General features: G+C 40.7%; 4 protein-coding genes across 7 annotated transcripts; 2 read left to right on the plus strand and 2 right to left on the minus strand.

The window, feature by feature from the left end:
* Nucleotides 1-3,250: 3,250 nt before the first annotated feature.
* On the plus strand, nt 3,251-10,262 carry tpx2 (TPX2 microtubule nucleation factor). 2 transcript variants are annotated; one of them, XM_080031267.1, is made up of 17 exons: nt 3,251-3,300; nt 3,754-3,875; nt 4,474-4,584; nt 4,881-5,004; nt 5,510-5,569; nt 5,792-5,914; nt 6,065-6,174; nt 6,287-6,435; nt 6,529-6,703; nt 6,984-7,122; nt 7,375-7,594; nt 7,715-7,810; nt 7,925-8,098; nt 8,185-8,331; nt 8,422-8,533; nt 9,155-9,342; nt 9,937-10,262. In XM_080031267.1, the coding sequence occupies exons 2-17, from the start codon at nt 3,767-3,769 to the stop codon at nt 10,045-10,047; spliced, it is 2,148 nt and encodes a 715-aa protein (XP_079887393.1). In that variant the 5' UTR covers nt 3,251-3,300; nt 3,754-3,766; the 3' UTR covers nt 10,048-10,262. The 2 variants fall into 2 exon arrangements, with proteins under 2 accessions (XP_079887393.1, XP_079887394.1); XM_080031268.1 differs by having other exon boundaries at nt 9,176-9,342.
* Nucleotides 10,263-11,482: 1,220 nt separating this feature from the next.
* Nucleotides 11,483-27,403, minus strand: plod1a (procollagen-lysine, 2-oxoglutarate 5-dioxygenase 1a). Of its 2 annotated transcripts, none has more exons than XM_080031752.1 (19): nt 27,105-27,403; nt 24,722-24,813; nt 24,351-24,484; nt 22,718-22,881; nt 21,906-22,018; nt 21,374-21,437; nt 19,159-19,256; nt 17,556-17,657; nt 17,301-17,432; nt 16,792-16,916; nt 16,541-16,645; nt 16,264-16,389; nt 15,699-15,840; nt 15,325-15,438; nt 15,066-15,131; nt 14,804-14,908; nt 14,480-14,626; nt 13,300-13,425; nt 11,483-12,239 (listed from the first exon to the last, which is right to left on the minus strand). In XM_080031752.1, the coding sequence occupies exons 1-19, from the start codon at nt 27,193-27,195 to the stop codon at nt 12,084-12,086; spliced, it is 2,202 nt and encodes a 733-aa protein (XP_079887878.1). In that variant the 5' UTR covers nt 27,196-27,403; the 3' UTR covers nt 11,483-12,083. The 2 variants fall into 2 exon arrangements, with proteins under 2 accessions (XP_079887878.1, XP_079887879.1); XM_080031753.1 differs by lacking the exon at nt 13,300-13,425 and adding an exon at nt 13,663-13,788.
* Nucleotides 27,404-28,930: 1,527 nt separating this feature from the next.
* kiaa2013 (KIAA2013 ortholog) lies at nt 28,931-36,583 on the plus strand. The gene is made up of 4 exons (XM_080030394.1): nt 28,931-29,560; nt 30,116-30,793; nt 31,678-32,531; nt 34,435-36,583. The coding sequence occupies exons 1-4, from the start codon at nt 29,293-29,295 to the stop codon at nt 34,483-34,485; spliced, it is 1,851 nt and encodes a 616-aa protein (XP_079886520.1). The 5' UTR covers nt 28,931-29,292; the 3' UTR covers nt 34,486-36,583.
* Nucleotides 36,584-38,937: 2,354 nt separating this feature from the next.
* Nucleotides 38,938-44,340, minus strand: LOC307253495 (polyhomeotic-like protein 2; the record flags this gene model as incomplete). 2 transcript variants are annotated; one of them, XM_080031594.1, is made up of 7 exons in its annotated part: nt 44,057-44,340; nt 43,060-43,222; nt 42,171-42,249; nt 41,062-41,173; nt 40,529-40,607; nt 39,755-40,013; nt 38,938-39,092 (listed from the first exon to the last, which is right to left on the minus strand). In XM_080031594.1, the coding sequence occupies exons 2-7, from the start codon at nt 43,183-43,185 to the stop codon at nt 38,938-38,940; spliced, it is 810 nt and encodes a 269-aa protein (XP_079887720.1). In that variant the 5' UTR covers nt 43,186-43,222; nt 44,057-44,340. The 2 variants fall into 2 exon arrangements, with proteins under 2 accessions (XP_079887720.1, XP_079887719.1); XM_080031593.1 differs by having other exon boundaries at nt 40,529-40,655.
* Nucleotides 44,341-64,105: the final 19,765 nt, after the last annotated feature.

Raw genomic sequence — 64,105 nt, forward strand, 5'->3', positions numbered from 1 at the left:
ACAGGCTTTCTGTTGACAATCTGTAGTCGCTAAATCCAAGCTAAGAAAAACCTTCAGCTTTATTGTCCCAGGGAGTGGGGGGAGGCTCCCTCCACCACAGAAAAGATTGAGAGCAAGCAGACATTCATGTAAATTGTGCAGGTTTCAAACGTTAGAAAATAAAATAAAATAGTCTTTGCTGGTGTTTAATGAGGGAGAAAATGCATTTAACATGATTGTACCTCAAGTACACCAATAAACATGTAACCCCTGACCACCTGAATACAATGGTACAGTCACTACATCAGCGAGTAATGGTGCAAAACCTACTTTGTAATTTACATTCAATATCGTCTCTAGTGTCATTTGAGATTTTGAACATATGAATATTTTTTTTTATCTGGTATATTGTATATACTTTATTATGCTGCATTTGTCCTTTACATATAATTAATAAAGACAATTAATCACTTAATTGACGCTTTGCACTTTACATTAAATTGCTTCTAAAGCACTATTGTACAGAAATGTAACACTTGGAAGAGACACACTAGCAGAAAGTTCCAATTACTTTCATGAAAAAACACTTGATAGCACTGTTTTTTTTTTGCCATGCTAGCTGTGTGGCTCTAAGGACAACAACATTGGTTTCTCTATACTGTACTGTCCCTAAGCAACTTTTGGATGGATAAGCGATTTGAGTCACAGAGAAATAAAGCGCTATATAAATCCAATCAATTATTATTGCCATGATATTTTGTACAGACTTTGGGGATGTTCTGAAATTTATAGGCGTATAGCTCCACCAGCAGTCCAAGGTTTCAGTCTAGTCTGTGAAATATATCAAATTCTGCTTGATTGGCACTAAACTAAACGTTACTGACATTCAGGGTTCCTAGATCATGAATTGTATTTGGTCATCCTCTCGAGATGAACCCTGATCAGGATGACTTGTTCTATCTCTGGATCCTTTGACTTTTTGTGTAGCAGCATAATCAGGGCAAAAGTTATGATTTATCCAACACTTTGGTTAATAACCGAATCTGCCTGAAAAACTATTGACTAAGGAATGTTATTATCAAGTTAGTCAAGTTTCTATCACACTGAACTATGACTTCAGCATATGAGAATGGTTAGCCTATTAGCCTATAATACACTTTAGCTGTCATTCAGAATTAATGAAAGTGCAACTGGTGTCCAAAAAAAAAAGTAAATGGGTAATTCTCCAACTTGAGGCACTTTAGGTGTTGAAAGTTTGAGAAAATCAAACATATTATTTTTAGAAATGTATTGATATGTTGTAGTTCTCCATCTTGTGTAGAAACATTTCCTGATAGTGGCTGTGAGGAAATTATTTAAATAATATATCATTTTAGCAATCTTGTTCTAACAAACAGAGGAAATCGTCATTTCCATCACACTGCAAAAATTTCCTTTTTTAACAAAACTATGAACTTAGCCGGTGTTTTCAAAATATCTAATGTAGTTTCACACCCACCCAGATGTGACCAAATGTTTTAAATCAATTTATTTTCGGGGTTAAATAGTTTTCCTTTGTAAAGATGAAAATTTGAATTGAGCTATTCCACTCAAGTCTTTCAATCAATTTCTTACATGGCACAATCATGATTTTTCTAAATCAGTAGTTTTAATTGTATCAATAGCTAAACAATTTAAAAGAATATTTAAAAACATAATGTCATTGTGTTTATTATTTGTGATTTTTCCTTCAAAATATGTGCTGTGATGGTAATGACTGTGTGATGGAAATGATAGAATGTGACGGAAATTACATGTGACAAACAGTAATGTTGAATGATGTGTTTATGAATGAGCTAATAACTTGTTTTTGTAACTGTTTTAGTTCATATGAATGTTTCAGTGATATAAGCCAAATTAAATCCATTTATAACAACACCATTGTCATTTCCATCACAGTCCCTTCAAAACATGAAAAAAGTGATGGAAATGACTGTTGTGGAAATGACATTTCTTAAATTATCTGCTTTTATACTGGCTTGTAAATGTCCTTTTTAGAGTTAGCATTAAATACACTCAAAATACACAACATAACATCTCTATTGTCTCATAATTTAATATTTTAAAGGAAATATGAGTTGTTTGGAAATGACAACCAATAAACATATTCTTGATTTAAGCAACCTTAACATTGATTTCTACGGGTGTCTGTTCCCACTATAGCTGCATTTCTCCTCTATCCATTTGCTCTACTGTCACATGACTATGCTGTGATCACCTAGTACAGAAACCCTAAAGAAACCTCCCATAATACACATTTTGTTCAGTGTGATGGAAATGACGGTGAACCTAAGGGTTCTTTCAATAAAATAATACATAAAATACTAATATTTCTTAAAATATATCATACATTTAATTAAAATACACCTTTTTGTATTATTAAATGTTTAAAGTAATACTAGGCTATATCAGTATTTAATTGTACAATGTTGAATGTCCAAAACTGGACCCGGCGACAAAGGGTATATAGCCAAAACCACATATAAAACACGACTTTTTGTATAATAAAAATATTGACTGGTGTACCATTTATTTTTCCAAGAGTAATTTTAGTGTAAATTAAGTGTGACAAACTTTAAAAATAAGAAATGTGCTTTTGTTTTCATTATATCTGCCAGGGACACAAAAACCTCCGAAGTTGGAGAATGACACAACTACCATTAGCCTATATCTTAGATTATGTCCATAGTAGACGAGCTGTGTTTTCAACACTAGGCTGTAGGTTACACTTATTGTATCCTGTAATTTTGAGAGGAATAGCAGTGTTTACTTTAGGCTATAGGCTACAGCTCTGACCGGTTAATTGGCTACATTTTGCTATCACCCATTCGTGTTTGCGATTGTCTGTAATGGTATTCTTACTCTTATTGAGCCTATGAAGCCTAAATAAAAGCATATATTTTACAATAGCTAGGGCGTTCCGTCGATAACATGTTTTTGATATTGTTTACTGATAAATAAATGCGCACAGATATCTAACCGTAATGTAATATCCAGGTAAATTGATAGCCAATGCATTTGTTTTGGAAAACTGATTCTGCAGTTCTGCACACGCCATGGACATATAAAGAAAGGCACACGCACGCAGGTGTCCAAATTACTTTGTTGTCTGCTTTGTAGTGATCACGTGGTCACGTCAGAGGAAGTTGACTCATATGAGCCAATAGGCGGCGAGCGGGTAAAAATGACGTTCTTGATTTGCTGATTCAAAAAGAACGAAATTTAAACGTCAAGCCGTTGGTCCACAGTTTTATCCGTGTTTCCTTGAGTGAGACGTCCTTGGTAAGCTTTTCAACAAATCCTACATATTTAGTTCTATATCAGTAATTGTTTCCTAATTTTACGAACTTCCAGTATACTTAACTTTGATTGCGTCATGAATGTGAAGCAACATTTTACATGAGTCGTTTAAAATGAGCTGTTAGCCAGTCTAACGTATACTTCTGAAGGCTAGTTAGGTTAGCTAGCCAGTTGTTTTCCCTCTGTAAACGTAGTCAGAAGGATACATAACGTTGCACACTATATAATTTTACATTTGAGGGCAGAAGGCACGTCTTTTGTGGAGTTTTCCCAGTGTCTTCACTTTATGCAGCTAGTCTTTTTCCTTTACAAAAATAAGGCTAGATATGGGCGTAATTTAAATAAATGGACATATTGGTCGGTTAACCTAACGCAGACTTTACTTTCCTTCATTGTTAGTGACAGATTCGACGTGTTTACTGTATTCTTGTATAGGTGCATTGCTATTATGGCCGAAAGCGACTCTGACTCCTCTGAGCGCTACGAATTCGACGCCCCGTCTCACGTAGTGGACTTGAAAGAGCTGCAGAATGCCGAGGTCGAAGAAAAGTGGTTTGGTAAGTGTCCTTTCGGAATTTTCGTCTGATATTTTGACCTGTTAACATTCCCCTCCTCATGCAGTCACCAGGGCTTGTCTTGTCTTTCTGGCTACATTGGGCTGGAGTTAGTGAGGGTGGACTAAAAAGACAACAACACGAACTCAAAACGCGTTTGGAATAAACATTGGCTTCTCAAAATGTTAGGCTTTGTTGAGATTTTAACAGTGTTTTTCTCCAGCGCATGAATTATTTTGAAATCACGATGTTTTTTGTTATTGCCCCCCACCCCCTCTCAATCTGTGAACACGCAGAACAGAATGGGTGTATGTGGCTAATTCCACAGAATGTACCCTGGCTGTTGCACATCCTTCAATTAGCTATCATTGGATATTTCATGACGCCCTTAACAAAAGGCCACTGCAGCTTTGACAATTAAATTGTCAGCAGACCATTTGAACAGCATCAAAATGTACATCTGAATAAGAGCATTACAGTTCGGCTTTTATCGGGTTGTTTTGAGTATTATTACTACAGCCACCACAAGAGAAACCCACACCAAACGACAAATTGTCTGTAAAAGTATCTCACAATCCCCTTTTTTTTCTATTATGTGCAGACATGCAGGCAAATGGTGGCCTTCAAACACCAGTGATGGACCAACGCTTCAAAAGAAGTGAAAACCGTCCGAGAGCCGTCGTCAACCCTCTCAGGACTGAAGAGGACTGTGGTTAGTTTTGGATACTGTAACTAATATCACTTGTTATGATTATTGTTGTTGAGGGATAAGGGAATTGGAGAATAGTGCACCATAGTGACCCAAAGTCTCAGAGAGAGTATAAATAATCTAAGTGTTAAACAGTTTCACAACAACTTTATGAAAACAAGACGACTTTTATTTACTTTTATGCATTTACATTGACAACTGAAATCTGAACTCTAAAGTGGTCGTTCTTAGTCTTCTGTAATTTCAGTGAATAGTCATAACTTTTAACATGAACCCATATTGACTGATCCATATTTCAGCTCCTAGCACATCCGGAGCTCAACCTTCAAACGTGGTCACAACCTGGGGTGGTAGATCTCCTAATCGGACTGGTGCCAGACCCAAGACGAGGGCATCTAACCCACCCCCTGCCCAACCATGCAGGTACTGTCTTTGTGCTTGGAAATAAATGTGATACAATAGGGCTGTGCAATGTTTAAAATGTAACTGTGGTACTGATTAATAACTTATCATTTTACCTGATGTTTCTTGCACAATTGTGACCATTTAAGCAACTGGATATAAGCTGCGTTTGCCCCTGTGTTGAGTTAATGTTGTGGGCAGTCATTCATTTGTACAGTGTTTGTATTGTAAATATTTTAGTTTTTAATGCAGCTCTAATTTTTACAAAGTGGATTGTATTTGCTACACGGAGTATTCAGCCTGTAAAAATGCTGTATACTGTCTGTGGCTCAGGGTAATCTATTCTTGGTTTGAAAAGTGCAAGAAAACAACGGGATTGAGGTTTGTTAGACGAGACCCATAAGAGGGTCTTGCGAAGATGCTATTGAAATGCAGAATCAGTTGGTATGAGCACATAGAACAACTTCTCTATAGTGTTCTTTCTTTTACTATAATTTAAAATCCTGTTTCTTTTTCCTGACTATAGGGTTTCAAAACGTAAAGGGCTAACCAGCAATCCAGCACCACCAACAAAGAAACACAGAAAGTAAGTGAAACCACTGCCTGCACTTAAAGCCACTGAAACATTGTATAGGTCCAGCACCCACCAACAGATTGTTTCCTTTTCACTTTACAAAAACACTTTTGCATAGGAAACCCGATGTGTACCCCGATATCAGTTTGATATAACCCAACTTTATTTGCGTTAGCCGGCTCGACAAAACTGTAACGTGTCATTTGACCCTAAATTCCTCTCGGATGTCCTCAGTTCTAGGAGTCCTGTTGCCCGAGCTGCCCGAAAAAGCAGCAGTGTTGTGCACAAGAATAGACCAATGAATCCCAGGCCTGCACCCAATACCAGGGCTGCAGCTTCCACTACTGCAAACACAGAGTGAGTCTACAACTACCAGTGGTTCTCAGCCTCGCCCTCTTGGAATTCATTGCAAATCACTGTGGTTTGACTTTGAAGGAATATTTCCACATTTAAACAAAATACTCAGTAGGTTAAAGCTTAATTTTGTTTTTAATTTGTCTAAAACAGGCCAAATGCCTCTGAACTACGGGAGCTGGAGCGCATCAGAGACCTCCAGAATGAAGTGGTTCTGCATCGCAAGCAGAACGAGGCCAGTTACAAAGCTGCTCTTGCTGGCAGTGAGTAAATATAACTGATTTGACTTGATGGGCGGCTGCAACCATTAGTAAATGGTAGATGAAACTGTCACCTGTACTACCTTTTTAAAAGAGTATGTCACTGTTATTTCAGATCCACCACCAAAGAAGATGGTCCTATCGGCGACGGTGCCTAAAGAATTCCACTTCACCACAGACACCCGTGTTAAGGCTACGACTTCATCCCAAACGACCCACAAGGAAGTGGACTTCATCGCTCAGCTCCGCAAACCTTCCTCCCCAGTAAGTTCTTCATACAAAGCAATCACCTTTTTAAAGATATACTTTTTAAATCCAGACTGCTAAATGTTCACCTGAAACATGCTCTTTTTTAAGGCAAAGGCTATGAAAGGTGCCACAGTACCAAAACCCTTCAACCTGTCGAGGGGAAACAAGAGAAAAGGGGCGGAGGGGCAGTCTGCCTACGTGTCCACGGCTCAGCAGATCGCACAGTTCCACACACGAACACCTGACCGTTACCACCTGCGCAGTCGCAGGAGTCAAGAGAGAGGTAAGGAGATGTTTGGGTGACTCAGTTCTGTGCCACAAATGGTTTCGGGAGAGGAGTTAAAATATTTAAAGGTGCAGTCAGTGATTCAGTATAATGCTTGTTGTCAGAAATTTATATTTTGTCATCAGTGAATATCTCCACGGTGAGCTACCTGTCAGTATTGTGTGTGTGTGCTGAAAATAAATCTGGTGCTAATACAGATAGTAAGGAGATATTCAGAACAGTTAAGTGTGCGTTGAACTGTATCTGAAATACATGGGTATAATTGCTTGTTTTCCAGGGCCATCCCAAAGGAAGGGTAGCCACCTGAAGCTCACCCAGCCTCACACCCCACACCTGATGACTGTCAAGAGGAGCCGGCCAACTACTGTGAAGAGCTCTTCTGACCTGGAGGAAGAGGAGTTGGAAAAACTGAATAAGTAAGAACACAGACTCTCCCATCTCACAATGCTTTTGTAACTTTCTTAAACTGAAAGCCAAGTCTACTTTCTGTCTGGAAAGAAAAAGTGGTTGAACTTTTTAATCGCTAATAATATAAAAATCACCATCAGAACGCATACACCTATTTCAAATGAGTTAAAAAAAAAAAAAAAAAAAAAAGCTTGTGACATCGGAATTGTCAGGGTTTGTATTTGCACTAAGCTTTTTTTATTTATTTTTTTTAATCCCAGGTTTCCAATCAAGGCCCTGGAACTGAACAGGAAGATATTGGAGGGTGTGGAAGGCCTTAAGAGGCCAGCAGTGAAGGAGCCCACGGTGCCAGAAGGCTTTGAGCTGCAGATTGATAAAAGGCTCCAGGAGAGACAGGCCGCCAAGCCCCAGGAAGAGGAAGAGAAATCGCACACCTTTAAATCCCAGCCTGTGCCCAAAAAGATGCTGGAAGGAGTGACGGTGAGTTTAAACATGTCAAATGCAAAGGTTCACTGTAAAAATGGCATTTCTAGAGAATGTGAAGCTTTTACAGACATTTCCATAGGAATATATTAAAATAGGATTTCCTCCTGTAAACAGGGATTGCCAGAGAAGAAGGTTCTGCCTCCAACGGTGCCAGAATCTCCAGCTTTTGCCCTCAAGAAGCGGATTCATGTGGCATCCAGGGTTGAGGAAGTAAGGACACGTTAAGTTGTTTTGAATTCAGCGCTCTTCCCCTTCATTCACTTAAATGACATTGCCTTTTCTTTAACTGAAGGTAATAACCTTGTACCTGCGGTTTTGTTTAAGGTTAAACAGCCCTCACCTATCAAGGCCCCTCCAGTGCCTCACTTTGGCATGCCCTTCCAGCCCCGCTTACCAGAGCACCACCATGTGGAGGTCTGTCCTTTCTCCTTTGAAGATAGGGAACGAGAGAGGAGGGCACTGAAAGAGAAGAAGCTGCAGGAGAAGCGAAATGAGGAGGTGAAGTTGCTCTTCCAGAAGTTGTGTCTTCAGGTCAGAATAAAGAGACGCCTGTTAATTTGCTTGTATGTTTTGAACTTGACCAGGTTTCACAGTTTAAGGCCCAGCCACTGCCAGACTTTGACACGGTTAACCTCCCCGAGAAGAAGAAGCTGGAAGCCACAAAGCCAGAGCCCTTCAGGCTGCTCCTAGATGAACGGGGAGCCGTGAAGAGCAGTCGCTGGGAACAAATGGTACGAAAGGGATATGGCATTGCATATAGGTTGGTTAACACAACAGTCTTATAACCTTGGATTATAAAAATGACCTCCTGTGCTTTGTAGATGAAAGACGAGCAGAAACAGCAGGAGGAAGCAGCACTATTCAAAGCAAGGCCAAACACAGTCACTCATAAACAGCCTTTCCAGCCCAAAAAGGAGAGCCGGGATGCAATGGGTAAGAAACCAGAAACACCCAAAGTGTTGCTTTTCTTCACACTGAATTTCAGTGGAGGGTGATTTTTCTGCATCATGAATGTAACATTTTCTTTGGGTCTCACTTGTTGAGGGTGTACTCGATCGCTTTAGCTAATTCTGATTGGCGAGCAATGAGCATGACTGTCTGCACAAGTGGGGGAACGGAATGAATTTGTAAAGCCAGTCATACAACTGTTTAAACCCTGGGTCAGACTTGCTGCATACTGTAGCTCCTACATTTTTTTTCTTTCTTTCCATTTAAAGATGGAGTCAGCAATTTTGGAGAATGCTTGTTGTCATACTCCGTGACTATCTCTTTATGATCCCCGCTTTCTGTATTGAGTGCATCGAAAAATAGACACAACGGTAGGTATTCCTTGATTTTGACAACAAGCGCCCCCAAAACCGCTGACTCCACCTTTTAATCATGCTGTCCCAATTTATTGGTGTTAGGTCTACACATGGGTTTTGGTGACAGTTATTGGCTATTGTCTTTTCACGTAGTGCTTCGGCTTCGTGCTCCTTGGCTGGAGCACTCTTGGGTATTATGTAACTCACTCTTTATGTTGCCTTCACTACCACCTGTCATGGCACTCTTTAGAAGGCATTCACTCTTCTGCAGTGGTGGAGGCGTTTGAGCTGTCGACAGAGAGACGGGCCCGAGAGAGGCAGGAGTACGAGCGTGTGGCCGGTGAGAAGGAAGCTCTCAGGATGATGATGGAGGAGGACCAGAGACGAGAGGAGGACCAGAGGGAGACGGAGGAGATTGCAAAGATGCGGCAAGATCAGGTAACTGTCTGCACAAGGCTTCGTTTGCAAAGTAGAGTGATCAGTGATTGTGTGTTAAAGCCTCTGGAAATCTCGTCTAAAATAGGAAAAATCTATATATCAAATTTGAGTGTCTCAAAAAGCTTTTACAAAAATCTGATTTGTAAAAATAAATGTTAAAAAAATATTATAAAACGAGTTTCTTTTTTTTACTGTTAAGACCGTTTGACTGGACTGTGCGGCCATAGCTGTATCAAAGTATCCATGGCAACAATCATTGTTTTATAGAATGTTCGAGCAAAGACCTGCCATGATTGGTTCATAAATACTTATTGTGTAATAAGAACCAGAGCATAGTCCTTCTCTAAACCAAATTATCAAACATACCTTTTTTTTTATTGACTATCTCTACTCTTTTCAGATGCTTACTATCATGCAATTAACTTTCCCAAATAATTTGTTAGAAGGATTTTTGGATTACAGCGGCTTTAAAGGGCTGTTGAGCAAACTGAGAATCAACTTATAATATGTAATGATAAAATGGTCTGTCTGCTCAGAGTTGAACCTCTGTATGCGGCTGCAGTGTCTGACTGCTTTTCTTCACCTCCTCTGCAGGTTCACAAGGCTCAACCCATCAGACACTACAAACCTGTTGCATTGAAGAAGAGTGAACTTCCCCTCACTATCCCCCATTCACCGAACTTCTCGGACCGCTTCCGCTTGTGATCACCCCGTCTCCCTCCACTTTGTATAAATCTTCATATTTCACTAATGTATTTAGTTTTCTTTTAGTCTTTTTACCAGAAGCCCTCCCATGTTGAGCGTTCGCTTTTAACCACATGCTGTAAATGTTCACTCTTTTTTTGCTATTCATTACGACCTTTAACCACAGGCTGTATATTTTCATTCTTTTTTTTTTTGCTATACATTACGACCTTTAACCACAGGCTGTATATTTTCACTCTTTTTTTTTTGCTATAATTACTTGCGACCTTTCTAATAAAAATGTTTTAAAATATAACTGATTCTGGACTTTTCATCTGATGCTCTGACAGAATTTACCTGGCACTAATGGTTAAGTGATTTGCTTCTGTTATCCAGCATTGCATTAGCCTGGTCCTACCAGACCATTGTACTTCATTTAATTTGTACAGAAGGTCTGGAATCGCTCAATTCACAAACGTTAAGGCGGGTGTCTGTTGACGTTTAAAATGATTGGATCTGCCAACCATTGCATAACGTTTGGTCTTGACGTATGTTATGCGCCGGCTTCTGAGCCACTCCCTTTGTTCGCTGATTGGCTCGGTCAAAAATCTGCCAGCATAGAAATACCTGGATGTTTACTACATCCGTCCGGGATTTTTAGTGTTGGAAACAGCATCCTATTTAGGCAATTCTGACCCACAATCCAGCGCGCACCTGAAGTGACGTCACATCAACAGAGCCTCCATACGAAAACAAACAGGGATGCGATGGATATAGAAGCAGGAGGCAAGATCAAGGTACAATGTTATGATTAAAATATAGTATGCCTACTGCATCCTAACTACATTATTTTTATCGTCAGATGTAGAATAGAAAAAAGAAAGAATATGCTATTCGGAATGCAGGGTAACTTTTACTCTCTTTACGACTCTGGGAAATGCCTTGTTTTTACTCTTGATCTGAAATGCAAATTATTCAAATTTGAGGATACTTGGAGTCAGTGATTCGGGAGAATGCTTCTCGATAAACTATCAATTTGAATATCTCCTCGCGATCCGCTACGCGTGTGTGTGTTTGAAAAGACAGTGTTGATACACAGCCTAGGCTCTGTAAACGGGTATGTTGCTTGCTATGGTTGGCCCCCTTTGGTTTACAGAGCCTAGGCTGTGTATTGACACCAGCACGCACACACGGTATGGACGGACAGGTATCGAATCATGAGGAGATATACTGATTATGACAAGGTGATTTAGTCAACGAACACTTCAGAATTGCTGACTCACTTTTCAAGCATTGCATCAACTTTTGAAATTTGAATATTCCATTTAGTTTATCACAGAAAACCACACTACAGCTAGTCTACACTGATACTGGCAGATAGCAGAGACTATAGTTCAATCTCGGTTCAGACAGTTGACTATACTGTATAAAAGAAATTCAGACACACTTTGCTCGGTTTGGTTTACTGTTTTATTCGAATTTTGGTCAAAGCACAGTGATCCACAACAGGGAGTGTAGAAGAAGAAAATAGCTCTAATTCCAATATGAAATAAAGCGGTTATATTTCAAATGCAACAAGGCCTGGGAGTGTGGGTTCTACCAAGAACACTATGTAAAAAAATAAATAAGTGTCTCTAAAAGGCTCTGGAGTGTCTCAGTTTAAGATAAAACTGCTTTGGATACAGAAAAAAAAGGTCAAGTGTAACTTAGCAATTGAATTTCAATACGTTCTTCTCAAAATTTCTGAAACATTGGAGCTGAACTGGTGATTTCCTGAGAGAAGTCCAGCATTACATCATAGAGCCAGCCTGTTATGCTACTGCAGATAAAAGGCTGATCAGAGTCACAAGTTGGCGTTAAATTCTTGAAATGAGAGAAACAACTTTGTGTTACACGTTTCAACAAATGATCTAGTGGAAAAAAAGAGAAATGTTCAATCACTCCATATCAGAAAATAAAGAGCAGCAGCTGTGATGCTGAAGCATGTAGCCAGTGTGTGAAGTCCTGTTCGGTCTTGAGGACTAGGCGCTGATGTGCCCATGGCTTCCATAGGGACTTCAGGGATCCACAAAGGACACCATGATGTAGCGTGTGCCGGCGGTGGTGGGCAGGCCTTCGTGGTAGTGGGTGAGGCGGCCCGGGTGCATGATGGACCAGCCTTTACGAGGAGCGTCAACTGAGCAGTCGTAGCGGAGGAACCTGCATCCGCCACCCTGCAGTCACAACACAACACAAGCTTATTTCTCTTGACAACTAAAGGACCATGTTGTGCTCCTTTTAGCCAAGCTTGAATTACACACCGTTTTCTTAAGTAAGAAGCTTAGTGTCGGCTTAAAAAAAAAATGTAATGTAAAGTCTTTTTCGTCTTTTTTTTAAAAAAAGGCTTACGCAAGAGATAGACCTTTTTTTTTACTTTTTTCGAATAATGCAAACTCAGCACTTGGTCCTGGTTCGAATGCTGTCTTGATCATTTCAGTCCATTTACAGGATTTTAACAAAATTGAAACTTATTCATGCCTGCCATAATTGTAAAACTGTCTTTTACTTGAGGATTTAGAGTAGGCCTATAAGTAATTTCTAGTTAATGGCCTATAAACAAGCAAAACCACTGGTTTTGTCATAATTATCAATGATCACACATACTATATAATGCACAAGTTAAAAATGTAAATACTCAGAAGTGTTAGATTGAATGAATGCAACATTTAAAGAGGCTCCCTAGCTTCAGCCTTATTATATCATGCATAGAAGACAGCGGATGGAAGATTTGAAACCCCACAGATGTAGATGTACATGCCAGGAATATGATGGCATTCCACTTTGAATGATATGAGTCTGATTTCATGCTTTTTCAAACACTGTTTGAACTGCTGCTCTGTCTCTAGTCTGACAGGATGCTGCCTTTTTTTATCCTGCCAACGGGGGGGGCCAAAGTCCAACATGTTGAAAAGCAACACATCCTGGCTTCAAGTGAACGGTGTTTGATGCTTTGTGCCCCCAAAGGAGCCTTCAAGGCAGCGCTAGTTAAGGTTAGGGTTAGGGTTAAAGTTAGGGGATAGGGCCTTCCAGACAGCGCTGTCTTGAAGGCTCTGTTGAGGGCACAAAACACCATCGAGCCAAGTGAACAAACTGACAAACTCATAACTGTCTCATTCCAAAATGATCTGAACAGTATAATGCAAATTCAGATTTAAGGTAATTCAACGACCAGCTAATGGGATTTTATGTTGAGTAAATAACCTTTGGTGTTGCAACCTGCTGAAACACACTCACCTCGTAATCAGGGCCCCTTTGATTGAGTGCAATGTTAATAGTGAATGTGGAGGCGTCGTGGTGCGGTCTCAAAAATGGCTGCTCATCTGGCCTATATCTAACTATAAAGGCCAAGTCAAACAGAGCCTGCAAACACAGAGACAGAGAAGAGTCATGCAAGCATTCGCATAGAAACATCTTGCCACAGGCATAGAGCATGTACACGTGTAGGCTCCGGTACACCACCACCGTCACAGCTCCTGTCAATAAAGGAAAAGCATCAGCATCACCCGCTCCAGCATTCACTCCCACAGAGGGAGTAGAGAATCGGAGAGCGAGAGGATGCACACCACCTGCGACATCATGTCTTGCAGCTTCTAGTACCTTGTAGTCAACGTCCTTGCTGTTGAGAGCTATGTTAATAGTGAATGTGGAGGCATCGTGGTGAGGTCGGAGCAGGGGCTGCTCATCAGGTTTGTACCTCACCACAAAGTTCAAAGGAGAAGCACACTGATGAGAGAAGACATGTTGGTCAGCACAGCACACAGGAACCAATGAGAGGGCCGCGGCTGATGGCTTCTTCATAATATAGCACAATAGTAAATCAAGCCATAAAGGCTGATGGCTCTCTAGTCTTGACAATGTCTGTATATTTCTTCCTGTATTCCTTTTAAAACCCTAGTTTATATACACAGTCATGTTGCCTCAAATACTCACTGCATCAAATGTGGAATCATCCGCCGCTGAAAATAGTCCCGAACAAAAGCACTATTTCCTCCTGTTTGTTTAATAAAACAACAGTGGGTTCACTAAATGACTTCATTCTCATGTTTAACTTTAATGATGTTAAATTGACCATGTGAGCAATTCATTCCCTGCATTTCAGAACTACCCTTTACGAGCGACTGGCCTTTGCGCTGAACATGGCTTATCATTTGGGAATGGCCCATTATTTGAAAACCATTTTTATGTGAAGACATTTTTTCTTCAGGGAACACACTGTGGGCAAAGTAAGATCAACAAGGACAGTCAGTTTATAGCAGAAATCATGATTTTGGAAAGTTAAACTTCTTCTTCAACATTTTCAAACAAATATAAAAATATAAATAAAAATATTCAAAATTCAAAGGGGGGGGGGGGGGGGGGTAACTGAATTATTTTCATGTCATAGGAACGTGTGACAGAGTTGGTTTAGTCTTACCTTGGTGTAGTATCCTGGATACATTTTCTCTGTTATCGGTGCTATGTAGTCCAGCAGGAATTTTTGCCATTCCTTTTCAAAGTTGACTTGATTCATGTGGATGTCCACTGTGGGGACGTTCTCATAGCCACCTTGGATTCTTTTGTCCTAAAATAGGAAAATGAGTAATTAAACAGCAACAAAACAATAATATTAAATCAATCATTTTTTAAATTAGTTTTACAGATGATGAGAAACATTTACATAAGTCCTTTAGAATCTGCGCACATTTGCAAATCACAAGATGTTGGGAAAAACAAACAACACATGTGCATGATAACATACCACATTGCCTCCTCCTGACCACTGCCCAAAGTTTTCCATTTCTTCAACAATGTGGTCACAAGCAAGATCCGTAAAAACTGGGAACCAGTACACGTCAGGGCAAGGCTGGAGGAAGGAAGACATGGCACAATTTAACCATTGAGTGATGTTACCTACATTATAAACAATCCACTGTTGATATCATTCTTTCCATGCAATTTTCATGGGTGCAGTTCATGCGTGGGCTTAATCTGCCTGATGGTCAACCTGTGTTGCCACTCACCGTTTCAATCAGCTTGTTTTTCATGATGAGGGAGTAGTTCACATGAATGTAGCGCTCCTCCCAGTCCTGCAAGAAACACACACACAATACACTGAGTATGTCTCCCCATTGGACAGATATTAGTTATTACAGGTACATCACACAGCGCAGGGGACAATTCAAACCAATCACACACCAACACATTTGATAGAGCAGCAGCAAGAAATGTTTATTTTCAGGGGAGAAACTGCAGCCAAAAACAATGTGATCACAGTCTCACCACGGGGTTTTCAAAGATCTGCCACAGGTCATTGTGAAGATGTTCCGTCTGATAGTTTTCTGTTGACAGGATGCGGCCGAACGTGTGCATGTTGGACACAAACATGAAGACTCCCTGAGAGGAAAATTCACAAGACAATATTAGTGTTATGTAGTGTTATATGAAATACAAAATAATATATATTTTTTTAAATAAACAAAACATTAAATTAAACATCTAAAAAGTAGCAGAGGAGAAAAAATTATGATATAATTATTATTAAACCATCCTTTGCATGGTGTAGTTCATTGTTTCTATACAGTACACACACATGTAATATTAGTTATGGAAGTTCATTAGGTCAATGTGGAATCCCTCTTTCGTCTGTAACTGACCTTGATGCGCATGTTGTCGCAGAAGGCCATGTCAGGGTCTAAGTGGTGTGAGTCAAACAGATCATAGTCCTTGAGCTCTGATCGAAGGAGGCTGGCCTTCATCAGGAACACACTGGACACATATGGGACGTTCCACACACCCCTAGAGAACAAGACAGCCTTAGAAAATGTATACATACCAACAGCTTGATCTTAAATGAGGAAAAGCCCAAGACAGAAACATTTCCACCATATTTACCTACAAGCCTTTTTTAAGATTTAAAACAATTGGAAAGGTGTAGGAATTAAAAATCTTTAGCGAATATAAACACTATTTGTGTAAAAAGAGAAAGTATGCCATGACCAGACAGTGGAAAGAAACACTGATTATAATTGTGGAATTGAGAAAAATTATGTAGAAGGTAATTCCACATATATCATACACATCAGACACAGCGTACACATGTCAGTAATTGGATGGAACTTTTGGTGCAAATCAAAGATGTCTGCATGGCTATATCCATGACATAAAATCTGTTGTGGCTAAACACCCCTCTTCTGGGAACAACGTTTAAGCTTAACTTACAGTCTGCGTCCTTGAACTATGTCCACATAGTCCTCAGACCGGGCGTAGTAGCCGTCTGCACTGAGGGCTCCCCAGAAGTTGCTCCAGAGTCGACCCACCCGGGTGATCATAGGAGCAACAACAGGCCTGAGGAGCAAAAAATAAAATAGTGTTAATATAACTCTTGATCTGGCTGAGTAACCTAGCTCATGTAACTAAATTAGAGTAATAGAAATGAAATGATGTGCTTATAACAAGCTTCTTACCAATAACTAAATACTATTAAAAATATACTTGCAGGTTTTGTTCGATGAGAATTTTGAGCGTGTTCTCGTTCTTTAACACCACTTCAACGTCCACGCTGAAGAAATACTCGCAGTCCTCATCCATCCGGCACATGTCACTGAAAGGAAGGTAAGACATTGCATTGTTTCAGTGGACAGTGAATAAAGTGTTTCCCACAGAAAATGAGTATGGTGTCAAACTAATTCTCCTGCGACCTTTTTTCAAGTCAATATCAGCTAAGAAATTAATAAACACAGAACTCACAAGCCCATGTTGCGGTAGGTGGCTCCGTCCGGCTTGTCTTCTTCAGGCCCGACAACCTTGACATCCTGATAAACGCTCCCATGATCCTTCAGGAAAGAGCTGATCTGGCCCTGGTGATGAGCTTCCTGCAAGGGAGAGGAGAAATAAAGGAGTCACGTAGAGAAGAAATACATTTACCAGCATAAAACGTGTTATTATGGCGCATGTTTGTACAAGCAGGAGCCGTCTTTTCAATGGATGATAGTCACCTTGCTTTGGGTGGTGCAAACAAAAAGTGTAATGATGCCATTGACATTTGAACAAGCAAGTTGACGGTTCTTGTTTGCACTTAAATCAAATCACTGGATAGGTGATGATGTAATAACATGTGCGGTAACCCCTCGGCTATGATGGAACTTATAGTGTACTTTTTTTAATTGCCCTGTTTTTAAGGTGAAGTCATTCAGTTCATAAAAACACATTCGTTCAAATGTGAGGTTAACATTTATGTATGTAATGCACCTTGTTACCTTGCTGTAAATGAAGAGCTTGAGCTTGTTCTTGGGATACTGGAGATTCAGTAGGCGTTCAAAAAACACAGTGACAAACGGGGTGGGCTGCTGGATGAAGATGCCAATCACCACCAGTGGGTATTCGCTTTCCTGTTGGGGGGGAAAAAAACATGATTTGAGTTCCAAGAGAAAGGGCTCTTATTTGGCAACAACCGTTCCTGCTATTGAATGAGATGTACAGTAGCTGCGATCACCAAAGGCCTGTGAACGCACCTTAAGAGCTGTGAGGGGCCGGAGATTCTCGTTACACACTGTGCATCCGCCCTCGAACGTCCATGAGTTGGGGATGTAGTTTCCCAGGTAGTTGATCTGGAGCTGGAAAACAAATATGTGTTTGTTCACATTGGCACTGTGTGTTGTTGTAGTCTGTGGCTCTGGTTGCGTAGCAGGCTGCTGTCTGTCAATGACAGAGCAATGATGTTCCTGCTATATATAACTGTACTAACACAGTATCAAATTCAATGATTTAATTTACTATATAAAAAAAAAATCCATGTCAATGCAGCCAGAAAACAATCTTATGGGTGGGGTATGCCTGATGTACTGAGTTTTCTTAGAGGAAAGCAGTAAATATGTGTTATTTGATTTGGGTTGTAGTCATAGACAGTAATAAAGCAAGGTTTACCTGCTACTGAATCATATATTACAGAGACCAGCAGCACACTGACCGTCTGTATGCATGTTTAAGGCTGTTAACTTTTCCTGGTGGAATGAGCTCCCCCATTGACATCAGGAGAGTAGAAAGTCTGCACAAATTCCACTGTAGGCTAAAACACGTCTCTCCATACTGCAACTTGGCTAAGAATGTTATTCACATACATTTAGCACTTACATGTGGCACTTTGTAGTTTGGCTCTTTTGTAGCTAATGGCTATTACTTTTTGTACCCTCATAGTTGAATGCACTTATTGGAAGTCGCTTTGGATACATATCTTGGATGATACGTTGAGTCCGACACAGTGTCGGGGGAATCGAACAGTTTGCCTTATGTTCATGTGAAAACTATCTTGATTTTTCTAGCTGTTAAAGGACAGAGGGAGAAGACACTGTGGGAGTTTGCAAACCAGCAGTCAAAACAAGGAGCCTGTCCTGAGAAACATGGGACTGAAGCAAAGGTTTTAATGGAGCGTGTTTATTTCCATTACAGCTGCTCATTCAAAATGAAGCGGCCGCTGGCAAAGGAGTGTCAATTCATCTCCAAACGGTAACTCGCTCTGCTGCACACAGGTTTATATGTTGCTGTAAAAAGGACGCCTGATTTTATTTTAAGTTAATATGCAGAAGGTGAACCCATATCCAAAGTTCACATCCATGGATGTTCATGCCAATTATCTAATCTGAAAAGCTGAGAAAGAAATTGTTCCAAAACTTACACAATAACACTGAAAAAGATTTTAAAGATATATATTTTTTGGCATTTTTATGCTTTATTGATAGTGTAGAGACAGAGTTGAAATGGGGCAGAGAGGGGAGTGACATGCAGAGAACGACCGCGGGCTGGAATCGAACCCGGGTCCGCTGCTGGCCATGGGGGGGACGCCCTACCAACTGAGCTAAGGGCGCCCCCTTGAAAAAGATTTTACAATTGCTGGAGGTATATTGTTCCTTTTTTCCCTTAAAAAGTTTATATGACACAGGCGTAAAAACTTTTGTGGAATAAATAGCAAAGTGGCGAATAAAATAACATGACAGATTGTCCTGAATTACCCTGTCCAACAGCAGTGAGGTATTCAGAAAAAAAAATATTTAAGTGAGTTCTATTCAGACTTTAACATGCTGCTGTGTGATTGGTCAGTGTGGTTTAACGGGTCAATACCTTGGTTGGTCCGTTCCCATGAACAACGACTGGCAGGGTGTCATACAACACGTTTCTGGCTCGTACCCGATTGTCCTCAAACTTCAGCACCACCTCATCTGGAAACACACATACAAAAACACACACGCACACACACACACACACACACACACACACACACACACACACACACACACACACACACACACACACACACACACACACACACACACACCAGGTTCAGCCTTCACTTGTGATTGAAACTTAGTCAACTTTGAATCATGTTCCTTAAGTTTTGGAGACATAAGTATTTTATACAACTGTATTCATGGTGTGTCTTATTTGTTAACTTGACTAAATGCTGTTTTTAGTTTGATATCAAGGCCTGTCCAGATTATTCTCTTGTGTAAATGTGTCAATACCTCATTCAGCAGATATTCCTCAGAAAATGTGTGTCTGTGTGAGTGTGGGTGGTCAGTAGGGGCTCAACTCAAATCTTTGCCCCAGGGGCTTCTAATGGATTAGTTTGACCTGTGTGAGGGTATGGGCAGTACAACTAAATGGCCTGTCAAACACAGACTTGTTTAAAAATGCTTCCTCATTAACAATCTCTCTTTATGCTTGAATATTTATTTCCTCGATGTAAAGGTTGATTCAGCTATTCTGGAGAATGCTGATTGTCAAAATCACTTTTTGTCAAAATTCTTGAATATCTCCCTACTGCAAAAAAAATCCAGTGTTAATACACAGCCTGGGTACAACTCTGCAAACGGGCATCTTGCTAGCTACGGTGGGCCCCCTTTGTTGAAATATCCTTTGTTTACATACCCGTTTACAGAGCCTATAGGCTGTGTATTACAGCTGGATATTTTTTCAGTACACACACAGTAAGGACAGGTGGCAGATCATGAGGAGATATTCAGTGATATTGACAATAATTCCCCAAATTGGGGAATTGTTGTCTCCACCGTTATTTACAAAGAAAATGTTTAAATACATCAATAAGATTGTTGATTCCTTGTGCTACCAATGCCAATATTTAACATGTCTTTTTTCCACATCAAATCCTTAGTTTTTTACCCATTGGTCTTTCTACGTGTAAAATGGTTGATTGTTGCTTCTTTTCAATCAAGTGAAAAAGAGACCCGTCATGCTGCAGTATAGAGAAGAGATTCCAGGTGGTCCTGAGGGACTCCATTCATGGCCCTCTTTGACATGTCCTCCTCACAGACAACCCACACATTCCTCCCTCAGCCTCGGAGGAAGAGAATGCCTCAGACACACCGACAGATAAGCTCGTGTCTAAACGTGCAGCCCCGCCAAACTCCCTGACCGTAACCTCTTCAGAGCTGAAACCTCCGAGGTTCGGCCTTACTAGGACTACACTGTGAGCATGCATCAGTGGTGTAGGTAGGCCTATATAAACCGGGTTATTGATCAGACACTGGCAGAAATACGGTAATGGTCGGATGAGAAGAAGTCAACCACCGGTTTGCAACAAGTTGTAGCTTGCCAGATTTTCCATTGCATTGTGAGGACATCATGTTCATTACAGAAGCAGCCGCAAAATATACACAACGGCGTCATTGTTGAGGGGAAAAGCTTAAGTACACTGTGTAATAGTAGTTCAAGAGGCAAAGCCAGTCATTACCTTTTATATGAACACAATGACAGAAAACTTAAAATATTATCATTGTGAAAAAACTTAAATTATATATTTTTCTCTGTCAGTCAGAACTTGTTTAAAGAGGGAATTTGAGTGTCCAGGTTCAGTATGTTTTTGTTTGTACTGTATATGAATTCAAAGCTTAACAAACATGATTTTGCATATTTCTGCTTGGTCACAGCGTTGAATCACTGTATTACTATAATCACTATATATCTAATACTTATGCTTCAGTGAGGCAGGCTCACAGACACAATATGTTTCTTAATACTGTACTGTATGTATTGTGTTCCACCAAAATTACACTAAGTAATATTTTGAATCACTCTTGCTTCAAGCCGAATAGAGCAAAAATCCATCTGAAATAGTCCCAGTATAACCTGTCCACTATAGGCTACACTGGGTCCGGATGGCACAAAGCCCAATGCACTTCTGGATGACAAGAAACGTGCAATTTTGTTATTGGAAGGGTGCACTTAACATTTATGACACAACAGCCGAGAAGTAAAATAAACATTGTGTGTTGGAGGAAGGTATAAGACAGAGAAACTATCTTCAAAACAGACTCACCGAGGGCTCCGTGAAGGTTCTGGAACAATCTGCATTTATTGTCCAGCGTGATATTTATGGACTTCTAAAAAGAAAAAACAACATGGAAATACATAGTTTAGACTGCATATGTTGTCAATATAATGGCATACATTTGCAAATAAAAGCCACTATTTTTATTAATTTTCTTGCTTACTGTTTAACATCATCATCATTAAAATTCAACACTTCCTGAAGGTGTTTCAAATTAAAAGCCTACAAAGAACAAGGGGGAATATGCCCGCTGAGTTACTGGCATTTTTTTTATGTGAAACATCTGTGCAAAGAGTGCTGAGTATCAGTGGCAGCAGGTTAATAGCTCGAAAAACTGCAACATGGCAAATTTACAGGAAATAATTAGTAAAGTAGTAGTTGTACTCGTATCAATTAAAACAGAAGTAGATGAGAAAACAGGAAGACTTTCTTACTAAAATATGATGTCATATAGTACGTATAAAAACTGGAAAAAATAATTCAATTAAAACTCTGGAGTGTAGCAACTTGCAAGTCTTACTCTCTGTGCTGGATCAATGTAAATCTTGGTGAAGAACAGCTGGTCACTGTCATTGTCTTCTCCCGTCCAATTGGCAACCATCTTTTTAATGTTGGGCAGGTAACCAATGAAACCTGAGGCCAGAACAAACCCCAGAGGAAACACACAGGAAATGAGAAAATATGGCAGAGGTCTAGTCTTGTATATCAAACATTTCTTCCTTTCCGTTTTCATGAATCGGAACACTGTCATATTGTGTCAAAGAAGAGTGAGGTCCTCTGTTTCAAAGTGCCGTGACTACAGACTCCTGTTGTGTTTAAAGGCCTCAGCCGAGCACTTACTGCTGACTAAAGACCTGCTGTTATTCTGCTGTAAAAACAAATGGCCATACTCCTTCCTATACATCTGGTTATTAAAAGAGGACTATAGGTTTACAACCACTACCCAGGGCTTGTTAACATAAAGGTCTTAAGCGATGTGTATGGCAGTGTTACACAGTATGCTTTTTTGTGTTTTTGGCACATCACCACCACCTGTAGATCAATGGAATAGTGTGAAACCATTGGACTATGTATTGTGCCATGTTTTGAACATTACAGATCAGGCCAGACATTTGGCTAGCTAGGTGCATTATGCTGCATTTATCTGCTGTAATTGTTACAAGCCCAGGTCAAATATCAAATCTTAACAATACAAAATCCAGCCTTATAACAAATAATATTCATGTGGAGGGTTTTTCTCCCCTGTGCAGTTGTCTTGAAGGGACAAAACTATAGCATTGTGAGCATGTGGCCAGCTCTATCTATGTGACTATATTGTGTGTGTTAACGTACCCCCTGATCCCAGGAACCTGTTGCCCTCCCTGACGTGGGGGTGCTTGTCCTCCAGGTGTCTGTCGGGCCAGATCAGGCTCTCGGAGGAGAACACCACCTTGTGTTTAGTCTGCTGGAACTTCTTCAGCAGCTCTTTGGGACCCGAGGAGAAAACCACATCGTAGCTGTGTCAGACAGGGAGCAGAGGAAATAGAAAAAACCTTTTACTGCGCTGTGTGGCTCAGCCGTGTGAGAAGCCAGTGACGTGGTTAAAACCAATGAGAGGGGATGTCTTCATTTGATGCTGCCGTTTACTTTATTTGGAGAGTCAAGTTGCATGTGGTTGAGTTGACTGGCAATAAAGGAAAAAGCTTGAATGGAGAAAAATACATCACAAACTCTAAATATCAGTGTTTGCAAGTGTTTAAGAACCATATCAGTAGGTTTGGATGTTTAAGCTTTTTTCTTATAACTCCCATAAACTACGATTATTACCTCATAGCACTGTTAAAGGTGGAGTATGTGATTCTTTGAGAATGTTTGTTGCCTAGGCTTTTTACAGAGTCTAGGCTGTGTATTAACACCAGATTTTCCTTCAGAACTGAACTGACCATACTGAATCATTTTGTCATGGACCGAATCAGTAGCTTTGTGAACAATAGTCGGGTCCATTGACTGTTGTCAGGTTTGGTACCAAAACCAAAAACCTATGCTAGAGAAACTGCATAGAATAGCTGGCGGATGGACATTAACAAGAAATAGTTCCAGCACACATTTCCCTTTCATTTTACTTTTGTAAACACTATGACATGACAATCAGTGACCCTCAGAACTAATTGGTAGGAGTATTTTTTAACTTTGCATAGACTAGCTTTTTCCCTCCTGCTTCCAGTCTTTATGCTAAGTCTTCTTCCACGTTTTATTCAAAGTATTAATGATGTTATTCCCTCCTTTTATCTTAGTCATTTTCTTTTTGGTATATGTTGTCACAAAAAAACTTAGAGCGAGTCAAGTCCACTGAGAATAGCCTATGTGCGTACTAACTTCCAGTGCTCAAGCTGTAAAGATTGACACATTAGAGCTTGAGGTGGACGGCCAAGCCACGTCTTTATGTTTTGACAAGTTTACGAACTTTCTTCTGTCAAACAGTGTCACAGCTCTTGGCGACCAGATTTATTTTGTTATTTGTAATAGCTTTGTACTGAGTACACAGACTTGAGGTTCAGATCCATCTCACTCTTGTGAAGAAAGAAAATTGTGTATTTCCCAAAAACATTGAACAATTCCTTTGAATGACTGCAAGTCCAAGTGCAAAACAAACCCGCAGTGACACAGTATGACATACTAAAATTGTATCAACATGGTAAATATTCAGTCACTACCGGTACATACTCCTCGTGAGTATTGTTTCCTACATTCAATGAAACATGTGTATTGTACTGTTACATAGTAATGTAGCAAATACTTGATGCACATAGAGGTGCATAATACATAACAGTAACAAAAATAAGAGCTGATAAGTTAATACAAAAGGATAGGATAGGATAGGAACATACATCAGGTTTTATTTTTAAATAGTTCAGAAAAAGACTCCTTTAAGTATCAGGTTGTTACTCTGAAATCTGACACTGTGCCTGCGGTGAAGACACTCTACCTGTCAATGAAAAGGAGGATTTGGTCCTTAGTCTTCATGTCCTCCAGCGCTGCTTTAAGGAGTCTGACTTTCTGTCCTCCTCCTGGAGTCGTCATGTAGTCGCCTCCTGTCCATGTCTCTCCCTTACCAAGAACCTTAAAAATGACATACATACATCCATTAATTGCTATTTCAAATACTTTTTTGCCACTAAAATCAAAAAAGGCAATACTAAAAAGAAACTGGCTTAGCAGAAAGTCAAAAATGTCAAAACAAAGACAGGCAATTACCGGCAAAACTTTTTTTTTTTTTTTTTAAGAACAGATATATATATTCTGTCATGGCTATAAGAATTAATGCACATTGATCTTGCTGCAGGTGCTCACTCCTACCTTGACAGTATAGTTGAAGCGTTTTGCCGAACTCAAGAAACGCCTGAAGCCCTCAGTCTCTTCGGTTGCAACTGTCACAACTAGAAGTTTACCTGGGAGACACAACATTATAGAGGAATTCAGAAAGATTATACTGTAGACAGGTTTCTTTTCCTTTGCCTAAAGCATGCAGCGACCCAGTGGTAGCCTGCTGCCATAACTGACAGTTTCTGTCATATATGTGATTGAGTGTGCACAATGGGAGTGTTGTCATGCAGTCAATCACCCAGGCTAAAAATAAAATTGGAAATGTTTAGCTTTAACTAATCTATTCATAAACAAAGTCCCTGTATCTATAACTATGTACCGTCCCACCAATCAGAGAAATCCATTTGGAAACAGACCTACACAAAATATTAAAATTAATCAAATTAACAGAAGTGAAGTGACTGGCTTTTGGATGGTTATACAGCCTTGCCTTGGGCCCCTGTTGCCCCAAAGACTTCAGGGGCCAAAAATGGCTGATTAAAAATAATAAAGTATAATGCTTTCATATCTGCACCTACATGTTGAGATTTTGTTTAAGGCACTCGTAATAACTGCACGTTTTTAGTTTGATGTTATCATTTTATTGTTGTTGTAATGGGTTGCAAATGGCTATTTACTGCAGAGAGAAATTTGATTTTACAATATATTTGTGTCATACCAGCTCATGTGTTACAGGTTACCAACACAGTCTAGTATCAGCAAATATCCTCTGGTTCTGAAATGGTTTTAGTTAAGCTATATGTACACATATCTGGTCATTATCTTATCTTATTACTTTTTCCCATCCATGATACATGAGAAGCCATGGAACGCATATTGGTGTATGGGGAAAGTAGCCTACAAGCACCTGTGTGTTTACACAATAAACCAACCATATCTGGTAAGAAAGGGGTCACATTTGATTTGTTCATTGTTGCTCTGGTGAAAGGAATTCATTTCAGAAGAAGGAAGGAAATTTGAATCACATGGCACACTGAAAAACAGATCTAAACTTCCCTCATCGCTTTTGTACTGAAGTCTTATCTCTTTGAACTAGATGTGAAAGCATCTTCAGTTTTCAAAAGAAAGGATAGTGTTTCAATGTCGTCTGGTTTCAAGTGTCCTCTGCTTTATTGCTGTCCTGTTTGTTCGCCCCGCCTCCATTCAATTCTAGAAGATTCCCGAAAATCCAATCTTTTTCCCAAGAAAAATTCCTATGATTTCAAAGGCTGTGTAAGGTGTACACTACATGGTTTTGGCATTGTAGGCAGGAAAATAAATCCAAACTCATTGAGACTGAAAGAAAGTCAACATTTTTGTTCTAATTTGGCACATAACAGAATTCACTCAAAATCATCTACAGACTACACATGTTCATGTTGCATACCTACCTGCTGTTGTGGGAGAGGGATATATTTTACCAAAGTAAAAGCAGAAGTGCAAAAGTTTGAATATACTGTTACCAAGAAAAAAACTCCTGCAACCTTATTTAAGTTAACTTAAAAGTGAAAGTACTATTTACTTATAAGTACTTATTATTATAAATGATACAGTAACATGTAAGATGAACTTTAATTTGTTATGCTGTAATGGAGCTATTTTTTATTCATGCTGGATGGTTTAATTTACTTCACAACATGTAGCCTGTTGTATTTGATAGGTTCATTATAGGTTCTTCAGCGAAGTAACGGACACTCCGTATAGGAGTAGGAAGTAGGCCTAGCCTATGCCTACAATGGTTGTGCAGTAGACGTACAAAGTAGTCTAAATCAAAATGTTTGTTGTATTCAAATACTATACAATGCTGCTGTAAGTGTGCTTAGCCTATTTCCACCAGACCACCACTGTCTGCAGGATGTAGTTTACATGAATGGCAGCGTCCACGTCAGCGGCATGAAGTCCCCCTCATTCAGTAGGCTACCGAGCTACGTGCAGATTTCTCTCTCATATAAAACTCCTTTCACTCCACTGTTAACAAATTTGCTTTTGCCGGAAAACCAACATACACAACGTTACTTAGCAAATGGAGTTTGTGGATTGTTAAAACTACTATCCGGCGTGAATGCAGCGAGAAACGCCTGTAAACCATGCTGTAAACACAATCTCAGCATCTGAGTCCGTTACTGCTGTAGGAAACACGCAGTGCGCAGGGGGAGCGCTTTCGTGCACGGATTAGTTACTTATGTTAGTCGATAGAGAGGTTATTTGACTCCAGCTAAGGGGGACAACATGAGCTTTGCCTAAACTGCAACCCCACATAGCTACTGACTTCATCAAACGCCATTATTATCTCCAGAGAGAGAGAGAGTGGAGGAGCACGGTGTTTATCTACAGTCAGTCTGCAGACATGCCAGCACTCCATACCGGTGGGACTTACCATCGGGGATACGCTTCTCTTCACAGCTGGTCAGAGGGAAAAGTAGACAGGCAACAATCCCTGGGAACAATAAAAAGTACCGAGGTCTCATTTTTGGAAAAGTTAAAAAATCTTTTCACTAGTCCCTGTGTAAACCTATATAGCCTAACTGCTGCAGGCTATACACTTTTCCAGCCGATCCCGTCCGAGTGAAGGAACTTCGCAGGACTGCGCTAACTCTACCAGCACCGCCCTCCTCTCTCCCTGTCTCGCTCTCTCTACCCCTCCCAAACTGTCTGTCTGCCTCTCTCTACCCGTCACTGTCTCTGTCTCACACATAGCCTACTCCTTGTCTGTCTGCCTGCCTGTCTGTCTCTGTCCCTCAATCTGTCTTTCTATAGTATAGACTACAGTAGGCTATACAACAACAACAACAACAACAACAACAATAATAGTTGTTGTTGTTGTTGTTGTTGTTGTTGTTGTTGTTATTATTATTATTATTATTATTATTATTATTATTATTATTATTATTATTATTGTTGTTGTTGTTATTATTATTAGGCTAGTACAACAATCGTTTACGCGTTTCCAGTAAACTGTTTTGTAAGGTTTGAGATATTTCTAACTCCCGGGCCGGCCCATGTTGTAAAACTGCAACGCCCACTTCCATCCTTGGTGGAAAAAAAGCCGAATATAATAGCCCAGCTGTTCTGAGGACATGAGAACTCGCACGTAGCCTGAACTGCCTGAAATCTATGTGGGTAGCCTATATTTGCAATTATTGAGTAGCCATAAAATGTCTAAATCCACAAACTATGAAATGAAGTAGAAAACCATTGCACAAAGACAGGATAATGTGGATATTTCATATAGGCCTATTATTCAGGGTTATTCAATAGCCTATACTTTATTGTGCGTGTAAACTAAATCTCCTGTTTGCTATTAAACAAATCACCAACTTAATTTACAAAAAAGTCAATAGATCTAAACATCTTTACAATTAATCCAATACCCAATTGACATGTAGGCTAATAAACTTGAAGCTATTGGAGCCTTTTCACTCTCCCTGGGCAGTTAGGCTACTTAATCCAGCATGTATTTGGTCGTTTGATTTCATAATAAGCCTATACATTATCCACCAAGAGAAGAGTAGCTTATTTCATGTTTTTATGAACAAATTACATTTTATTTTATCAATCTGTATAAACAGCGCTGTTTAATATCGAACTGCAATGAAATGTTATGAAAAAAATGCCACATCACTAAAAATGCACATTTTGTTTATTGATGGAGTTATGTGGTTAGAGACACAGTAGCCTATACTAAATACTACAACATTTTAGAGAGTAGAAGGACTCATAGTCTCCGACATTGTATTTTTCACGTTTTTTTCAGTAGGCCATTATAGCTTACAGTAAAAATATAGGCCGGTTTCTATATTTTGTTGTATAAACAGTGTCTTTGAATGTGTTAGCCTATTTTGCAATAGAGAACATACAGTCCTAAAAAAAAATCCTGATAATAATAAAAATGTTCAGACAATGTATTAAACAATAAAGCTAAAAAACGCTATTTGAACAATATAATTTAAATGTATTTAGGCTAATTGATTTAGTTTAATTCAAGCATTTTTATGTACAAATGAATTACACACGACCCCCTTCAATACATGTAGCCTACGTCTTCAGTTTTTATTTTCTACTTTCCTTGCTTTAGTTAAAATCATAGATAGTATATAAAATTAAGTTAAAATAAATAAATAAATAAATAAGTGTTTTGCGACACTTCCTGTTTCTGTCGTGACGTTTTACTTTACGACAGTTGTGAAAAACCTGAAGTGTCAACCGCTGTCTGCAGAGTTATTTTGGACAGGACGTGTTGTTTTGAACGAAAAGGCAAACGAAAAAAGAAATGACCTGAGCTACTGCAACTCGACGACGATCACACGGACCCGCTGAAGAATGTGACAACAAACACAATGCGAGAAACAACGACATATTTTCGTTTAGCGTTCGTCCACTCCGCTAGCCCCCCTCGCTAAGCTAACTTAGCCAGAAGCTAGCGGAGCCAGTTTGTCCGCTTTCAGCCACAAGGAACATGTTATGAGCTCGCGACACCCATGTGACAACCTTTAATACTCTTCAACCCGAGCACCCTGGGTGTTAGACGCCGACTCGAGGCTTGGCTCCCGACATTTAAACGCACAATGTGGCTACAGCAGAGACTAAAGGGGCTTCCAGGTTTGTTGTCCAGCAGCTGGGCTAGGAGACTCCTGATAGGGCTGCTTGTCTTCCTGATATTCTACTGGTACATGGGAGGACGCAGGTGGACGCTGTTCAGCGGCTCGGCCATGCCCGGCGGAGCGGCAGGACAGTGCCTGCTGGCAGAAATCCACAGGTGGAGCTCTCTGGTGGACCGAGGAGAGGGGATATACAGCACGCCTCTGGAGCAACAGGATACACCTTTCGTATCAGGTAACTGAAGTATTTGTGGAGGACAATAAACTCGACCAGAAAATAGTGCAACGTAGCATTTCTACAACATAATGTTTTTTTTCTGCACAGGTTTTGGATATAGACATTTTTTCCATTTGAAGAAAAATACTACGTACACTCTTAAAAAATAATTTGTCATGTTTTTAAGAACAAAATGTATCATAAATAAGACATAAAGACAATTAACATCGTATGAAAAAATCCCTCTGTAATAACCCTCAGAGTAGTGCTAAGAATCATCATGCAAGTCTGCAAGTAAAAGTGCAAATGCCAAACTGCAAAAATACTCCGGTGGTGCAAGTAAAAGACCTGCATTGAAAACGGTACCTAAGTGAATGTATGAAATATAATCAGGAAAATATTCTTAAAGTATTCAAAGTAAAAGTACTCAATGCAGATGTGACTGATCTACTATACAATATTAGTACTCATGCATTAATGTACAAACAAGGTTTGTGTATTACTATTTATATATTTATTTAATCACAAAGTACTTGAGTAAATGTACTTACAAGTTACATTCAACCACTGCAGGTAACGGCCATATTCTGATGGACATGGACTCTAACAAACTGTGGGTGGCGTCCTCGTCTCAGCCCGGCTCTGCTCCGGTTCATCAGACTGAATACTCCCCCAGAGTGGGAGTCCACCTGGAGGGGAAGAGGGCCGAGGCTGGGGCCACCATGCTGTGGTTCAGGAAAGGAGCCGTGCTGTCTGTCCGCTGTGCCTCACTACAGTCAGCCCGGGAATGTGTCACCATCAGAGAAGAGTTCATCGCACACAGGAGCAGACCCAACGTCTATCTCCAGAGAATCCACATCAACAACCCCTCCGACAGGGCCGTCTCCCTGGACGTTTCCTCAGACAATCCCTCCTTTGGAAGCAAGTTCTCCACCAGCTTTGAGAAGCTGGAGGACAAAGACATAGTGCTGTCCTCTGGCAGAGTGCCTGTGGAGAATAACCGCATGGTGCTGGTGGTGGTGGTCACCAAGAAGCTGAACAGCAGGATCCAGGTCTCTGCTAAGTCTGAGCACAAAGACAACGTGCTGGCAGTGGTGTGGACCTCAGAGCCCATCGAGTCCTCCAAGCTGGAGGAGACCTTCTCTGTCCTCAGAGACGGAGCCAAGAAGGAGCTAGGAGAGCTGCTGAGGGCCAGCGTGGACGAGCTGGTCATGGATCACCAGCAGGCCTGGATGGACCTCTTCATTTCAGGTGAGCTCAGGTTGAAGAAGCAGCTGGTTCTGGGTTTTAAAGCGGCATATACTCAGGTTTTCAGAGAATGAACTCCACTATTTATCAATCCCATATGCAGAAAAGTAAACTAACCGAAGTCTAAAATACTATAGCGTAGCATATCATACCGTAGAAAGAGGTCATTAAATCAACTTCAAAAATACCAATAGACTAATGTGTGCTTTGGAGGCCAAAGTTCAAAATCTGATTTTAAATGTCATTCTTATTATACTATAAACAAACACTATGACCCAGATTGATATTGACTCTAAAGGCACTCATCATGGTAAATTGCACCCCTGTAGACCATAAAATGAAATCCAGAGAGATTTTATGGTGGATCGTGAACGCTCATGTGGTCTCTTAGTGTTTCTGGTTGGTTTGTAATCACTCTACAGCCTGTAAAGATGGCTTCTGCCCTCTTTCTATCCTCTTATCATTTTACATTTTTAGTCAGCTGCAGCCTCTTTACATTCTCCCTGTTTCTCTGTCCTCACTAATGCATTCTTTATTTCTCCCTTCTGTCTCACCTCTCCTCATCCTTTCCAAATGTATCAAATATTTAAAAATCTGACAGTGCATGAAACACATTACTTGCATAGCGTTTATTAAAGCAATACACAACAGCAATGAACGTGTTTTCATTTGCATGCTTTTACATGAAAAATAACGGAATAATGTGAGCACCAAAACTAACGCTTTATTTATGAGTGGTAATAAAGGCGCAACACACAGGAAAACGAAATAAAGGAACCATAGCTGAAAGCTCTGAAAAAGCTAGTGCATTGAGTACACTACTTGCCAGGCTTTTCTGATGCTGTTCTTCTTCTTCTTCTTCTTCTTCTTCTTCTCTGTCCATCCAGGTGTAGAAATGCGTAAGATCACAGACTCCCACACGCCGTCCAGCCGCACGGTGAACACCACCCTGTACTACACCCTGTCCTCCTCCGTGGCCCCTCTGCTGGACCGACGGCTGGGCAGTGAGGACCGCGCCCGCCTGGAGTCCAGCCTCAACTACGCAGACCACTGCTTCAGCGGGCACGCCACCATGCACGCAGAGAACCTGTGGCCCGAGCGCGTCAGCAGCACGGCACAGATCCTACAGCTGGTCACTCTGTGGACGCTCACGCTGCAGAAGAGAGGCTGCAAGGTGCTGGTGTCTGCCGGAGCTCACGGCACTATGCAGGGCATGGTGCTCAGCTTCGGAGGCCTCCAGTTCACAGAGAACCACCTCCAGTTCCAGGCCGACCCGGACGTGCTGCACAACAGCTACGCCCTGAGAGGCATCCACTACAACCAGGACCTGATAAACCTGGCCGTGCTGCTGGACGTGGTGGGGAAGCCTTTCCTCCACGTGTCCGTCAAGCAGCAGGAGAAGCCGGTGAAGCTGTACGCGTGTGAGGCCGGCTGTCTCAACGAGCCCGTGGAGCTGACGTCAGAGATCAAAGGCCACACCTTCCCTGTGATGGTGACCCAGCCCATCACCCCTCTGCTGTACATCTCCACAGACCTGCGCCACCTTCAGGACCTGCGCCACACGCTGCACGTCAAGGCCATCCTAGCCCACGAGGAGCACATGGCCAACAGGTACCCCGGCCTGCCCTTCCTCTTCTGGTTCAGCGTGGCCTCGCTCATAACGCTCTTCCATCTGTTCCTCTTCAAGCTCATATACAACGAGTACTGTGGGCCCGGCGCTAAGCCCCTCTTCAGGAGCAAGGTATAAACAGAGGTGGTAGAAAAAACCTAACTGGAAACAATGAACTGCAAACTGATCTGCTCAATTATTATTATTTTTACTTTTGTGTGAGTGTGGTGACAAAGATTTCCTCTCCCTCCGAACACTGTCTTTGTGGGTTGATTTCTCAGTTTTGACTTTCACCTTCTCTGTGAGTGAATTTCCTTCCCCCATCTCACGTGGTACATGTCTGGAGCGGGCTGGCATAATGGCCTTACACACCTCCCCTTCCCTATTCCCCTTTCACTTAAGGTGATTCCACCGTTTTTGTTCTGAGTTGAATGAGTTCTGTGTTGATGAAGTTTTTAATACAGCTGTTTCATCTATGAGACTGTGAGCGATGTTAAAAGCACCAGTAGAATAGTAGCCTTCAGGCAGGATCACAGACCTTAAAGTTACAGTTTAGCGTTTGGTCTATGGCGTCGTTTTAGCACAGCACCTGTTCCACTGCACTCTATGTCCGTTGTAATTGGAATGTAAAGCATTTGTTGATCGCAATGGAAAAAAACCAAGCACAAGGGTTATTGTGTCTCCTGAATTAGGAGGCTATACTTTACTTTAGCAAAGGAACATTTTCCAAGGTGTAATAGGTTTATGTCCTTCTTTAAGGAAGCAAGTAGTTTTCATCCATGTCATTGTAGAGTAAAGGTCACTTTACAGAGACTTGTTTGAGTTGGGTAATCCATTCCAGTGGACAGCATGTCTGCTTTTATTTTTGTAAAAAATGTTGTTAAGTAAGGTAGGTGTTGGACTTTTCAGTTCAAACCTGCACTCATAACATTTAAAGGTACCCTGTGGCGTTTCTTTTTTGTTGCTGCTAGTGGCGCTATGCAGCTATGTTTCAGAGTGGCTCCCCACACATGATAAATATATGATCCCCACTAGTCAATAGTTTGACGCACTAATGCTCCAAACAGAGTGTGGAAACAAAGTTGAGGAAAAAAAGGCTTCAAGCCAGCATAGATATAAACAATCCTAAATGTGTGTACTGCTAGGAAACACAACATTTGGCCAAAGTTTGTTTACTAGAAACTTCCGCCGGGTACCTATATTTTAACCAAAATAAGTGCAGCTTTTGTGCCCACTGTGAATCATGACCTAACTAAAAGTTTTGTACTGAATGAATGGAAACCATTGACTCCCTTAAGGATATAAAATACTACAGCGTGCCTGGGCAAGCATGTTTACATTGCAGTACGTCACACAAACCTGATCTGTATTAAATGAGCCATACCAGGGATTAGTAGCATTATTTGAGGAGGCTCAATTCAAGATGTTTAGATAATCTGTTAGATAAACTGATGGTTTGATTCCAACAGGACTGCTTGTGTTTTTGGTCTGTCCAAAGCTACCATGGATAAAAGTCACGTTGGAAAAAGTCTTATTGTTCCTTTTAGATGATTGTCACGGATCAACTCAAAGCTAAATTATCCTGCAAATGACAGATGCCAAAATTAGACGACAGTAAGTTGGTGCTTAAAGTCCATTACGTCTGTTGTCATGTAAATCGGCTACTTGTTTACAGATGTCCTTTACCAATAGACATGATGACACTTCCAGAGAGTTGTGCTGCAGGCTTATTGTTCGTCTCTGATCAGCATGGACTGTGTGCTCACTTTGCCAGAAGTCTCTTATCTGCTTTTGCTTTTTGTTTTTCTCTCTCTTCTGCTTTTTGATGATGTTTTATATGAAATCACTCAATTAAATTAACAAGAAATCTATGGGTTGGCTTTGGCTCTTTACTACTGACCTGTCTGACCCCTGTGTGCCTCAGTCACACACCCCTCCCTCACCCCTCAGCATGTCTGTATATGTTTCTATTTCCCTTGGGAGGCGCTGTGGAGGGCTTGTTCTCCATTCTAATCATCCGCTCTGAATTCACCAGGTCGCCAGCAAAAGTGAGGATGGCGGCAATGACCACGGGAGTGCTGCTTGAACTCTGCAGCGCTATGCCAACGTGTAGTGCTTCTGCTTAAACTTTGGCTGCATGGGAGATGCTAACAGCTAACAGATCCAACCCCATGAGAAGACGTAGAGGAATGTAGGTTAAACCTGGGCCTCTACCTGGCTTTAAGACCAAACAGAGGGATAATTGTCGCAACTGATTCATCTTTAGAGAATATTACATAAAGTTATTGATTATAATATTGTTTCAGATACATTTAAAATTTTCAGTCTAGAGTGCAAACAGCATTTAAGAAAACATTTGGACAGCAAGTCGACTTCAACATGATTCCCTGTTACACAATTTTTTAACTAGAAATTCTTACAAGGAAAAAACACCTGAGTGAATTATTCCGTAATTTAATGTAATGTAATGTTCCTTTGAAACTGAGCACAATTTAAAAGTGCTCTACATTACGTCTTCAGCATTGTGGAAGTCACAATGGACCGTTTTAAAAAGTGGGGGAGGAAAATCGATGTAGCATAATCAGAGATAACGTTTTTTTCCCCCATAAACATTCTTCCTACTCAAAACCTAACCCCTGCATTACCCACAATTCAACTAGACCACCAACAGTTTGTTTTGGCTATTGTAACCTGGAGGCTGTAACAGAGATACGCAGCGGGCTGCACAAAATCTGGTAAACACTTGATTCATATTCCACACCAATAGATTGTTTTCATCGTCAAACCTGTTGCTTTGAGCCTCTACCGACCATCACGTGAGGACATTGAAGGCTTTATACTTTTTAAAAACATAGACAGTAGAAGTCTTCAGCACATTAGGCTCAACTTGTAACCATAACTTTCCCCAAAATATATCTATCCAACCCCTAAAACTTAACTAGTTGGTAGTAATGGGTGGATTTTCTTTTTTTTACATACAAGACTTCATCTATAGCCTTCTAGCAGCTCTGTGAGTCTGTACTGCCACATGGTAATATGCTCACAAAGATGAGTTTACCGTGCTGACCATCTAAGATTTTGGTGCCTACATAATGCTTTCTTTGCACATGCCGAAGCCAAGCTCCGATACACTGCTCTTTGGAGTTTGGTTTGTAGATAAATGAGACAATCTCAGTGATCACAAGTAGTTTTCAGTTCATTTACTAAGAGGGCTCAGTTTGCTTGAAACAAACACTATTTGTACAAAGGCGAAAGTATTTCTCGCAGAGAGGGACGAGGCAGTTTCTTTATCTTTCATTTATTACCAATCTGTGTCTTCAGCGCTGCCTCCTGAGTTATTTTCAAAGCTTTCCCACACCCCGCAGCAGGTTCTTTGAACTTTTCATACTTTCATCCATATCTGTCAATAGGATCATTTGAACTGTATATTAACGTTCTGCTAATGCTTCAACCATCAATAAATCTTCAAACCAAATACAAAACAACCGTTCTTCTCTGCTGGAGTGAACAGGACAAGGTGTCTTGAAGCGGCCTTAGGCAAATTAAAACATTATGAACCAAACCAGTAACGTGCAGGAAGGTTTTTAACCCAAACGTTACCACAGACATGTATTTTTAGAGACACTTTCTGACTAGGAGCTAAGGTTGTGTGTCCACTCCAGTGTCTCTTTAAAACTCAGTTGTGCTTTACTAAATGTTTTTACTAAACGGATCAATCTGCCCACTGTGAATTGAATTTGTCAAATTAGATGTGTGTATATATAAAGTACATAATTAATGTCTGCCTTTCTTTACTGGCTGCTCACCTTGTCTGTCAGTTGAAAAGTATACCACTTTTTATTCTGAAGGATTCAATTCTACTTCATTATATAACATACTTCTAAGATACAAATACATTTATGAAATATTAATCAGGTACAATGTGTTAAAGCTTTTATGTTGTTTATAATTGTCATATTTGATTTACAAGATGTTTCTGATGCAGCATATTTGAAAAATTGTTTGAAGATAAGTTTTTTTTTCTCTTTTTATTTCCTGTGAACTACTGAGTGCCTTAATGAAGAAGGATGTTAATTTATTGATCTCATGGCCGACCGTTAGCTATTATCAGAGTTGATTGTAATTGAATGGTCATGTAAAATTCATGTAATTTCATTTTGTATGGGGCAAATAAATTAGTGAATTACTTTGAGATAATGTGTAATTGGTTTGTCTGACATTTTTTTTTCCATAGGTTTATTTTTGGGGGATATAGAGCAGCGATATGTTTTTCTCATTAAGATGTATGGAACCTGGGGCGCCCTTAGCTCAGTTGGTAGGGCATCCCCCCCCCCGGGCCGGGCCCAGCAGCAGATTCCTGCCCGCGTCGTTCTCTACATGTCATTCCCCTCTCTGCCCCATTTCACCTCTGTCTCTTCACACTATCAATAAAGCATGAAAAATGCCAAAAAATATATTTAAAATAAAATAAAGATGTATGGAACCTGTAGTGTAGCGCTGGAAATATTAGACTATTGATTAATTTAAATTCATTAAAAAAAATTCTATAAAGCTACAATGATGTGAAAAAGGCTCACTCGTAATGCCGAAGCCACAGAGAATTATTACTTGTTTTGGCTTTACAGCCCACAGCTTTTCCTGTTTAGGTTCAGTCTCAGCACTCGGCAGCTAACAGTTAAAGAGCATAGCTGGTGAGCATAGTGGAACATTTATCATCAAACAATCGTACAATCTAAACACCATTTCATCATAAAATTCACAACTGAAACTTTTGAGTTTATTTCTGCATCATTTTGAGGCAAATGTATTCTATAATACATAAACAGGAAGAAGAGGAGGATGGTAAACAGCTGTTCTTAAGTCACTTGTTTTCATGTCAAGGCTAAAGGGAGCACAAAGACTACAGTGTTAAGGACACCAACTCACACAGGCCAAGAGCTTCATCTAATCTCTAACCAGTTCTTACTATGTAAATATCAATGTTGAGGTGCCTTCTACACACAGCACTAGAAATCCTTTCATTATTTATTAACAATGGCGATGTCATTCATTCCTGGTAGGTGAGGTGGTGACAAAGTGAAGTTCATGTATGTGAATTCATGGTGTAACCCATATGTTCTTTTCGTGACTGATTTGACAAAGGATTGAATTCAATTAATCCAAAGTTTGAGTTTAGGAATGTGGCTTTCTGTATTTAGAAAGAAATTAAATAAATTAAATTTGAAGGACAAACATGTTTAATAAGTCAAAGCCAGTGACCCCGAACCATCTGTTAAAACCACGATTCAAATGCTTTTTGTCTCCTGCAAAGATTTGATCCAATCACAAACCTAAAAATTATTCTGAAAACAAAACTGCTTGCTGTGATCGACAGGTCAACAGATGCAGATGTAAGGATGCCATAGTGAAATAATGGAGCATCGCTCATTTCTTTACAAAAATTAGAAAAATATACTTGGGAACACAACATTTTTTGGCTTCTGCGACTGCGTTGAGAAACCAGGACATGAACTGTGGCTCAAAGGTGGGTGGTACCTTCTTGTGACAGCAGTGACGCTCACTTGACTTTGGTAAAGTATAATGAAATTACTAACTATTCATTGCTTTCACACTTTTCTATGCTGAATTCTACTTCTGTCAGGCAGTCGCTGCCTTGTGCACACACTGTACCCGACCGCTGCTAAACACTAAATGTCAGCGTCCCATGGAACATGAGAAAAGAGCCGTACCGTGAACAGGACGTCTGCATTCAAATGGATTTGGCAACTTGGTCACAAAATTTGTCTATATACAGGTCAAAATGTTTGTCCCCCATTGAATTCAAACTCAAGCTTTTGTGTTGTGGGATGGCTTTACTCCCCAACTGCTGCTGCAGTTATGCAGACAGTTTCCTCCAGTCCCAGTCTTAACCATAGATGTATTATGAGGACTGTGAAATCGGAAAAAATGGCGTCCATGTCAATGAAAAGTTGCTCATAATCATCAAGGAGCTGCATCGCCATCTCCTGGAGCTCCAAACACCTCAGTCAGTGAGCTCCTCATAAAACTCAACAGTACCAAGTGTTTCCTGTTACCTTACAACAGTCCCATCTTATTTTCTTTCGGCAAAGAAATTGCTCTCATCCACTAAGCTGCTCAGTGACTGAAATGTCCAGAGTTCATGTAGAAGGCAGTGCACGGCCAGGATCTGTAGAACGTGTCCTGGATTTAGACTGCCTGTAGCTCTGCACATATGATCTTTTAATGAAGCAGGTATTTTGGGCTAATAAAGCAAATGCAGTCTATCTGAAACCTTCAGAGTCCTGCTCATTTGAGAAAAATACTAGAACAATTCAAGCTTAAACCTTTACCTGCATGAACCCAGGGTACAGTAATACATTATGAAGAAAATGTGTTGCCAATAAAAAATTGACCTAAAACAGCATTCTTGTCAAACTACGGGTGAAGTGTTCCTCATAGACCCAGAGAGTAAAAGGTGAGTCCACACAGTCTCAGCTGTCCAGTCAGTGTGTGTGTGTGTGTGTGTGTGTGTGGTGGGCTACGAGTCTTTGAGCATGTTAATCTGGGCAAAGATCTTGAGCGCGGGGCCCAGTTTGATGTTCATGGTCCCCATGAGGTGGTCCTCGTTGAGCAGCAGCAGGGCCTGTCCGTCGATCTCCTGCGAACGAAACTCCTCAGCGATCTCAAGACAACCTGCAGCCAAACAGAGCCAGGGGTCAGCTTCACCACAGTCTACATGGAAAACTGTCTCCGAACAACCATTACGATTGGCTGACTACAATTATTTGTTATAAGCATATTGTGTCCAACTAAACCCCAACATGCATTACACTTGATGCAGTTAATAAATAAGGTTTTTAACATGTTGTGAACTACAACCTCCAAACCTGTAGATACCGCAGTATGGCTAGTTACCCCCGAATTGCTGGGTTTTGAATTTGAATTCAAGTTTGGAATTATGCAAAGCGATGTATAGAGAACACCCAGATCATATACAGCAACTTATAATTGAGCTCTGTTTTGAAATTTTTACAACAATGTGGAATATCGTAACATGCATCATATCGCGATATATATTATGACCCATGTATTGTGAATCCTTGCCAATACCCAGCCCTACACAATGTAGCTCTTTTAACAGGCGAACATTTCTTTATTTTTCCTTAATCCTTCATTTGTTCAGTTACTTTCCTTTTTCACACCAACATTCTCGTCTTTAACAAGCTCACATTTATTGAGCCTGAGAGGTGTCCTGTTGAGATGTACGGTATTACAGGTTTGAGGCGAAATGTTGCATCATGCCTCAAAATCTGGATTTGAACTAATGTCACAGCAACAGTTGAGGCAACACTCACCTGGCAGGGAGGAGACAAAGTCGTAGACATCCTCTATGTTCCAGAGGCCGGGGTCAGTGGGCAGGAAGGCGTGGGGCAGCAGGGGCAGCAGGGCCAGCTCACAGCCTGGCTCCACAGGCAGCAGCCCGCTGGCAGACAGTGGAGAAGAGGCTCTTTGGTAGCCTGACAGGTCTGAACACTGGCTGGACTCTCCATGTGCAGGGTGGACAGAGTGAGCGGCCGACAGGGCAGCAGCAGGCTTCTGCACAGTGGGAGCAGTCTGACAAGAGTCACAGGGGTTTAGATGACATGATCCAGGTAGAAATAACACAAGAGATAGAAGTCAGATAAAGATGGCATTTTATCAAAGAGTGCAACTTTGATTAAAGCCTCTGGAAACCTGGTCTAGTAATAATAATAGTAAAAATCAATATATGATATCAACATTGAGTGACTCAATAAGCTTTTACAAATATTTGATTGAAAATAAATGTTAATTAATATTAAAAAACTTAGTTTAAAAAACTGGTTGTTTTACTGTCTAGAGACGGTTTGACAGGACTGTGTGGGCGTGGCCACTTTAAATGGTCTCCGTAGCAACAGCCATTGTTTTTATAGAACGTTCGGGCAGAGCCTGATTGGTTCAAAATACTTATTGTGTAAAAACAACCAGAGCATAGCCTGCCTCATCTAAACCGAATTTCCGTAAAGTTGATCCAACTTACATAGTTAGAAGGATTTTGAGGATTTGGGTTTACAGGCGCTTAAAAAGTCAAAAGTGGACTGTTGCCTCACCTTCTTTTTAGACTCTAAACTGCCATTTTTGTGGTTTCCGTTCAATGATCTTTGTTTCTTCATGTTCTCCAGGCTGGTTCTGCGGTTTGGGAAAAGACCCATTCTTTTTGTGCATCCCACATTGTAGCTACAAAGAAAGCTGATAAAGAATTAGCTGCTGCTTAACATCTCAATACAGGAATACAACATACTCTTTTTCCCCCCTCTGCAGACACTCAGAAATAGGCCTGCCACATCTACATACAGCTGTTGACTCCAGCATTTCTTAAATATCTGTATTCTACATCAAAACAATGCTGCATTATTCCTTACAGTCAAGGAATTGAGCTTAAATAGTATCTTAGAGAAAATAGGCCCATTTAATCCAGTTTCACAATGCTTGAATCATTGTACATGTTTTGACAAGATCAAATAGACTCTGATCAGGGCCAAATAACCTGCTGGGATCCACATTAATTCCATTACAGTGTGAATTGCTTCAATGAAGAAAAAAAGTCAAAGACAGTAATGTTGTCATCCCTGCCTTGTCTTACCGTTTGGCACACAGTGTAGAACAGAACCTCTTGGTCCTTTTGAAGAGGTAGGCGAAGTCCACCCTGCCACACAGCTCACAGGTCAGCATAGGCTCCTGCTGGGCCTTAAACTCTGAGGGAACACAGCACAGGAACCAATTATAGCAACCACATACACAGAAACATATCGGTGCTAGGACAAGGCCTACGTGGTGCAACACAGCACAGTATCCAATGAATGCTTTAAAGTAGAGACTGTCTGAGTGCTGCGTTGTCCACATCTGTGCTTTTCTCTGCGAATCCCCACGGACTTTTTGTAGCATATTGAAAATTTGAACAATAAACTGTAAACAAAAGTTTGCGCAATAAGAAAGAAATAATCCAAATGTACTTAGAGAACTTGTTTCAAAGACCAATGGATCAAGACACGTGGCCTTATAATGGGAATTTATTTGTGTTCTTAAGAGTCAGGATCACTGCTATAGCTCCAAATTGTTTAAATAGGCATGATGGATATGCTTGCTTCAAATCCCATTCATAGTTCTACCCACGGCCGAATAGGATGGCAGCCATTGTCACTACTCTCCTGGTGGAAAATCGTGCCGATACACACAGACAAGATGACGCAAACACCGTAACCCTGCAGGGTCTGTGGCACACGGGTCCAATCTGAGAGAAGCCATCTGTCATGTACAGCCTGCCTAGCCTCACCACCAACGCTAGAATTCCTGCTTCTAATTCCTGAACCAAAGACCCTACCTGACCGTTGATACGTTTCGGAAAATGAATGGATGGATTAATGTTGGTACAAAACCTATGCTGCACTGTTGCCACAATCACAGGCTCACACTACAAACCACAAAGAGCCTAAGTCAGATATCTTCAAGAAGTATTTCTAAAACACTTCAGCAAGTGGTCACCTTCAGTATAATCACCCTAATAGTTATAATTCTTATGCAGTTAATACGATGGATCAACTAGATCCTGTGAACTATGTTAATACTGGGAGAAGGTGCTGCCCTGTAACGACATGTTTTGTGTATAATATTCCATTTGTACATGTAGTAGAAGAAAATATAATATCATAAAGTATAATCATCTTAATGAATATCAAGTCTAAAGAACGTTACCCTTTGATGAGAGCACATCAATCTTTGAGTCTGCCGTGTGTCTCCTTAGGCTATCAATTGAGAAAGATGGCCGTTCCACCTGTAGACAGAAAACAATATATATATATACTGATACCGCGGCAAAAGCAAAGAAAACATACACAAATGTGCTCTGGCTCTTTGTTGTATCTAGTGTGAAAGCAAGAAACAGAAAGACGGATGGCGACTTTCATAGCTAGTCCAGAAGCTCCTAAGGTTCTGTTTTCTAAATGAATACAATAGCTCATTTCCACCTCGGGAATCCCTTTGATTGCAGGAAGAAGGGCATAAGAAAAGTCTCTGCTTCTTCTTTTTGGCACCGGGAACTGAGATCTTGTTCATAGTTTTTTGTATGTAGTGGAAATGGAATAGGCAAAAGGGCCTTTTAGTTCCTGCAGCTCTTTGGTTCCTCTAACTGATGTGTCCTTTTTTTAGATTTAAATATTCCATAGCTTTAAATAACAAGGTTTTCTTTTTCGTCTGCAAGTCTGACATCCCCCTCTAATCAAAGATAGCGCTGTCCATGTAGACCGGAGGTTTTAATCCTGAACATGGACAGTACATTCTTTGATTTCAGAGGAATTCCAGGCTGTCACGGAAAAAAAACAAAAACATTATCAAATACAAGGAAAACCTCGAGGTTTGCGGATAACAACCTTGGTGACCCTGCAACAAGTACTGTTTTTTTGTGATTACTGCATGTAGGGAAGTGCATTTAGGCCTTTTAAGTCTGTGACATTGTGTACTGAGACTCAGCAATGTGTATGATAAGGCAACGTTGTGGCCATCACTTCTTTTTTGTGTAATAACACTGCACTAGATGTGAGAAGAAGACGAGAGACCCAGACGTATGAATAGCTCCGGTACTCACGGGGAAAGGCTCAGCTCCCTCCTGGATGACGAAGCCCTCTATCAGATGGGTGAGGATGTGGGACTCCACCAAGGCCTGGGCTGGTTTGCACTCGCTGCTGTCGGTGTTCCCATTCCCAGAGGTCATGACTGGAACATGGGCCGCCTCCCCCCCTGCCTCTCACCTGACAACACAAGGAACATGCCAAACTCAACAAAAGCTGGCCACATGGACCCCAACAGCTGCTGTTCATGTACACAAAGAATCAAAGCACATACTGTAGTTTTATGTTGGCAAAGGCTTTGGTAAAAAAGTACAATGTGTAAGTCACTTTTGCCGGATCTATGACAGGTCAGTGTTATCTGGACTCCTTGAGAACCTTTAAATTTGGCACATGTAGGCTATAATCCACTTAAGAAGCATTTAAACAAAAATTAAGTCTGTTTGTAAGTTGTTAACTTTATTTCTAAAACAATCGTTTTGCACATAGTGGTTAACAGGTGGTTTCACAATCCCGTTTAGTCAAATTGTATGCCTTGTTTATTTTTGTAAGATAAGCAAGGCAGCCTTGAATTGCCTGAATTCAGATTGTAGTCTGGTGTGATGCGGTCTCCACAAGGTCCTTGGCTAACCTGCCGGATTGGTGGTTGTTAATGTGGAAATGTGGATCATCTTGACGTCGAGCTCTGGTTATTATCCCAGAGACGACTGATTAATATTCAGACTAATAACCAAATAAGTTGTTATGAAATGGTCTTGCTTTAAATTATTATAGCTTATAGCGTGTTAACAGCAACATACAAACTACCGAAAACAAAGCCTTTACCAAACTGCACAAATGGTGTGTAATTGGAGGTCATGGACACTGAACACATCCAATAGAGTTGTCTGCCAATATCAATGTTGCGTAAACTTACAGCTAGCCATGTTTCACATCAACACGTTACCTTGTTAGTATGCTAATGAATTAAACTCCAAACGTTTTAAAAACAGAACAACTTCAGAGTAGTTTGCTTACTTTTACAGTCAAGAGTAATAGTTCGACAACAGGCGCTCCGCACGGTGACAATGGTAGAGGGAAGAAAAGCTCTTTGTTCCGCGGCTGTTTGACCGACTCTCGCCCCGCCACAAGACGGCGAGCAGCCCACTGGAGCCACTTGTAGAACCGACACACGTTCAACAGGCTACACGAGCCGGAGCCGAGGACGGACGCAGGTCGCTGAAGTTAGAAACGGACTCATATCCTCACTATGTTTTGGGCTTTCTCCTGGTCCGAGGTGTAGACTCCACAGTTCTCCTGCGGCGTGCGCGTGCCGCCCGGGAGCGAAGGTAAGTCGGAGACATTCATGTTGAGACCTTCCGGCAACAACCTTCACAATAAAAGCCAACATATGTTTACAAACCCAAGAATGTGTTTTGTCATCTCTCTAAATGCTACATCTAGTTTTCATACTCATACAGACAGTGTTGTTAAGAGAAAACAATCTGGGCTTGCATTAAAGTCATGACGTCCGATTGATGTGAATGGAAGAGGGTTTGCATGGTTATTAATTGGATATTTGCCTCCTTCTTTAACAGTTTCTGTACGCAATTAACTTTCACACAAACTCCATTCGTTGTGAGATATTCTGAGATGTGGGCAAAGCCCGGGAAGTGGCTAGGGAGAGGATTTGAGCTTAATTCCCGGAATCTTACACTAGTTCATGGGCAAGGTGAAACCAGGGTCCAACCATGGAACTATAAAGCCACAGGCAGGCTTTTACTCTGAAGGGTACGTGTCTTGTGCTGTGGGTAAAAACATTGACCACCTTTACAGTATTTGTAGTAGTAGAAGTAATACTGGTGGCGGTGGCAATATGGACATCCCAGTAGTCCAGTCAGTCACAGCACATATTCTGATTAACCGACTATGCAATGAAAGGAGCTTTTAATGGCTGCCACTATGCTGTGTGACAAGAGACAGAGAAGCAGTTGTGGCTGCTGACTCAAAAAACGAGACATATCCCACCGTAATGTTATTTTACTAGGCTATAGAAAGAAACATAGATTATATATGATACACGATACAAATAGTTTATCAAACAATTTACTATATTATTTCTTATTTTGATCTCCGTCTTGATTCTCAAAAAACAATAGACGAGCATCCTCTAGGCTACCCCAATAGACTTTCCTCCTTCAACTCACCTTCCAAGTTAAACATTTCACCGATAGGCTATGTTAATCTTTTAACCTGATATAGCCTAGCCTACCTATAGGCTACGGGAAAACCTACTTGCACATTTCCGTTAGCCTATATTTTATAGGCTATTTAAACTTTTTATTTTTCAGTTTCCGATAAAACCACAAACAAACATACATTTAGTGCGTGTGCATAAAAAGGAAGAAAAAACAAACCACCAAAAAGAACAGGAATGACAATAGCGCAAAAACAAGAAATATTTCATGTAAAAAAAATAACAATAAGAAAACCAGATCAATAATAAAAAATAAATTTAGAGAAATTAAAAAGAAATAGCCTACATACAAAAGAAACTCAAGGATTGGGCCTGGAAATTAATGTGGGAGTCCGCTTTCCGTTTTAAGTTGATGAATCATACTAGAAAAGTGAAAGTCAACTTTCAACTGCCCCCATGAGAACCTACCTGTGTCACAGGTGGATTTTTAATATGCTTCATTAATTTTGTGTTGCATATAGGTCATTTTCCTATGAAACTAAATGTTCGGCTATATCCAAAGTAGGCTACTATTGTTTTAATGCATTTAAAATATTAATCAACACACTTCTCATAAAGTTTCAAAAACGTAAAGTTACTCATTAATTAAATAACAGAATAATTAAGATATTCAGATGATTGAAAACTAGTGAAAATAGATAAAAGCTGCAGGTTATCAGCATGTTGACTTCCTGCCAGTGTGTTAACTTTCAAAATAAAACACACCTTTAGATCAAATAGGCTACTACCACTTAATACCACAATATAATTAAGAGGGTTGTTGAATGAGAGCCTTATAAAAAACTAAATGTTATGGGTAACCATGTGTTTAAATGTGAAGAGTGATGCTGTTTATTGGTTTTAAAAATAGGTTGGCTTTATCCAACCATAGATAGTATATAAAAGTATCCAACACATTAGGATAGGCCTACAGTCTATGGTCGACAAGTGAGTGAGTTAAATAAATTGATAGGCTAAGTTATTTAGGCTATGTGTTTTTTCAGGCAACAATATGGCTTGCCTTCTGCCACATTTACAGTAGGCCTGACGCTGATCAATCTTTCTGTCTGTATCTGCCTTCAAACGAATAGATGACACTATTGTTTTCAATGGTAAATGTTAAACACATTATTTTATGCAACCGGAAATGGAGAAGACGCTGCTGCTGACTTGCGCTGCCGTCCAGTAACGGGACATTTCTTCCCGCCGCGGTCCTCCCTCCCTGTGCAGAGAGCCTGTGGTAGTCAACCACCTGCAGCACGAGGCTCATGTCATCGCTGGTCTTGATGAAAAAAGAGTGTTTCGCATCTGGGACCCGGTCCTCCGCTTCTTTCAAAAGAAGGTTCTTAAAGAGGAAGAAGAGGAGGGTCGCCCCGAGGGAGCAGCAGGATGCGGACAGCGACTGTCAGCTGTGCAGGTGAGACTCACAAAACTCTCCGTTATTGTCTTTCTGCCTGAGATGATTTTTGAATAAAGTTTACACTCATTTTCTATTCAGATGTATTACAATTTCTATTCACAGAACTTAGGCTACTTTACATTCTTGTCAAGATGCCATTTTAGTTAAGGTTTAAACTGTTAAAGCAGAATGAGATAGGCCTAATGCTTTTTTCTCTCACCCCCTCACCCCCTTTTTTTTTTTTTTTTTTTTACCAAATGCATAATTTAGGGAGGCAAATAATTATTATTTAATAAAAAAATGTATCATCAATAACTACATTGTTCTTATGGTTAAGGCGCATGTGAAAACAATGGAAAACTTTTCCAGAGCAGCAAATCCTCAAATTTGAGAAGCTGAAACCGGAGATCATTTAACGTTTTTCCTTGATAAATAACTTTAGGTCAAAGATCTTTTATTTAGTTGATAGCAAAAAATTATTGATGCTATTGTTTATTTGCGCTTAACAACGTATGAATAACCAAATTAAAAAGATGCCAAGGTAAAGGTCCAACTTTGCAGGCACAAAGTCCTTAAAAAGACAGCAAGCTCTTACATAAAGCCTATCTGTTTTCAAGATGATACCTCAGGAAATATAGCCTACTGTATATTGATTCAGATCCGCCTCAATGTGGATTAATTCAATTATATTCAAATATATTCAAATATAATTCAAATCCATAAAGATAGCGGCAATTCATGTTTCAAATAATTTCTCAAATTCCTACTTCTCCAAACACATATGTTTTGTTTTTACTGCATTGCTGGTGTCAGAATGCTACAGTGACTGAACCCCCCTGCCCATGTTTTCTGTGTTGACACTGGTAGATCTTCATCTGTTTTTCTAATCAGTTGGTTTGTAGTAACTCAGCGTTTGTATTCTCTTTTTTCCCAGGTGTTCCATATTTTCCCTGTCAGGCAGCAGTCGCACCGTTCGTCGCATTCTGACGGCCTGCCTCCTCTCTTTCGTGGCCCTGCTCAGCTCCGTCTCCATGGACCTCAGCTCACACTTTGACGTGCTGCACACCACGGAGGCAGCCTACGACCAGCTGACCTCATGCAGAACCATAGCTATCCTGCAGCTCGTCAGCAAGCTTCAAAAGATGAGACATTTATTCTTAAAAGACATGAGTAACAATGAGACATTGGAGGAGAGCTCTTCAGACATCTTGTTCCCGGTGTTGGGTCACCTCTGTGGCGAGATGGCCGGTCTCAGTGACGGCCACGGGCTCTCCTGCAGTGTTGAGCTGGCTGGATTTTGTCAGGAAATGCAGAAGGACATTCAAGGATTTCTGAACGCTTCGTTGGATACAAACGGCACGTGGAGTGAAAATGGTACTTGTGCCTACTCCTTGGCCATCGGAAGACTTCTGGACATGTGGGGTACGGTGGAAGATACTCTGGGCAAAGTCCAACAGGATTCAAAGTGGAGAGACGTTCTGTCTGCGAGGCTTTTGGTGACCTTCATAGAGCTCAACCACCAGTTGATGGACTTCCCCCATGTGGCCACTCACTCTGACTTCAAGTACAGCTGGACTCTTGTGCTAACCTACCTGGGCTTTGCCAGGATCATGACAGAACGACTGAATGACTGCTGGTTAGAGAATGTAGAACTCAAGTTAAACTCAAGCCAGTATGTAAAAAGAAGTTCTTATATTTTCAACACAAGTCAGTGGCAGATCTCTGGTCTGCTAGATCCAGAGCTTCTGTCTGGATCTCAGGCTGGACTTGAAGCCCTGACAAACACTCAGCGGTGCTTGTTTGAGCGCATGGTGCCGGCCCTGCGCTTGGCGTCTCGAGCCGTGTCCTCTGGGCTCAGTATGAGAGTGTGTCTGCTGGCCATAGCCTGCCTCATCTACCCGGTGGTGATGTTCTCCTTCAAGCAGATGACCGAGTGGATCCAGAACTACGCCCGCAGCTTGAGGGAGAGGACCGAGGACCTGAAGCGCCAGAGGAAGCTGGCTGAGGACCTGCTGCACCAAATGCTGCCCAAGTCGGTGGCCAAGCAGCTCCGCAAGTCTAAACATGTCGAGGCTGAAAGCTATGAAAGGGTTGGTGCAAAACGCAAATCAGTGTATTCATTTGTGCATCTCTCATTGGGGGTTTGTTTGCCTCGGTTAGGGTTATACAGTAGGTGTTTGATCTGCTCAAATGTTTTTCATTGGGGATCTTTGATAGTTTTTAGTTCAAAAGACAAGCTATACTAGTTTGGTAATCCCTGGGGAAACACACTTCACTCAGTGCTGTTGATCGTCAGTCCAAAAGCAAATTGTACAGTAGTAAAAATTGTTAAGATCTATATAAATGTACTGTAGCTAAAAAGTTTTTAGACAGACACTAAACTTGCATCTGGTAAAACACATACCCCTCATTCATTTCAAGACAGGCACTGTGTCAGCACTATGACACTATGGTGGCCCTCAAGTGCAAAAAGCCAGCAGCCAGTTGCGCTGTCTCTCAGCACAGACCGACAAAATGATACTTCCATTAAAATATTTAGATCTAAAATACACCATTTAGCTTAGAATTGAGCTTTTCTGAGTCTGCAGTTTGTGTCACCTGTTCAGAGTTACCCTTAAAAGGGAAAAAGTAGAGACACTGGTTGAAAACAGATGAGATAATAACCGTTCCCCTCCACACGCCTCTCCATCCTCTCTCAACATTTCAACAAACTAATTCAGAGCAGTGCACACAGTGTCGTTGCGAGGTGCTGCTGCAAGGAGGCTCCCCCCTGCAAGATCTACAAACATGATGAATGAATGTGTGTGTTTGGCTGCCTTTGTTGCTATTGTTGGCGTAATTACCTATAATTGCCCTGTTCCATATTCATCGGGAGATAAAACAAGTTATTTTCAGGGGAAAATTGCGTCTGGCTTATTGAAGAGGTTTGAAGCAGCTGCTACCCAACGCACTCTGGCCAGGGACGGCTGTTACTGAAAAACCGTTGGCTAATTTTTTAAGACAGTTCTTGTGAAAAGTGAAACATGACTGGACCTCCCTGATGCTGCTGGTCTATTATGGGCTGACTGGGTGAAATCAGGGCTTCAGAGAGACTTTGAGCTTTAAAATACAGGCACTGGTACACAGCACTCACATAAACCAACATCTCAATTATGAAGGGAACCTAATGGGGGGGATGCTGTATGGTAAAGAAAGACAAAGTGACAAGAGATACCTGAAAGTGGGAGACACATAAACAACTGATCATTATATTATTATTTTGTATGTATGTATAAAATTAGGCTTTTCCTCAAAGTGAAGATGTTTTGAGCACATGTAGAAGAAATACATTTTTACACCCAGTACAGTCACCATGACACAACCACTAACTATAATAACAAAATGTCAATTCATTAGTTGAGATGTACTTTTAACTGCACTTCCTTTATTGGACAGTTGTAATTTCTATTTACTTTTCAAAGAGTTAACTTGTAAACGTACTGAATAAGTGGTGTCATAATATTGGCTACGTGTTATAAAGTTCCCTTTGTGTTGAAACTGGTTTAAAGAGAGGGTGTGTTTTGTGGTACTATTCAGATTGCATTATACAGAGACAGAATTTTGTTATTTAGCCCGCTCTCACTGATATACGTAAATCCTTGTACACATTGATGGAGTCACCTCTTTCCATTGTGTTGCAGGTGACCATTTTCTTCTCAGACATTGTCGGCTTCACTTCCATCTCTGCGTCCTGCACTCCTCTGCAAGTGGTTGAGATGCTCAACAACCTCTACATGTGCTTTGACACGCGCATCGACTCCTACGACGTCTACAAGGTAACAAGGAACAACACAGCCTCCATCTCTGACTTTAACTTGAACCGGAAACTCTCTAACAGATATTCATATTTAGCCTCCCTATTTCTCTCCTGAAACAAACACAGTCCTTCTGCTCATCAAAAAGTACATGTTGAGAGAGATGCATTTTCAGTCCTTTTTCCTTGAGCGATTTGTCAAGCATCATCTATGGTTTCACTTTCTTCCTTCTGTGCAGTGAATACAGCGTAGAAGCTGTGATAAAAACACCACATTGGAATAGTTTTTCATGGGTCTTGCCCTCATCTAAGTCAGGCCTCCATTGGTCCCTGTGTCTTGCCGAGATGATTCAGTTGTCAGTGTTTGGTTACGGTCTTGAGTTTTTTTGTTTTGTTGTTGTAGCAAAATCTTTATGAAACGATATATATAACCAGGTGGAGACAATAGGGGATGCATACATGGTGGTGAGTGGTCTGCCGGAGAGGAATGGGGACAGACACGCTGATGAGATCGCCAAGATGGCCCTGGACCTGGTAGCAGCCGTCAGACAGGTGTGCATCCCTCACATGCCCAACCACAGACTGCAGCTCCGTGCAGGCATTCACACAGGTGAGAGGAACTACTTACGTATATAGCTCAATGCAGGTGCCATCTTGTACTTTGCTTCAGGGTGTCATTTAAAAGTGGATATGGTTATTCATAGCCTTGGGGGCCACCTTGAGGTCAAACATTCCACATGGCTAACAGTTTTTCTATTAGAACTTTGCTTTATCCTAATATTTTAATGGATGTTGATGTTTTTCTTTTTGTTTTTTGTTTTTTCTACTTTATTAAGGCTTAGATTTTCTTGTTCCACTGCAGAACAGAATATCAAGAAATGTGCTGGTTGGAAAGTAAAGATTAACTTCTTTTGTTGATAAAATCAAAATGTGGTTGACGGGACATACTATATACATTATTACATTTCTAAATGTACTGAATTTCCACTTGAATGGTTTGAGCTTCTTGCAGGTGAGTGAAACACAGCTCTTTATCTCCCCCCTCTGCAGGTCCATGTGTGGCAGGAATAGTGGGCTACAAGATGCCAAGGTACTGTCTGTTTGGAGATACGGTCAACACAGCCTCCAGAATGGAGTCCACCAGCCTGCGTATGTGTACCTGAACTTACCATACACAAACACACCTCAGATAAACAGAGTAATAGTGGAATTTAACGGGGATAGTGCTGAAATCCATGCTCAGTTGTGTTTTCATGCTATTTATTATTGTCTGTGTGTTTCAGCTCAGAGAATCCACGCCAGTTCAGAAACCTACCTGGCTCTGATCAGAGACAACGCCTACGAGCTGCAGCTTCGTGGAGAGATTGAGGTGAAGGTAAAAGATCCCAGCCTAATGTTCTGTGTTGCATTGAGGAAAAACAAATTAAAATATATTTTTTTTAAACCTCAGCAGTAGTGGTACTTGGAGTTCAGTCTCAGTTTTCATGATAATAATATCCACAAAGCCAATATCAATTCGTCTGAATCAAGATCAATATAATACCTATATACAGTATAGGACACATTGCTTTGTAATTGTAATTAAATGGATTAGTGTCACTATTATTTCCCTCTCCCAACTTTCCTCCTCCTGCCAGGGTAAAGGCCTAATGAACACATACTGGCTGGTTGGCCATAGGAACTACAGTGTGCAGAATGACAGTCTGGTTTGCCGCTGGAATCCTAACATGGCCAGAAAGAAGAAGGCAGCGGCAGGCAGCGAGATCTCTGTCGGCAACGTGAGTTCAACTGGTCCAGTTAGAGGAGAAATTGTGCATGGATTACATCTTTCCTTATTAAAGGTGCAGTCAGTAATTCTGGAGAATGCTTTTTCTCAAAATCACTTTTTTTTCCAGCGCACACACAGTACATACAATTAGCATATCATGAGGAAATATTCACTGATTTTGACAAAATGATTTGACAACAAGCATTCTCCAGAATCACTGACCACATCTTTAACTGTGGTAAGATGTGGTTGGATGGCTTACGTAAATGTCATGACTTTTTCACCTTACACACAGTCTGTATCTCTGTGCCAGTCATCGGCGACAGTCCAGGGCATCAGTGAGAACGCCACTACCCCGGTCTCTAACCAAACCCCACCGCACCCTGGCACAGAGCAGCCTGGCCTGAGTGTGGCAGCTCAGGTGGAGCCCTGCGGCGGCCATGACAGTGGAACTGCAGGGACGAGTTGCGAGTCCTCTACCCAGCCAGCGTAGCAGCATCTGTGGGTACATAACCTGACCTGCTGCCCATTGCTCCAACCACCACATGTGAACCAGCTCAGGAATACTCAGTTACCAGATGGGGACGAATATCAGCCTATATGACAATGTCAGAGATGAGCTTGTCGTAGTAGGCTAGGCTAGATGTATGAGTAATATTGTCAGCTTAAATGAACAGCCCCATTCATATGCGTATTTGTATTTATTCATGTTAAGGCTTCAAGTTTTTATAGTAGCCTAGTAGTGAGTTTTTTTTGTTAGAATGTATTGTAATGTATAGGCCTACTGTATATTTGTCTCTAAGTTTTTTGTTGTTGTTGTTGTTGTTGCTGCCGTGTCTTAGATTTGCAGTACTAATAAAGTTGACTTACTTTCTTTTGTTTCTCACATGTATTTGTGTTTTCAAAAACTGCTTCCATTTTGATTTGTTGTATTCTGTCAGCAGCATGTTTAGAGTGAGCTTAAAAAAGGGAGGTGCTATTGGTGGCTTTAATGTGCCCTGACCTATCACACCTAAAGACGGGAAAAAATGTAATATAAAAATAATTACAAACCAACTACGAGTGGGTTTTTATAAGGAGAGAAATGGACAGACCAGCACGTCATAGCTGTCAACGTTTACCTACAATGTTATGGATTAAAAACAGCACTAGAAAAAAAAGACGTGTTTGAAAGACTTCTAATTACAAAACTCATAGCTCAGCTCTGCCAATGATGTACTTATACGCCAGAATTCATGATGTAAGCCGAGCACAGATGCAGCACAGTATCGAGGATCAGTGCAGTGTGTCCAGACACTTTCAAATGCTCTGAAAGTATTTTCTTTGAGGGATATCAGCAGAATTAATCCATCCACGCATGGAAAAACAACAGCATGCCACTGTATATAAGACTTGTTTCTTTTGATCAGGGATTAAGTGCAGCATCTAGGTAAGAGGGGAGTGGTTTTCTTAAATCAAATCAAATCAGTTTTATTTGTATAGACCAATATCACAAATAGACATTGGCCTCAGTGGGCTTTACATTCCATACAGTATGACACCCTGCCCCTAGACCCTTAGCTTGGCTGAGAAAAAACTCCCAGTAATAAACCCTTTATCGAGATTTAAAAAAAAAGAGAGAAATCTCAGGGAGAGTTGACAGAGTTAAAGTTCTTAAAGTTTCATCTGAAATCTTTTAGGGTGTGTGTGTGTGTGTGTGTGTGTGTGTGTGTGTGTGTGTGTGTGTGTGTGTGTGTGTGTGTGTGTGTGTGTGTGTGTGTGCGCGCGCGCGTGTGCTTTTTAGTAATTCATGAATGCTGCTCTCTTTGATTTGAGTCAGCATGATATCAAACATTGTGTCATTATGGACTCTTTAACTGTTCCCCACCTAGGAGAATATTTTCTTCAAAATGGTCCTTGGTGAGGCATGCAGTTAAGTTACCAGCCAAGATATCTTCTCTACTAAATGAAGCCTATCCGTTCATGAGGGAAAGAGATTTTTCTTCCCATGTAGGCTATAGGCTTTATTTTGTTCCATTGTTTTCTTGTTACCATAGTTTAGAAAGGGTTTGGCTTTGCTTTGGTTTAGACTCCCTCTATTTCTAATTTGATGTAGGCCTATTTTTCATGGTGACCATCTGCAGCTGTTGTTCTAGTCTCTTTGTCTATGCGATGGGTTTTGTTATTTTATACTTTGAAAGTGAAAGTGAAAATGCCTTTCATAACACAATTCTGAACTACCTGATTGAGTCACTGGAGGCAGTGTGGGGCTGATTTTCATAACACGATACACGGCCGGATTACCGAGATGTGGAAGACGTTTTAACTTTGATACAAATAGGCCTACATGTTTTTGACTTCGGGACGTCCTGGGGTAAGTTCATTTACAAGTTAATCTTTTTTTTTTGTCCTGTCAGTCGCCTATCATGGCGACAATATCCGTTTCTTAATGAGTTTGACCGTGGTTCGGTATTGGGGACGTCTGCTTAACTTTTTTTTTTTATAGCTTCAGGTGTTTCTTCAGGCGTTTACAACGCGCAGGTGGAATAAATGTAGGGTGAATTCGGGTAATGTGGGACGATTTTCGCAATTTTGACTTCAGCGACCTATTGCGATATCTATCCAACACATAATCTCAACATATTATAGGCCTACATTTCTGAAATCTGTAAAATGTTTTCTACAACACCAGAAGAAAAAAAATGTAGATATGATACCAAGAAGAGACATGCCACAACTATTAGAGTTCTTTGTGACAAATTAAATATTCGACCTAAATTTGATAATCTGGGACAGTTGTATTAGCCTTTAAAAAAAAGCCTAAATCACCGTATTTTCTGCAATTTAGCCTCACTATCAACAAGTCCTATACAAGCATTGTGGAAAAATGACAAAAAGAAAGCTGAATAAGTCAAATACATTGTACACTTGATGAATTGATCTACCATGTGCAATCATGTGCAATCATTCAAAACATTGTCTTTCAGTTGTAGTCTCTTTTCCTGACATTGTGGGGCCATTGTACTCTGTAGGCCTAATGCATTGAATTTTGCACATTATAGGTCATATATTTTTATATATTTTATGAGATAGGCTATTATATTGTACTTTGCATTAGTAGTTAAGCACTGTAAATGCATATTTTTCCAATTTGGATCATTTAAATGACTGTCCCAGATTACCCAAACCATACTGTCCCAGATTATCAATCATATTTGATAATCTGGGACGACAACAAAATGATTGAAAAAAATAAATCTAAAACACATTTTCAAAATATTATTGCATATGTTGTTGCTTGAACATATCACAAACATAATTATGTAAAAAAATAGGAACATTTGTTGCTTATTACAGGTTTATATCCTTAGCATTACATTCATCAGAATCCTATGTCACTGACCTATTCTTGCAAATCCAAGGGGAGCGTCTGTTTGATCAATGCCCCACCCCTTCCTGTGACATCGATCTTATCATGTCATATCATTTCAGTCACATGACATCCATGCTAAACCAATAGTAAAAGTCTTGTGAAAAAAAATTGTATAGGAAGGGAAATAAACACACTTAAGCTTAGGTGTCCCAGATTACCCAATGTCCCACATTACCCGAATTCACCCTACGTGCAAATTCCGCAAAATAGATAGTTTTGTTGACCGTTTGGACAAATACACAACAGTTACAACCGTGCTACTACGATTTTTATTTAGGTTTAAAAAAAAAATCCTAGCTAATAGGCTATTGCACATCAATTTAGAACCTAGAATGGCTGCTGTAAGTAATGATTCGGCAGAGGGCGCCACAGCTCCGCGTAGGCTATGTGGTATGAATGGACCACGGACCTCCGCTGGAGATTATTCAAAATATACCCATTATTAGTGTGTGTGTGTGTGTGTGTGGGTGGGGGGGGGGGTTACGCTTTACAGAATACAAAACAGATGTAACATGTTCAAGGGATTTTTGCATTTGTATTTAATTGAAGTCATCCAACTAAAAAAAAAAGCTTATTAAAAACTCTCTTTCTATAGTGATGGGACCGTTGTGTTTTGGCGCATGCGCAATTCACTAGCCTCCTATGCGGAAGTAGTAAACTTTAATAAGTCAAAGATCGCTTATAAACCGGAGAACAGCTCAGTTTGGTGCTTGTATCAAGTTGTGGACTGGTTAATGCTGTTTATCGCGACACTGTCTGATGATGTGTTTGCTTAATAGACTCGTGATTCACTAGAAAAAGAAAGTTTTGGAGCCAGCATATAAGGATCTGCTATTATTGTAGGCGGCAAATTCAAATTGCATGACGGGTAGATAAAGGCTGTATCCTGAGTTATTTTTTTCCTTTTCTACATATTTTACACCAACATTCTCCAAAACGAGAAGCTAATTTGTTTAGTGTGGTTTGATCGTTCAATCGCGTTCACTTATGCTCATAAAGTGACTTCATTTCCCTTAGCAACCGTCCTAGAAACGTCTTCCTCCCAGAAAGACTGTCGTGACTGGACTATGTACAACTCATACTTACCTGGCAGGGGAGACACCATGATCAAGAAGGTGGTTCACCATAGGCGAGACTGAGCCATTGCACTGCGGCTCTGTTGACCTTATCGAATTTCACAAATGTTGAAATCTCGACTGCATAATTTGTGGTAGTGGGGGACTGCGTTCGCGCTCTCCCCTGACAATGTGTCAAATAAATATTTAGGCTATTAGATCTACAGTGTTGCAGTTTATCCTGGTAGAGATCCTGAAGTCTATAGTTTGAACTTTACACTTGTATCTGACGCTGTGCTGGAGGAGGGGCAATACATTTGATACAATTTATTTAATGTCACAACAGAAACGAGTAGGCTATCAATAAAGGATCGGAAGTAAACGTCCCTGTGATGTTGCAGCTTCGGTCAGGTCATTTGGTATGACTCCACCATTTCATTTATTAGAGTTTATTACAGTTTTTAATAATCATCCTAAACCTTAAAGGCCTACTTCACCGGTTGGAATATGAAGGTGTATTGAACTCGGAGATCCTATGAAGTATAAATGTGCAAAAAAAAATTAAATCGGATCATCCTAGCCTGAGAAAAGGCAGAAAGAGTGTTTTATGGTCTCACTGTCTAACCCAGTGCTTCTCAAATGGTGGGGCGCGCCCCCCTGGGGGGGCACCGTGAGTTGTCAGGGGGGGGGGGGGGGGGCGTGGGCTGCCTTGATTTCCAACTGACAAAAAAAAAATGTTTTGGCTAGCAAGCGCGATGTGTGCTTGTGTATGGTCATATCCGCGCAAAAGGCTGCGATTTGCAGTAAATAAATGTCCACATGTGTCTCCAAGTGTCTCTTTAGGCTATTTAAAAAGAAATCAAGCAAGTAGACTAATAATAACATTAATTAATTATTGGTTATCGCAGAAGGCATATTGGCTTATAATAATAAAAAAACACCACCTTAACTACAGTATCTCACAAAAGTGAGTACACCCCTCACATTTCTTCAAATATTTCTTTATATCTTTCCATGGGACAACACTGAAGAAATGACACTTTGATATAATGTAAAGTAGTCAGTGTACAGCTTGTATAGCAGTGTAAATTTACTGTCGCCTCAAAATAACTCGACACACAGCCATTAATGTCTAAACTGAAGGCAACAAAAGTGAGTACACCCCTGAGTTAAAATGTCCAAATTGGGCCCAAAGTGTCAATATTTTGTGTGGCCACCATTATTTTCCAGCACTACCTTAACCCTCATGGGCATGGAGTTCACCAGAGCTTCACAGGTTGCCACTGGAATCCTCTTCCACTCATTCATGACAACATCATGGAGTTGGTCGATATTAGAGACCTTGCGCTCCTCCATCTCCCGTTTTCAGAAGCCCCAAAGATGCTCAATAGGGTTTATGGCTGGAGACATGCTTGGCCAGTCCATAACCTTTACCCTGAGCTTCTTTAGCAAGGCAGTGGTCGTCTTGGAGGTGTGTTTAGGGTCATTATCATGTTGCAATACTGCCCTGCGGCCCAGTTTAAGAAGGTTGAGTGCACGTTTTCAGCGTCATACCAAGAGGTTGGCTTTGGAAAATAGACATATGAATACTGCCAGCATTGCTGCAGGTCTTGAAGGGGTTGGGGGTCAACCTGTCAATGCTCAGACCATACGCCGCACTCTGCATCATACTGGTCTGCATGGCTGTCGTCCCAGAAGGAAGCCTTTTCTAAAGATGATGCAAAAGAAAGCCCACAAACAGTTTGCTGAAGACAAGCAGACTACGGACATGGATCACTGCAACCATGTCCTTTGGTCTGATGAGACCAAGATAAACTTATTTGGTTCAGATGGTGTCAAGTGTGTGTGGTGGCAACCAGGTGAGGAGTACAAAGACAAGTGTGTCTTGCCTATAGTCAAGCATGGTGGTTGGAGTGTCATGGTCTGGGGCTGCATGAGTGCTGCCAGCAGTGGGGAACTACAGTTCATTGAATGCTAACATGTACTGTGACATACTGAAGCAGAACATGATCCCCTCCCTTCATAAACTGGGCCGCAGGGCAGTACTGCAACATGATAATGACCCCAAACACACCTCCAAGACGACCACTGCCTTGCTAAAGAAGCTCAGGGTAAAGGTTATGGACTGGCCAAGCATGTCCCCAGACCTAAACCCTATTGAGCATTTTTGGGGCTTCTGAAAACAGGAGATGGAGGAGCGCAAGGTCTCCAGTATCCACCAGCTCCATGATGTTGTCATGAATGAGTGGAAGAGGATTCCAGTGGCAACCTGTGAAGCTCTGGTGAACTCCATGCCCATGAGGGTTAAGGTAGTGCTGGAAAATAATGGTGGCCACACAAAATATTGACACTTTGGGCCCAATTTGGACATTTTAACTCAGGGGTGTACTCACTTTTGTAACCGGCAGTTTAGACATTAATGGCTGTGTGTCGAGTTATTTTGAGGGGACAGTAAATTTACACTGTTATATAAGCTGTACACACGCTACTTTACATTGTATCAAAGTGTCATTTATTCAGTGTTGTCCCATGAAAAGATATAATGAAATATTTGAAGAAATGTGAGGGGTGTACTCACTTTTGTGAGATACTGTATATGTTTACAGTTTAAAAATGTTTTGAATGAAATGCAAACCTCAGTGAATCATTTGCTCTTGTTTCTCTGTCCTGAGATTCACACAGACTGAGCAGTCTTGTTTAAATGTTACAAATTGAGCTAATAAACTGAACTTTGAATTTTTTTGCTGCAGAAGTTATCTCAGCTAATTTTTGTTATCTAGTTTGATAATAAGGTGATTGTATGCAGAATGTTTGTGCCAGAAACTCATACAGTGGTTTTGTACAGATAAATAAATAAATAAATATTAGCAGGTTCTCAATAGTATTTCAATTTAGGGGGGGGGGGGGGGGGGCGCGAAAACATTTCTGTCCCCTAGGGGGGGGGGGCATGACAGAAAATAATTGAGAACCACTGGTCTAACCCTACATTTCTCTTTCTGTGACATCACAGAAAGAGAAATGTAGGGTTAGACATAAAAAAATAATAAAAAAAATATCGATTTTTTGTTATAAAAATCGATACTGATATCGCGAAACTAAGTATCGCTATATTTCGATTTTTTGACACAGCCCTAATATTTATGTTAATATACGTGTTAAATCGCTCTATATTCATACAGTGACAGGGCTCCAGACTAAGCTTTTTTAAAAGATGATTTTTTTTGCATTTTCAAGCTTTATTAGATAGTACAGAGTTGAAATGGGGAGACAGAGAGAGGGGGGATGACCTGCAGTAAAGGTCCACGGGTCGGATATTCCGCGACCACTGCAACGAAGGCCGGAGCCAATATGGTACACGCTCTATCCACTACGCCACCGGAGCGCCCCGAGACTAACCTTTTTTACTAGGTGCATTGGCGCCCCTAACTCGCGCTTTGCGCGTGGCGCGGCAAACGCAGAAAGTTGAAAATATTGAACTTTTCAGCGGCCGCGCGCTGTGATAGCCAATCAGTATTTGAGATTGCCCGGTGGTCTGCAAGACGAGGTAGGCGTGTGGAGAGTGAGGACATAGGGCTTCCTGATACATTCTGCGAATATGTGTATTTTGCATCTGTTAAGCTGTTGGTTGTACTTTAGCCAAGGTAGCGCCGGTTAGCATAGTGAAACTCACAAAGCTGTGTGCTGTTCCGGAGGATAATATGAACCCAAACTTGACGGCAGTGTCCGTATACAAGCGCCAGACCCGGCCCACTTTCACTTTCAGGTAGGCTGATGTCTGCCTTTATTTTTTTGCCGCTGAGCACACAATGCTGTTTTTAATGTGTTTAGTATGTTGCTGAATTGCTGTAAATGTGTGTGTATTTGTGAGCGGGGTGCGTCTTCATGCTGTTTTAATTCTATTTGTGCCACTACTGCTGCTGGTTACACAGTGTACCTACATCTGTCTTTTGGCACAGCTGGACTATGTTCAGGGCTGTACGCTTATTTTTTTAGGTGGTAGCACTGGTGCTAGCAAGCAAAAAAAATCAGTAGCACAAAAATAAATTCAGTAGCACACAAAGTATGATCGAAAACTTGCATAACCTTAACCCATGCATTTCGCTCTAATTACCTTTTAGCCTGTCATCTTGGTCTCATTTGAAATTCTCAATTAATGTCATATCCTAGTGTGTGCAGTAATAATTGTAGAAAAATGAATAGGGGTGCACTGATTGTAATTTAGACAAAATAATCTAACCTGCCAATTGCAATTTTTTGCTGATTCAGAATTATTTCTCCCCATAAAATTAATATCTATATATTTCTTGTATATACATATCATTATTATATTCATAATAATAAACATTTTTGGTAAATGTCCTTCTGTTAATTAAAACCTAACTTTAAAACATATAGCCTATTAAATAAATAAGTATACATATTGGTACAATTTAGGATAAGTTAAATAGGTTGTTGTGAATGTGTTTGGAGTAGTTCTTCAGTGGCTTATCAGTTATTTCAAACTTTGTTTAAATAGACTACTGTTGTTGACTGCTCTCTGCAGCTGAAGCAGTTGATTTTCAAGCTAGCGCACTGCAGGGCTGTGAAGCGCGAACTTCCTGTTCTTACCGGCTTCAAAAAAGTCAACTCACGTTTGGCTAGTAACATGCTTTTAATGTGAAGGCGCACAGGAAATGTTCTGTTTGCACACGCGCTAACTTAACTGCCGTCTCCTTCCGGTTATTACCGTTGGTGAAGTGTATTAGACGCTAGAATCGCCGCAAGCACAGGTCCCGAGGACACATCTTTCACCAGCCAAAGTGGAGGGTGGACTCAATAACTTACTTGCCTAAGACTACATTTACCTGAATTTACCCCGTGAAACACCGCGCCAGGCCAACAGCAGCCTGACTTAAAGGTGAAGTGAGCGGTTTATTTGTGTTAAAGGAGCTGTAAGCGGAATGGTTCTTTTAGCTAACTTCCTGTCAGTTACTGCAGTTAGCAGTCCCCTCGCTCGTCCCTACGTCACCACATTAATGCACTGCAATCTTCGAGCAGCAAGTTATCTAGCATCATCTCATATCCATAAGTGTGATAAAACATGATAAAAACCATCAAAACAGACATTGGGAAGGGTTTTTACCTGCTCCGCTATTGTAGGCGCATAAACATTCACCCATGTGTCGCTCTGGCGTGCACCGGCAGTGAGACCATGAGTGAGACGGGTGCCGGGTTGTAGCGTTCTCTCTTGTGATTGGATAACATTTCGGGATACTACATAAAGTTTAATTGCTTATTACATGCAGAGCAGCTGACTAAGAGATTGGCTTTATGAAACGCGCACATCGTTTAAGTGATCACTGTATGAATAAAGAGCGATTTAACACTTATATTAATATAAATTAACCGCTTACTTCACCTTTAATATGTGTTACATCACTCCATATTCCTACAGCAATCACTTCAACAGAGTGCGGACGTCATATCACAGGTCTCCAAGTCATTCTGGTTTGCAGTAATAGCCCAATTAAAATGTTGTAGTATCCAATCAGGAGAGAGAACGCTACAAACCGCCACTCGTCTCAGTATATACACTCCATGGTCTCACTGCCGGTGCACGCCAGAGCAACAGATGGGTGAATGTGTATGCGCCTACAATGGCGGAGCAGGTAAAAATCCTTCCCAATGTCTGTTTTGATGGTTTTTATCATGTTTTATCCGGTTTTATCACACTTATGGATCTGAGATGATGCTAGATAACTTGCTGCTTAAAGACCGCAGTGCATTAATGTGGTGACGAAGTGAGGCAGCGCAATTATGGGAAATATAGGACCGGCAAAAGCGGATGCGCGCGCAGTACAACTTAGAGTATACCCACTTCTCCAGGCACCACTACACCACTGCGTAGGGACGAGCGAGGGGACTGCTAACTGCAGTAACTGACAGGAAGTTAGCTAAAAGAACCATTCCGTTTACAGCTCCTTAAAAATATATATATATATAAAAATAAAAAAATTATAAAATTTTCATTGATTCCGTAATAATCATTTGCGAGAGTCTGCGTGGCACTGTCGGTCTACCCGTCGTGTGCGCCTGTCTTTACAACCTCTCGTTTGATCATCCCATCATCAGGGGCCATATTCACAAAACATTTTAAGGCTAAGAGTAGGTCCTAACGTGCTGATTTAGGAGTAACTCTCAAAAATAAGGGGCGTTTCACTCCTAATTTTAGGACTCCTAACTTTTTAAGATAAGTGTAATTCACAAAGCATTTTAGCGCTAAAACTAGCTCCTAAATCTATAAAAAGCTAGGAGTCCTCGAGAGGACTCCTAAGTCACTAAGAGTAAATCACAGATAACCATTTGATGGTGTTTTGGAGAGATTTAATGCTAGTGAGCTTTATAAAAAGGTACCTTTAATAGCTGTAAGGGTTTAATGATCTTAGTAAAGCTATATTTAGAAAGTATAGACTAGAATATTTATTAAGTTCCTTTTCCTGCAGTTGCTTTGGGTTTACGATGCACTGAAAGTTACTGTTGGTGTCACGTTTGGGTTTAATTTCCTACTAGAGTAGGCCTATATGTGGCGCTTCCCAGCATCTCCTCCGTTCCACAGGTCCGCTACTGTATAGTTGCGCGTCTCGCCTTTTTCCTTCCTCATGCACTTTACAGTTTTGCCGGCTGTTGTTTCTAAATTGTGAATTTCCTGGTTTGTCGCTGTCTGACTATTGCTGCATAGTCCGCCATTGAGAGAAATACAGTGAGAGTGCATGGCGTGCAGCTGTTCAATGAGGATATTTTTTCCGATTCAAATCATTGTAAAATTTAAAATGAATAGACCTATGTGGCGCTATTGTAGGTTAATTGTGAACAAATGTGTGGGAAACCCTGCAGTATCTTGGTTTCATGTTAAATCAGTGTCACTTGTCATTAATTGTATATAAAAACTCTTTACTTTAATACAGCGACACGATATGGATATCTCCCACAGTGTTTCCATCATAAATTCACTCTTAGCTCTCATTCCCTCTCAGCCAATCACTGTGGGCATAGAAGGTATGAACATGACATCATCCATAGCAACTAGGGCTGTGTCAAAAAATCGAAATATCGATATATCGCGATACTTAGTTTCCCGATATCAGTATCGATTTTTATATCAAAATATCGATTTTTTTAAATAATTTTTTTTATGATTTTTTTATGATTTTTTTTTTTTTTTTTTTTTTTGCTTTTCAAGGCTTTATTGACAGTGCAGAGATACAGATATGAAATGGGGCAGAGAGGGAATAGAATGCAGAGAACAATCACGGGTCAGATTCAAACCCATGTCTGCTGTCAGGCCTGAGCCTCTAGGATACTGACTATTGAAGTTAGATCAGTTTTGTTTATAAAAATACTCAAGATTCACTGTGTCACAAAAGCACACTGATGTGTTTTAATTT

The sequence above is a fragment of the Ammodytes marinus genome (assembly GCF_949987685.1).
Source record: "Ammodytes marinus genome assembly, chromosome: 7".
NCBI lineage: Eukaryota > Metazoa > Chordata > Actinopteri > Uranoscopiformes > Ammodytidae > Ammodytes > Ammodytes marinus.

Coding starts and splice junctions, on each gene's coding strand:
- tpx2 (XM_080031267.1), top strand. CDS start 3,767: ATGGCCGAAAGCGACTCTGACTCCTCTGAGCGCTACGAATTCGACGCC. Junction 6,175..6,286: donor CAAAGCTGCTCTTGCTGGCA/GTGAGTAAATAT, acceptor CTGTTATTTCAG/ATCCACCACCAAAGAAGATG. Junction 8,534..9,154: donor GGAGAGCCGGGATGCAATGG/GTAAGAAACCAG, acceptor GGCACTCTTTAG/AAGGCATTCACTCTTCTGCA.
- plod1a (XM_080031752.1), bottom strand. CDS start 27,195: ATGAGACCTCGGTACTTTTTATTGTTCCCAGGGATTGTTGCCTGTCTA. Junction 16,917..17,300: donor AGCTCTTCATTTACAGCAAG/GTAACAAGGTGC, acceptor TCTCCCTTGCAG/GAAGCTCATCACCAGGGCCA. Junction 15,132..15,324: donor AGATCTTTGAAAACCCCGTG/GTGAGACTGTGA, acceptor TGTTTCTTGCAG/GACTGGGAGGAGCGCTACAT.
- kiaa2013 (XM_080030394.1), top strand. CDS start 29,293: ATGTGGCTACAGCAGAGACTAAAGGGGCTTCCAGGTTTGTTGTCCAGC. Junction 29,561..30,115: donor GGATACACCTTTCGTATCAG/GTAACTGAAGTA, acceptor CAACCACTGCAG/GTAACGGCCATATTCTGATG. Junction 32,532..34,434: donor AGCCCCTCTTCAGGAGCAAG/GTATAAACAGAG, acceptor TGAATTCACCAG/GTCGCCAGCAAAAGTGAGGA.